Genomic DNA, 67,525 nt, shown 5'->3' with positions numbered 1-67,525 from the left:
TAACAATACGAGTAATCTTCTCAGGTGTTTCGTAATTTTTAATAATTTTTACATTAAATCTAAATTAATTTTTAAAATTTTACAACATTATTTAGTTTTATCAATATTTTTTTGAGGATGCGAGTCGAAGTTATGGCTGTCGCATAGCGGGGTTTGATGAAGTTGCAATCATGTCGGTTTACAAAAAAAAAACTAGGAATGGGTGACTAATATTACAGACTTAAACTCAATAAGTGAAACATGTTCTGGCAATTAAGACCTAGGAATACAGAATGTTACTTGATCCTTGTTATGTACTCAGTCGTTACTTTGTAGAGAGAACACATACTATAAAATAACGAAAAAGTAACATTCTGTTAGGGCCACACCAAATCTGCTAGTTTTAGCACCTGATTTCGGCGAATTCGTGACGTAAACATGATTCGCTGAAGCTGATGCTAAACGTTGTATGTTTGCCCTAATATGGGCATTTTTGTATGTCTGTATTAACCATTCGATCGGGAGTTGGTGGCACGCGTTGGCTCTTACGTCTTTAAGTACATTAGTCATATTGATAGCACAATACTGTGTATTCATTTTCATGTTTCGTATAAGTTATAACTATTTCTAAGATCGACTATGTTCAAAATAGCGAGGGCTCCGTAAATGGAATTGTATTACAATATTAAAATTCTAATATCCTCATGTTATAATAGAGAGATATATAAATAAGATTTATTAGCACACTGTCTGCTCAAAATTAAATTGGATTATTTACGGAACCACACATACGAGTATGTTGCCATTAATAATATTTTCTTTTTAAAAAGATTTATATTGAAAAGTTATGCAAGTTGAAAGCAATAAAAATATTGTAATATATTGCTAAGTGTAAATGGATACAGAAATTTTACCACCAAAAACGCTAGAAAGTGATATTTACACTGAATTCATGGTATGGTAATGATGTAGTTTGTTTGCAACTTGAAATAAGCCGTTTTAATCCATCAAAGTACATTACAGAAATAGAATATTGTGTAATATTTTCCAAATGCGTTTTATGTGACTTCATGTAATGTGTATTTTCATTGTGCTGACTATTGTAGCGTTTGCAACCGTTTTCATAATAACTATTTTATTTGTATGACAAAAATATTATGAATATTGTACTAATTCATAGTTTGCTAAGTGTGGGGTTGCGCAAGGCTCTGACCGTGTGGCCTTAGTGAACGTTGAGCATCACATGTCGACATATTTCCAAGTAGAAATACAAAAGTGAATTGAATAAGTTTAATTTAACTAACATAAATAAGTAATTATTAAATCTTTAGAACTCTAGTGTTCACTGTAAATATTTACAACTAACAAGAGTGTTAACGTTTTATCGTTGCGACGTCTATGGAGTGAACCCTCTTGCTATTCCTGATGCGGCTGGAAACTTATTAGTCGAGTGTGTGGTACATGCCGCGACTTTTTGTAAGCGCCATGTTCTGGATACAGGATTTACTCCATACACTGATTGTTCGCAACCTCGTTTATGGAAAGTTGACGCGGTATATTTACCACTGTTGACTTAGGCAATAGAGTAGATGTTTTCATTTTGTAAGTTTAGGCTAAATGTGTTGAATACGTAAGTATTCTTTTAGATATTGCGACGGAATCTTGTATATCAGTACAAAGAATTTAATACTATCAAAGTGTTTTATCATTGAATGTTTTGGCTTCACATAATAAGAATATATTTTGATATGATCAGTGTTTATTTTAAGAATATTGTAGTGGATTGTGGAATAGTTTTAATGAGTTTTGATTGCAAACGCAAATTTTTAAAAGTAAAATTTTAATAATGTATGATTTTTATCACCATGTCTGGACCAAAATTCCATTGTAAACTCTTCAATGCACTTCGTGAGATCATGTACAGTTGAATACCAAATGTTGTTGCACTGCCTACTGTAAAAATCATGGAGTAAAACTTATAGATAAATCAAATCTATTTACTGCTAGATAAATTAGCAAACTTTTATTGAATATTAAATGTTGCTCATTTGCTAGGGGTTCCGTGGAGTTTATGTACTTGTTTAATTGGTGAAGTAAGAAATAGTAATAATGAAATAAAGAGAGGTAAGTTTCAAGAGTTCTACGGAATCCTATTATTAGGAGGTGCCAGATATCTTTTAATATTTTTGTTGTAATCACTTTCGCCTGCGTTAGTTTGTGACTGTTTCCTCGACATTGAAGCAGACGTGGCCTAGGTTTGTTGTTTTCCATTACCTTTACTTTGTTAAACCGAGCTCATCCGAGCGCGCGCGTGTGTGTTAATCGATTAGAAAATTTAAGTACCTACATTTTAGGTAGTATTTTTAAATAGGTTAAACTCTGTGGAGAAATAAGTTTAGATTATAAATTATTGTGTGTGCATTTTCTGTTTATCATGTGTACCTATGTGGAGAGAATGTTTGCGACCCTGGCCCTCTCGGCGAGAGTAACAATAGTTGTATTGTAAAACATATTTTAGCGTTTTATACAAAAGATATCAGTTTGAGAGTACTATTGTAACAGAAAGTCCACAAATTTATATGCAATTCAGAATTAAATATAATAATTTAAGAACATTATTGTTTTTATTTCTTAAAAGTTACCCCCCTCTTTTATCTATTTAACTGAAGAACAAGTTTGGCACATTTTGATTATCATCCCAACTATAATATTATAAATGCGAAAGTAACTCTGTCTGTCTGTCTGTTACGCTTTCCCGCTTAAACCTCGCAACCGATTTTGATGAAATTTGGCATAGAGATAGTTTGAGTCCCGGGAAAGAACATAGGATAGTTTTTATCCCGGTTTTTGAAACAGGGACGCGCGCGATAAAGTTTTTCTGTGACAGACAAAATTCCACGCGGGCGAAGCCGCGGGCGGAAAGCTAGTTATAATAATTATAGAATCACATTCTTTTTCCCCTCATGCCATATTTGCAATAGAAAATGCAGAATATTCTTTTTCATTATCAACCACCTGCCCTTCTAAAATGTTGGACATACACTTGATGGGCTGTGGGTTTAAACATACCCACCTACTGGTGACATCTCGTAAAGCTATTATTTATGACGATCTGTGAGTGACAATCTAAATTTCACGCGGGTGAAGCCGCGAGCAAAAGCTAGTACTTATATGATCATGTTTAAAATGAATGTGTTTTGTGTAAAGTATGTGCATGTGGATTGAGTGATCCTTGATCGAGGAAGGTTTAGTAGTGGCTTGTATGGTTAAAGGGAGAGGCTAGCTACAGCCACAATCAGACACCTATCTATTGTTGTCTACACCTTTTCTATAAAGTTTCAAAAACATATCTACTCAAAGCCTCAAGTAAACAATCTTTTTCAAAAGGGTTCAAATAAAAAAAACACTAAATGCCTTTTTACGTTTTTTATTTCTTATAATCTATGTGTTCACGAGGTTTCCATAGCTGTGGCGGTTTCCTCAGTGTATTTGCCCTTATCCTTGCCAAGGGCGGCCAGCCTGCCCTTTGCTCTGCGGTCAAGGATGGCTTTTCTGTCCTTGTTCATCTTTAGTTTGACAATCACACACTGTAAAAGAATACAAACATACAATTTAGTATCAGGCGAACAAAATAGACATAAATTAAGTGTTAAGACGTAATGTCAGAGCCATGGAAGTGTTTCAGCATTGTTTGTGCCCATTCTTACGTCAGCCATCCATAAATGTCTGGCTTCAGTAAGATATGAAAACACATTCTAAGGGAAATGTTATCATCATTTTATACAAAACGGCATGTTTTAAAAACCTAGGTGATGGATTTATACACAGTACCAGAGCACAGCTAGTATCTTTGTTATTTATTCAACTAATTAACAATCTATTCCTCACAAATTAGTACTTTGTAGTATTTAGAGAAGTGAGGAATAATTTCCATTACATATTGCCATACAACGATATTGAAAGCTACAACTATGAGTATACTCATTTAGGACAGGGGGGTACCCTAAAATTATACTGAAGCTTGCATTTGTAAAAAAGAATAATTTTCACCATCAATACCTAATTTTTAAGTGACCCCTATGACAACAAAATTCATATTATGTGTTACCCTAGGGGTCTTAAGGTCTTAAAAATTAGGGATTGATGGTGAAAACGGGCATTAGGCACTTATTCTCTCCAATACAAGCAAGGATTCTACTGAACCCTTGACTACTAATAATTATTACTTTTGTCATAACAACTAGGATTTACATAATTTGACATGCAAGTCATCATTAGATGAATTACCTAAATAATTGATATAAAAATGACATATTTACCTTTGAGGGGTGGATACCAACGTACGCGGTGGCACCGTTAGCCTTCTCACGCTGGATCCTTTCAATGTAGACGACGAACTTCTTACGGTATACTTGGACTACTTTGCCTACTTGCTGGCCTTTGTAGTGTCCTCTGACAACCTGGAACAAGTCGTGTTTTATGTATTACACTTGTAACAACTGCTTAGTTATAGGTTATAGTCTTCATGGTAAATATGCTAAAAAACTGTATTGATTCATTTATAAAAAACATTATTATCACATGTTTGACCAAAGCTTTGTGATTGTGACTAGTTAGTCAACATAACTATATCAAAATGCGACCATACAGTGAAGAAGTTAGACGGTTTTATCACATGTTAATTTTGTATAGTTGAGGCAAAACAATCAGAGCCATATTTTGAACCATGGTGTGGTCCGGCAAGTTCAGTGCAGAGTTCACCAAAGAAAACCTTTAGTTCCCTCCACAAAGAGCAGCGAAATCCACAGTCTGTGAATGGTTTGTCTTCATCATTTCATTTTGCACTCAAATACCATTGTGATGTTTGTAAACTAACCTCACTTTTATTGTTATTGATTAAGATAAATCTACAAGAATTCAAAATTTGCTCACCTGAACTTCGTCGTCTTTACGGATTGGCATAGACTTAACGTTGAACTTCTGTCTCAGCTCTTTGGATAGCGGAGCGGACATGAGCACTCGTCTGATGTGTGAAGGGGCGCTGAAATGCCTCTTCCTGTTTTTCCTCCTCGAGGAAGTCACGAGCTTATTGTACTTCATTCTGGCGCTCTTCACTGTAAAACCAAACACCACGTTACTTGACAATCTTGAAATAATTTAGGTTATCGGCCCCTGCGTGCTAAACGTCAATTTACAGCGGCGATTATTTGGAACACTGATTCTCGTAATATGAAAAATATCCATCGTAAATGACACGAAATATCTTTAGAAACAACACTTTAACGAGATATTAACAATTTATCAGAGGAAATCCAAGATTTTTATGGATAAAACGACGTACCCGAACGACACGGCAAAGAACCGAAATAAAAAGAAGTATACAACGGTGTTGCCCGCACAAGAATTTAATGCACCAACTCAGCGAATCAGTTTAGGTAAAATTGTGTTAATTTTCTAATAATAGTATGTTTAACGATAGCAAATATATTTAAATTAATAATTATACTTAATAAATTGTAAATGGATGTAAATAAATCAAGTTTTATTAAACTTTTAGGAATATCATAATAAACAGATTTTTAGTGTGGTAACATCACTGACTACTGTCACAACAAAAAACGTTCCGTCCAATGCAGAAATATATACATATATAAATATATACATATATAATATGATCGAGAAAATAAAATTATATCATGTTTTGTTCTAAAGGTCGCGTAGCGAGAGATGAGGATATTAAATCAACTTCGAAAAATTCATCAGTCTGAAATTGCTTTTTGTATCGCTGCAAACGATAGGATAGTGATTTAGGTATATCTAGCCAGTGTTTTTTTTGTTATGTGAATGTGAAATTTGAAATGGGTAATGAAAGCGTTTCTGTTCTGTATTCAAATATTACATCAGTGTGAATACTTGCATTGTCACAAAAGTTATTAATATTATTTTAAACTATGATAATGCATTTTTACTACAATTTATTATCACTAACAGTGTCGGACTGAGACTGTACCACTGACGAAAATTGTGAAAATGCGGGTGGGTGAAAAAAAATCATCGCGCCCGAGCAGACGACGCCGCATCTCTTCCTCTTCAGTCTGCCCGCGACTTGTGCCGCGACCATGACTCGTGAAACCGAGTTCAAACGTCGGGAGGGTAAATATCCCGTGGCAGTGATAAATTGATTGATAATTATTTAAATGTTTTACAATTTACCTAAACTAAAAACTAATTTTCAGGGCTGGAGAGAGAAGTTGCGTCCGCCTGGCAGGGCTGGAGACTGGATAGAGAAGATGCTTCAGGGACTAACTGTTGGCGTCAATTCAAATTCTACTGGGTAAGTACGTACTACTAAGTTTTATTGTAGTGGGAATGCAAATATCTCTTAGATACAAACAATAACTCGTACTCGTATGCAAAATTGGGATTGTTAGTGTCATTATCTAATGTAGGAGCGTCTAAAAGTTTCCGGTCCATGCTGTTCCGAGCTTAATTTTAAAATGTGTAAGCGTAAGTTCGTTGTGGTAAATCTTAAGATTTACTAGTTAGAGGAATGCTATTCTAGACTTCTAGTAACTACTTACGTTGTTTTTTGCACTTTTCAACCATAAATTACAGATAAGTATAGCGCGTCGTTTGTGTAGGTATGAAGCGATATCAAGAGAGGTTGTTTAATAAATTATACAACCAAACCAAATTTTGTTACACCGATCGTTAGCGAGACTTTGGATATGTAGTATCTACAGGTACATTTTTTGATTTGATTTTGATTTGAAATACTACTCGTTTTATCATTACTAAATTTTAGTCTTATGTTTTTTTGAGGAGGAGCCTGACTCTCGTTACACAGGTTAACCTTATACGAGAGCGGCACATATCTTGTAATTGTAAAGTGTTTATTTAATAAAAGTATTTTCATTTCATTTCATTTTCATCATGATAGCTCTGTTATGTCACCCCTCCCGCATTGGTCCACCACCGCATGAACCTACTCAGTCAGATATAGGTACAGTCATCGTCAAATAGTTCGTGACACCCAAAAAGCCAAATAGTCGACAACACAACCGTATTCTAATGAGGGCTATCGTTTTTATACTTAACAGTTGGCACCCCTGGCGATTGACAGGACCTTACTTCCCAGTGGCGCCATCTTGATGAGTGCAAATACGATAGTCCTCCTACCACTTTCGCGCTCACCAGTTGGTGCCACTGTCTTCGCTACTAGCAAGTGACAGGACCTTACTCTACAGTGGCGCTAACTGGTGAGCGCTAAAACGATAGCCCTCATTGTAACAAAGACGTGTTGCGAACTTTTTGGTTACTTTGGGTGTCACGAACTATTTGACGCTAGCTGACTGTACCACACACAGATATCGATTAGAGTAGATACAGCAAGTTGCTAGTCAAAGCGTGCCATTGCGATATGTCCAAATGGACATACATGGTCGAGTGATGTTCATGTAATCCGATTACAACAATCGGATACGATGATTTTACGAGAACAGTAGTACGAACACGGTAGAGAGAAGAAATTATTTACAGATTGAGAATTGTAATTAACAGCAACGAGTAACAAATATGTAATTAATTAGAATAAAGTAGCAGTAGGTTAATTATAAAACAAGTTAGATCAGTGATCGCGGAAGACAGAGTGCACTGTATAACGTCGAAATATACAAATCAAGAAGTTAGGTCAGTGATCGCAGTATACACTATTACTAGTCTATGTATACGACGCCCGAGATTTTGTCGTACTTGTACCGATTGTACCGATGGTTGGCAAAACTACGCATTTTTACATTTATTAAAAATAAAAAGCTTGAGTAAAATAGTCTTTATTTTATGAACTAGGATATTTAAAAGTATGCAATTAAGTATGAATTACTAGTAGTACTATTGAACATAATGGAATAACGATCATTACTTTCATAAACATTAGGCACAACAAAAATATTATTTGCAAATTAATAATGTAGAATTGTAGAATAACGTCTACCGCTACATAATTATTTTAATCCACAGTCAGACTAGCTATAAATTTAACAAAATATCAGTTTTATCGGAATTAATTAATTTTTGAATCGAGTCACACGATATCATTCGATGACTTTGCGAATGCAGTACGATGATACGATTACTTTTACGTTGCGGCAATCACTAAAATTCGCTAAAATGACACTAATGACGTTTAACCTTTAACCAGTGACATGACTATTTTATAACACTACAGGATGTTAGGTAAATGGGTATATGAGCCGACACTAGCCCATGTTAACATATGCATATAAATGGTATGGTGAAGTCAGAAATTTGATATCATAATTTTAATTTTTTAAATGTTCATACAAAATAAAATTTATAAAATCAGATTTGTATGAAAATTAAAATAATTAAAATGATGATATCAATTTTCTGACTTCACCATACCATTTATATACACATGTTAACATGGGCTAGCGTCGGCTCATATACCCATTTACCTAACACCCTGTATAAGGGACATGACGTCTCACAGGCTACTACTTCGAAATAAAAAAATTGACAAAATCGCATGTGGATTACTTTAAAATTGTATTTGTATTTAACTATTGGTATGTCAATAAAACAAATGTAAATGAATTTAATCATTTTTTTTTATAATTACATAGAAAAAAACTATAATTACCAATTAGTGGTAATTTTCAGCCTCAATTGATATGAGGTCCTTTTCTAGCATTTTAATAGACTTTATATAAACTCTATGTCAAATTTAATACTTTTTACTAAAAATCGAATAATACAGAAACCGAAAAAACATAAAAGCCACTTCTGAAAACTAAAAATGAAAATTCTGACACCCGCTCAATTTAGCATAAAATCAATGGCAATTTTTGCAGAAAAGGCGAGATCATTGCAAACATATGGGATTGTAACACCCCAACACAAGTGTACTGTGGCGGCGTAGCATGGCTTGGCACCCGGGGCGACCCCTTCCCCCCCTTCTCACCCCTCATAAGACCATAAGTTGGATGTTCATATTGCGGGGGGCTAAGGCACCCCAGAATGGTCTGGTGTCCCCCAGAATTTTCGGGTTACCGATTTGAAGCCGAAAGATTTTAGTACTAAGTCATGAGCTATATTATTATGATGAGATGATACCAATCGCATGCACCCCCTTATCATGACATATCAGCGCGACGTCCTTGTCATGCAGATGCACCTGTGGGCACTAATCTTCGCGACTGAGTTGTCACTCCGTTGTCACCCCCTGATGCTTGGCACCCTGGGAGGACCCCCCCCCCCCCCCCTTACGCCGCCACTGTCCGCTGCGTACACTGTCATTTTGTGTAGTTTAGGCAGACAAATACTGCATGCCCTTTGCTTGGCTTGACTTGTTTCAGGATGGAACAGACGGTCCATCGTTTGAACCTTGACGAGGTTCAAAAGGTTCAAACGATTGACTGACCGTTCGTAATATTTTATTCTTTGATGAATTCGTGGGCTGGAGTTATCATTTCCTAGTCTTTTCTGCCATTTTGCACTTAAAATAAAAAGTAGAGTGTAAAAGTTTTTGTATGACAACTAGGGACATGTAGCCTCACAGGCTACGATCGATTTTCTAATTCGTATAACTTACGTGAAAAACAACCGATAACACGTCTGCCTTCTTCTGTGGTCGTTTTAGCACTAAAACAAAAGCTACTAAGACGCTGGGTCGCTGCAAGCGAGGGGAAGTGGTCAATTCTAAGAATTTGAAAAACATGAGACGCCTGTCAGACTACGTGTCACTGGTTAAAGGTTAAAAAGTGGCACGCTCGGCTTCATACAATTTTTGACACATGCTGCATCTATCCATATCTGTGGTACCACAGGTTATACTCTACAGGGTGGAAACGATAAGTGATCTCACTCGATTATTTTTAAACTATACAAGATATCGAAAAACTGGTTACTGATCCTGAAAGTGCTTCACGAGCTCTTTCAAACGGTACCAATAATAGTTTACAGAATAAACTGGAACTATCCGAAAATTCAATGTTTCCAGCTTCCATACATTCGGTAAAGTTACATAATATTAAAAACTACACAAGATATCGCATTACTAGTTACTGATCCTAAAAGTGCTTAGCGAGCTTTATTCAACGGTATCAACAATAGCTTACAGAATAAATGGGATCTATCCAAAAATTCAATGTTTTCATCTTCCATACATTTAGTACTAACACAGTTATGGCACTCATCTCTTGATAATATTATAGCAAGTAAAGCCTAAAACTAATGTTTTCCACAAATAATTTTAAATAAGATGCAAGTTACGAGTTTATTTAACCGACTATTTAAGTTTATTATTTAACAAAAAATAAATTACACTTCTAATATTGTGTGGTTGGCATACATTTAGTATGGAAGCTGGAAACTTTGAATTTTCGGATAGTTCCAGTTTATTGTGTAACATATTATTGGTACCGTTTGAAAGAGCTTGTGAAGCACTTTCAGGATCAGTAACCAGTTTTTCGATATCTTGTATAGTTTAGAAATAATCGAGTGAGATCACTTATCGTTTCCACCCTGTATGCCTGTACATACAGTGAGCCAGGGCCACAGGTCCAGGTCCATTTCCGATCTTAATAATGTCATTCATAATTATTAATAATTACTTATCTTACGGAAACAACACAATTGAATAGTCAGTCGAAGTTGAATAGGTAACTACGAGTAATTACGTTGGAGTTATCTTAGCGCTATAAAGGTATACCTACCTACCTACTGTTCGTTACCACTTCTTTTGGTTCTACTACTACCGAGTCGGTATTATACGGCTGTGTTTAAAAATATCCTACAAGTCACTTTAATTAAAGCATTCATTAACATGTTGAGTCGTTTCCACAGTTCGTTAGTAAACCGCAACGTACGTGTGATGGCACAACCTTCGTTAGTATTCTATGGCATTGATGATACATGTAGCTACCTATGGTTCATTTCTTAACTCTTTTTGATTTGTGATCATCTCAAATCCAAAACTTAATTGCAACAATTTGGAAAGAGTAGGGCCACGCCCACGGCTACTTTTTGTAGCGATGCAGTCGCGCTGCTGTAGCGCGTTAGTAGCGCGTTGGCATCACTAAGGCTGAGTTGCACCACCTAACTTTGACCGTAAGTATAACGATAACCGGTGTATTTTGTATGGAGTTTGACAGATTTTTGACGTTCGTCAAAGTTAAAGTAAGATGGTGCAACCCAGCCTAAGTAAGTGCGTTGCAAATGCGACTAACGCGCGTTAGCGGCGATGCGCGAGTTACTTACTACTACTAGTTAGAGTTAGTACTTACTTAGTCGCCGTGGGCGAGGGCCCTGAGTTAAGATGCAACATGATAGAAACCGTAAGGGTTTGTTCCCACGGAGGCATTCCATAAAACACCTTTTACTTTTTTACATGATCCCGTTTTAATATTATATCGTTCACACGAACATCCCGTTTGTTGTGTCCCGTAAAAAACCGATCCGGATCCCGCAAAACTGAATGAGCCCTAATAGTTATGTGTTACAATATTATGTAGGTTGTAATTGATAAAGCGTTATAAAGCCTACTCAGCTTGTACTACTCTACTCAAGCCAATGAAAAAGTATAATCAAACGGAGATACTGAAGGCATATCATCCCCTAACAGATCGAATAACGACTGGGTTAACGACAGATCCGTCGCGACCGGAGATTCTGCGACGTCACTTATTCAATATCCTACTTTATTGCTCGCGACAGATCGCGCCGTTCAAAACATGGCGGTCCAAACCGATCCTGTTTGCCGTATCACTGGTCGCTATCAGTTTACCTACGACCTTGTGACCTCTGAGTAGGCATGCCCTACCCGGCAGAATGCGTGGCCCTCCAAAACAGAGGGAGCTACTGTGCCCTCAACGCATGTCCGAGCCTGCGCAATCCATACGAGTCGCCCGGGCCGTTCGTTCAGTGAATGAACTGGGAGCGCCGTGGACGCACGCGTGAGGCTGGAGGATCGCCCGGCCCTCGCCTGATGAGTGACGTGCAGTGGTCTTGTGTGATGCCGCGACTCTGAGCGAGATGGCCGCGAGCTCACTCGAGCCCGGCCACCACCGACCATGTGCTGCATCATAGGTGAGCTGCCAACCCCCTTCAAGGTCACCCCGTAAACAATATCCTCGGTGGCACCCTATAGTTTCTATTCCTTCGCCTCATTAAAAAGATTTGTGCTTTTAATCCAGTGTAGCAAAGGCATCGAAGGCGATTAAGCCTTTAAATAATGGCGCCGGGATGCCCCGGATCGAGCTTATCTTTCTCATTAGAGGCCTCGCGTCGCGCAAGGGATCATCGTTTCGCCTCCGTTAAGGCTATCAATATTAATTTTCAGTGTTTAATTACTAACACAACTACAGTTTTATCTACTAATTCTTGTAAAAAAAAATCATTTCGCAAATTATTTTTGACACTTGTTCTGAATTTGGGAATCGCGATTCGACTCGAAAGAGCCCGAAGTAAGAGCGACTTGCGTTGAAAAAAAATTGTCCTAAAATGAAAAAATATTGCTATCATTTCACGATCTTACAGTAATTTAAAAAGGTTGTTAGGTTTTTTAATTTATTTCAAAATGGCAGCTAAGCTTAGACGTTGAAATAAATAAATTGTTCTAGCAGTTTCAGCAAGTTCAAGCAGAGCTTGCTTGATGACACGGGTGTATGACAAACATATTTCAATAGATCCTACATTGCTCTACCTACATGATTTAAGTAGGTACTAGTACTTATTCTGTGATTATATTAAACTCTTGTGTCTCTAGGAATAAATTCTTCACATTATCATTTGCCTCCGAAGCTATTTAATGCTCTACCAAAAAGGCAAAACCATACAGGAGTTGATTCCTACTTAGGTCTTGAAAATGTAGCACTGTCAACAAGTGAACTTATGAGATTTCTATGGTAGAGCTGTCATAGTCTCAATTCCAGCGTAACAAACTGCTGTTATGTGCTACACTATGCACAAATGGAGAATAATTGAGTTATTTCATCGTAATTGCTTAGACAAACTAGTAATAATTTCGATGGGTACCTAACTAACATGGGTACTCAACTCAATAACTGCAATAGGAAATCTTAGTTTAATCTTTAGGTTAACGGAGCTTTTAATCAAACTTTCTTTTTTCCAATACATACAATTCTGATAGAATTTTTCTTTAACCCTAAACAACAGCATGCGGCCCACTTGTTTAACTCGTATCGGAATTGAATCAATTTATGTTTGATCCCGAAAACCAAATATTGGTCGGTGAGTAGATTCGGCCGACTGAGCGATACAAAGGGATACGTTTGCCTTTGAGTTGCTTTTGGGCCGTATATTTGTGGTAACCTTTTCTCAGAGTAGTAGACACAGTTAGGCTGAGTTGTACCACCTAATTTTGACCGTAACTTTAACTATAACCGGTGTTTTTTGTATGGAGTTTGACGGATTTTTGACGTTTGTCAAAGTTAAAGTAAGATGGTGCAACCCAGCCTTAGACGCTTTGAAGAAAGTGTTTAGTTCGATTCCTAGATGTTAAGTTGTTTGATGCTCGTCTTAGCACTGACCCATTTATTGTCCCGAAGCAGTGGCAGGGTTCATACTGGGACGTGTAAAAGTGCTTTTTGAAAGCCTACTTGCAAAAATAAAATGAATTTTATTAAAAAATATTTCCAAAACAACAATCTTAACTTTATCAGAGTTACTTGCTGGTTTCACCTGTTCATATGAGGGTTTTATACAGGTTTAAAACGCAAAGCTCACATATAAGATCTCTCAAATGGACTCTTGACAGACTAAAAATATTATTTTGGAGACCTATAAGTACAAATAAAAGTATAATGAAACCTGACCCGTGTCCCCTGGAATTAAGGCAGATAATTAAATCAATGAGCTCAGAAACTGGAGCTTACTGAGAGAGCTGCGTCTTACCTATATATCTAATCTGCCCCTCGGGATCCAATTCCAGGTCAAGCTTAGACTTTCCTAGTTTTAATGCTTCAGCTCGCAATCCTTTGAGATGGTTCCAAGGAACTTGGAAGATGCATCTCCAAGTTTGATTAATGTTTTAGAAACACATTACTTTGGCGTCACTTCTGTAAGCTTCTAATATAAACTAATAATATAAGTTACTAGCGGCCGCCTGCGACTTCGTACGCGTGGACTCCGTTTTACCCCCTTAGGAGTTGAATTTTGCTCGGAAATTATTCGATTTTTTCTCGCCGTAAAAACTGTCTTTGGACTTCACGAATATTTAAAAACAGGAAATTTTGGTATAATTGGTCCAGGTGTTGTTGAGGTACTTATGCGCTTACCAACACATTTTGCGATTCATTAGATTATAGTGTGTGGGTCGTAAGATTTAGAGTCACTCTGGTGGTAACCCGTCAGGCGGTAAAAGATGACTGTTATAAAAATGCATTACAGTAAAATAAAACTATATTCTACTAGGTTGTGGTGGTGGTGTAGTGAAGTGTATAGGGCAACTAATTTCTTGCCTTGTCTTTTTCTTCTTCATGTCGTTTGTAGAATGATAGAATCAGCATTTTCTATCAAATACAACATTATGGTCTTTAACAAAAGTATACGACTCTATAAAAACAGGAAGTAATCGGTAACACTTTTGATGTTAAAAGTGATAATGGACTGCAGTTATTTTACCATTATGTAACTTTCACGTTTATTTCCTCTTTCTATTAAATATTTTTGTTGTTCAACAGTTCTTTTAAAATAATTTTTCATCTATATTATCCTGCTTGCATAAACCGAGGGCATGTCTAAACCAACCGATTTACCTCACTTTACTGTTTTCAAACTTTTGACAAGATAGCTAAGATGAAAGCAAAATGGAATTAAATTTCACTTTATTTTATTGTAGAGAGTTCAAAAAGCGTCGCCGAGGCGGAAAATTGGGTCCCTCGCACACGGTACACTCAGCAAAATACGTTAAGTTATTTTCACCTTAGGTTATTATTTCAATTAACATTTAAATGTGAGTGCCAATTGGGTTGGGGGAAATGACAAAGGTTAAAGGAAAAAATGTAGAGGTACTTAACCCTTGCTCTTACCCAATTAAAGTAGGTACATCAGAAGTTTTATGTTCTTCTTAGCGAGTGACTTATTAACAATGAGGGATGATTTTTACCGTAGCCGAATTAGTTTATTGCAAAATCTTAACATGTTGTTAGTTGTTATACAATGTGAGGCTTATGTTGTAAAGTGAAGTTTTGTAGTTAGGTTCAAGAACCCCTTCTAATTTTCTTATTTTCAAATCTCAATTCAGACTTTTTGCTCAGTATATTCTTTGCGAATTCATTTCTTCAAATTTTAATTCAAGAGTTTTTGCTCAGTGTTTTGGCAATTTTTGTTGCGCTACCTATTTATTTGTCTGACTATAACATGGCTTTCGTTATGTACTCGTTGTTTGTTGTGTCGTAAACAAGACCCTGCAATTGTGATTATGGAGTGGTTATTAAACTTAATTACCTAGATGAAACCTGAATCTTTTTGATGTTATGTTATTATGTTGAGCCCATTTGTGGGACAAATGCTTTAGGTTGTGATGATGGTGGCACAAAATTCCACGTGTAAGATTCAGAAATACTTATAGGCTACTATGATGATAGTGATGACCCTTATCAGGTTGTTGTGCTTTAAGGCCCGTTTATCAACAGTGCTCTAGATTCAATCTTAATCAAAGACAGTATACTTATATCTTTGTTTGAGATTGAATCGAGTTTTGATAGTTTTTTTCTCTGATTGAGGTTTCCCTATCCACCACCAAGCTTGTTCACAAGCTCTTTTAATAGGTGAATCAACGTCTTGCTGCAAATCATCTGATTTTAGGATTTGAAACAATCGTACTGTAAAAGTTTCACCACCTTTTAATGATTGCTTAGGATATTTATTTATTTAACAGGACAACCAACAAGACACACTAAAATAACTTTACAGCGTTTATTGAACTTAATATTATACAACTTAACTTCATATGATGTTCTGTAATTCAGGTATTACTTAGTAAGATCTACCTATCAACATTAGGTATTTCTGTAGTTATGTAATTCTATATTTTACCGAAAAAAGTAATGTACTTTATATCCACTCCAAGGATTTGCTGGAGCCTGGGTTTCCGCAGTTACCATGATTGCTATGATTACAGTATTTATGAATAATTACTATAATGCGCACGTCCGGTTGTTCCTCACTGAAAATGCCCCTGAAATCGTATAAATTATGTTATGATGACTTGTGGATTGCTTACAAAATATGCATTTCAATGTGTACACTGTAAAACACTAGCTCCCGCGATTTTCGTCATCATCATTTCAGCCACAGGACGTCCACTGCTGAACATAGACCTCCCCCAATGACTTCCACATCGCACGGTCTGCATCCAGCGCCTTCCTGCTACCGTTATCAGGTGATCGGTCCACCTTGTGGGTGGATGTCCCACGCTGCATTTTCCGGTACGTGGCCTCCACTCCAGAACCTTTTTTCAAAACCAGAACAGAACCTCCAGAGCCCGCGATTTTACCGCCTGAAATTCAGTTGGTCACAGATCGTTATAGTAAAATACACTATGTAAAGTTTCATCGAATCGTTTAGAAAGTTTTTGTGAGAAACAGTAACAAACATCCATGACGACTATACAGTTTTGTTGCAAAACAACAACTATTATAATAATTAAATACGATGCCACAGTGGGTAGCTTAATATGCCGTCGTCCCAACTCCAATAAAATAAATAAAAAGATAAAAGAAGACGGAAAATTCAGAATGTCTTTTACCTAAGAGTTGTTTTACTTTTAAAGCCCTTCTAATTCATGTCCCACGACCCCTTCCTAAATAATGTCAAAGGTAACATTATGCCGATCTTTAAAGCGGCCTCAGCTTTGAAAACTAACATTGTGAGCCCCACAAACGCTCCCTGAATAACTCTTAAAAAGGCGAATGAAATTTTAATGAACAAGAGCCGGCCTGAGTACGAAAATGTAGTCTTTAAATGATATTTTATGCGTGGGCTTGCGATGAAACTACATGTTTATACGTACACGTGTGTGCGAGTATTTTATGAATATATTCCCCTGAATATAGTCTTATATCTAGGTGGACCGACGATCTGGTAAAGGTCGCGGGAAGAGCCTGGATGCGGGCAGCGCAGGACCGTTTACTGTAGAAAACCTTGGGGGAGGCCTCGTCGAGACGTCATTTGGCTGAAACAAACGAACGAACTAATATACTCTTCTCTTGTGCCCGATATCCGTTATCTCCTTACCCTCTAAAGTAAGAATTTGCCATACTTTTTTAGACAGCTTATTCCAAATTTCAGTTTTCAAAACTTTGTAATCATGGCTGTGATTTAATTGTTCTTAAGTAAAGAATATACCCATCAAAAACAATACTTGTCAAAAAAACCAAGTCTCGCAACTCAGTTGTTCTACGGTAAAAAGTTGTGAGATCCATGTAATACCAAGTCCAGGCCAGGAAATCTTTAACGTTTTACATAAATATATTGACTTGGCCATCGCACTAAATAATTTAATTTACACGTGTTTTCATGCGATGGCCAAGTCAATATATTTATGTAAAACGTTAAAGATTTCCTGGCCTGGACTTGGTATTACATGGATCTCACAACTTTTTACCGTAGAACAACTGAGTTGCGAGACTTGGTTTTTTTTGACAAGTATTGTTTTTGATGGGATCTCATTTCTTTTTGTATTTTGTAGACAGCAGTTATGTATCTAGAAAACTGGACCGAAATTGAAAAATTTTACTCGACTTGGCGGTTGCACTACCGTGCCCCCAAATCTCATTTCTTTTTGTATTTTGTAGACAGCAGTTATGTATCTAGAAAACTGGACCGAAATTGAAAAATTTTACTCGACTTAGCGGTTGAACTACCGTGCCCCCAAATATTTTAGTTTTTCCTTGATTCATACACCAAACACTACATAAATTCCAAATTTGAAGCTTCTAGGTCTGCTAGAAGTGCCTTAGAGTTTTGATGATCGGTGAGTCAGTGAGTGACAAAATTAAGTAACTTTGACCCGTTATAATTCTTAAACTACTGGTTCAAATTGAATGAAATTTTAAATATACCGTGTCTTTACAATGCCTGCATAGCTAATGAAAATTCAGCCTTCTAGTTTTATCCACAACGAAGTTACAGGCAGTCGAAAATGGCCTGAATTGCTTCGAGAAAAGGATGCATGGTACGGCCGTGCCGCTTTTTTGCTCGACTTGGTGGGGGCACTGCCGTGCCCCCAGATTTGCCATTATTTAGATAGATTCCCGGCCGGGCAGAAATTGAAATAATGAATTTTCATTTCTGTGACGGGTCTGGGTGTTTTCTGTGTATAATATTATTTATAATATTTACAAAAAAAAAGTATATAAGTATGTTTATCCCGTCGTCTAGTACCCATAGTACAAGCTTTGCTTAGTTTGGGACTAGAGGCGCAGTGTAAAATGTCCAAGGATATTTATTTATTTATTTAAATACGTGCATACGTAGCTACAGGAAAACAATGTCAAACATATAAAAAATGCACGTAAAGACGACAGCCTCTCAACTCTCTCAACTCAACACTATTATGCTATTTTTCTACTAAAAGATTGTATGATGTGCATTATGTAGTAAAATATGTACTTAAAAAGGGCGAGGCCATCGTTCAAAATGTATGTAGCCCGTAATCAAGCGTTTCTTCACTCACACGAACACTTTCATATGCAAATTAAGTCCATGTCCGTGATTTGAAATTCACAACAGGCTAAAGGCGCGAGTTAAAGTCGCCATGGCATAATCGCCGCCCAAGTTTCATTTAAACAGGTGCTCTAATTGAAGTAAAGACAGTAGCTTTTAGGCAATAATTAAAGTAGCTGTAGATATAAAGCTTTCTTAATGAATTTCAAGATAGAGAAAACTGACTTATTTAGGTACTTGCAGCAGATAAGCTAAAAAAGAAAAAAAGATCTGATATTGATCATTACGATTTCGCGAGAAATAAAACAAACTGAAAAAGTAAAGAAAACACGGTATCAGTCTACTAATCAACATAACAAGCAATATTGAGCTCTTATTAAATCATTGAAATAAATTAATTCACGGCTGGCGCTACATTCACTGTCGGTGCCAATTAAAAGTTGTATCTCCTTAGATGGCTAGATGTGAAATGTCTAAGAATAAAAAATAAATGTATCTTTTACTTTATGTAAGTTTACATTGATGTTGCTTGAAGTCTTCAAAATTAGCGTTATAAATATCGCAATAGACCAAGCTTTGTTGATCTGTGTGAATTCTTCTCGTTATGTTTGGAGTCGGCCTACTAATACCTAACTGCATTATGTCCACTTTATGAAAGGAAAGTCTAATTTAACTGGAGCATGTCGCTCTTTGTGTAAAATATTCCGTACTAAGTAAGTTTGTATAATCCCCCACTATTATATTAATAATTCCTTTTTCGAAGGGTCTCTAACTCATAATACCGGCTTGATATAAACCATTTACGAGTTTAGCGTTTTACTAGTGATTGTCGTATAAATATAACGCCTCGTTATTTTTTTTGGCAAATTCATCGGATAGTAAAATTGTCAGGCAATAAACAGAAGTTGAATTTCAATATTTCTTCAGGCGGGCGTTGAATCGTACTGATCGATTAAATAACACGCCGTTATTTCAGTAGCAAATAGTAATATTGATCAAACTCTATAAAGCAATATAAAAAAAACTACAAGTACTAAGACAGATTAAAACACAAAATTACGTTATTGTTATCACGTAAGTATGTAGTTAAGTTATACTTACTATAATTCTTAGTTTATCTAATAACTAGCGACCCGCCTCTGCTTCGCATAGATAATCTTCCTTTTGAATCACTATTAAAAAACCGCATTAAAATCCGTTGCGTAGTTTTAAAGATCTAAGCATACATACAGACAGACAGCGAAGCGACTTTGTTTTATAATTATGTAGTGATAGTGATTATCGAACTATACATACACGTTAGGTACTACTTAATCATCAAGCGGCTCATACATTTTGCCTGGGGTTGTGACCTTAGTATCTAATTGTTAACATAATAATAATTACTTGTACCTAGATGATTAGCGTGTGAAAAATTAATAATACCTAAGTATACATCGGTAGCGGCCTGCGTCCAGCGCCTTCCTGCTACCTTTATGATGTCGTCGGTCCACCTTGTGGCTGGACGTCCCACGCTGCGTTTTCCGGGCAACATGGAAAGCATTAGTGGAGGCCTATGTTCAGCAGTGGACGTCCTATGGCTGAGATGATAGAATAGAATAGAATAGAATAGAATAGTTTTTATTTGAAAGAAAGAAATACAAGCAGAAAAGACATAGGTACATAATGAAAGAGATACACAAATGGACAGATAGTTGCTTGTGCCCCTCTGACAAAAAGGCACCCGCTCAGCATACATCAAGACCGCGCCATGGCTTGTCTCGAAACTGATTTTCAGCGGGGGCCCTCTGTTGTCAGCAGGGGGGCGCAATGTACAGGAAGATAAGAAGAAAAAAAAAATACAAGGCAATCATAAAAGAGTAACAAACAAAAAAAAAAGACACAATAACAATTAAATTGAAATTGAATTCTATTAAATTTAATTAATTATGCATTTAACATAACTAAAAACACATTTAAAATTATTGAATTTGAAATGATGATGATGATGATGATGAAGTTTACATTTAGATTCTTCATTAAGGCTCAGAAAACACGGTGAAAACGCAATTGCAACCAGTTTGAAACCGGTTTGAAATGGTCGCGTCATGGTGGTCTCTCAACGGAATCTATGGCAGAAACTTAGATGCAACTCAAAAGTACCTAACTAGCAGTTGCAGTTTCGTTGCAGTTGCGTTTCACCGTCTGTTCTGGGCCTAAGGAAACGCTAACATTCCATTGAAGTAATATTACTACGTAGTACATTATAACTCAATGTAACATTCAGACTGAGCAGATACAACTGCACGTGACTTCTTCGGTTTGCAATTTCAATAAAATATACAAATCGTTGAAAAAAAGCTGTACTCGCGACTTCGTCCGCGTGAAAATATTAACTAGTAGTATAGATTTTTGAAATGTGAATAATAAGTTCTTCTTCCCAGTCATTATCGTGTCTCGCCATCTTTGCCTGTTTTCGGTCAACTTGATTTCTCAAAATTATTTTTATTATAACTTTCATTAAAGAGATGAAAATTAAAGACAATAAAGTAATCGAGGCGTAAATTGACTACACTGTAAAAAAAGCATGTTTGAAATATTATTATGTTTGTCTTAAATTGCTTGTTTTTAGCAAAACTATTTTTTGTTCACTTTGTGACTACATTTTTTTTATTTAAAAAGCAGTTTGCAAATAACTTTTTTGCATGGAATTACCTAAACAATGAATTAATGAGCAAAAAATGCTTTTTTTTACTGAAAAACATTAACAATATTAACAACAGCTAATCTGTAAATCACTGAGGGTTAATGTAGCAGTGGACGTCCTGTGGCTGAAATTATGATGTGGGTAGTTCTACTCGTTTATGAACTTAGCAAAATATTAATAGCTCATGTCCACCTCTGACGTGTGTAGATTAAAAATAAACTAAAGTGAACCGAAGCGTTGTCACCCCTTCTGTCCCAGATAATGCGTATGAATAGGTCGCCCTATTACTCGGGGTATTTAGAGCTCGTCTCCAAAGGGCATAATAGCAATACGATTGAAAATAATACCACAGAATAATAATAAGTACTACGTACAGAAAGTTTACTTCGCGAAGGTATTTAAAAAAATGTATGCTCAATGTCACTAACAATATGGTGTAATTTAGCTTGTCTCAAGAGTCAAGCACCATTTTGTTGACAAACGTCAGTGATCGGTACTGCGCCGAAGCCATAGGGCTGACTTCGGTAAAATGATGAGTGACGTGAGGTGCCAAACTGCAGAATATGGCGGAGTAATATTAACCAATTAATTATTTACCTCTCAGTGTCTTCAGGCAATTTAAAAAAGTACATTATGTGTTTTTATTATTATTTAGGCAGTTAAATACTGCTCAGTATTTAGTACACCATTTTTTTTATTTTTTTCCATCATACGAGTACACAAGAAAACGCGTGCGTGAGTCAATGTTCGCTCGTATGTGAGGCCTTGTCGAATAGTAATCCTGTAGGGTGCCGTGCCATCGAGCTTGTTTTGTTTTCGATGTAAACTCGCGGAGATGAACAGGCCTGATAATACACAAAGCTGCGGAATTATCCGTGCACGATGGCGATGGCGATCAGACTTAAACGCATTGATCCCATCGCCATCGTTCACGCCGACTGTACACGTTGCTTTGGCCAGGCCTGGCTCACTCCGCGCGGTACATCCGATAATTACCTACAGCGAAGCGCCCCGCCGGCGGGTATTATATCAGTCGAGTGTCACGCGCGCGCCCGTCAGGACGCTGGCGTGCGTTGTAGTATGATTATAATTCTATGATCGAAGTATTATTTAAAAATGGACATAAAGAGAAAGAAATATTGTGCGGCGTTCGGGTGTTTAAATTCGAAAAGAAATCTACCGGATTTATCTTTTTTTTTTCGCTTTCCAAAGATGCTGAAAGGTATGTTGGCCATGTAGGTAATCAATAATTCTTAGGATAGTATAGGAACCTAACCTAACATGACTACTGCTCAGAATTCGTTCGTTCGTTTCAGCCAAATGACGTCCACTGCTGGACAAAGGCCTCTCCCAAGGTTTTCCATAATGAATGCATACTTACCTACATACGTACCTCATTACAAATAAGTAGATTAATTATTTTTTCACTAGACAGCAACCCTAACAGCGTAAGAAGAGTTCAGAGGCACGCGATAGAAAGAGACAAAACTTGTAGGTGAATAAAATTGTAGGTACGTAGTGCTGTGCGAGCTGAATTCCACTGTATCGCGTCGTAGCAAGACTCGCATTTATTTAAATCGTTTTGCGGAGTAATCCTTCTGTACCTGTACTATTACTTATTCTGTGCTTTGGCTGAACCTTAAGAGCCAAAGCACACGATGCGTTGCGGCGCCGCGCCGCACCTCAAGATTTCGCCGAATCGTGTGCCCGCCACAGATATTTCTATGTAAGATGACGCAGCGACACCGCTTCGGCGTCGCAGCGCCGCAACGCATCGTGTGCTTTGGCTCTTAAACCATCAAATCCTATGCACGACTACGTCGTATTTGTATGTGAGTAAAAATAAACACTTCATCACCTGTTATATAGTCACAAGAATAAATAATTCGGTATGTAAAAATTTGATTTTTATAAGCCAAAAATTTCTGCATTAGCTTAAATAAAATCACGTTTACAGACGGAAACGTGAATTGCGAAGACTATTTGGTCACGTTTTACAAAAATGTTTCCTTCAGCATCATCATGTAAGTGGTTGCAAGAACAATGACATCTAAAGATTGAGAACAATATTTACAAAAGATGTCGAAAATTATTACTAAAAACAAAATAACAAAGGCATGTCAAAGGAGAAAAAAATATTTCATATTATGAATATTAAATTGAACAAGAAACTCGCATTTTATTGAATTTAAAATTTACAACTGGTCTCACTGGGAAACGCAGCGTGGGACGTCCACCCACAAGGTGGACCGACGACCTAATAAAGGTAGCAGGAAGGCGCTGGATGCAGGCCGCTACCAACCGTGCGATTTGGAAGTCATTGGGGGAGGCCTATGTTCAGCAGTGGACGTCCTGTGGCTGAAATGACGATGATGATGAACTGGTCTCATAAACACTGCTAGTGGCTTTGTTAAGTTGTCCTACCTGCTCTTGTACTACCAAAGTCACGTTTGAGACATTGTTCTCAATTTAGCGCACAAGTGTAGCCGAGAAACCGTTTACTCAAAAATTTTTGTGCGCATTTCACACAATGATTTCGACAATGTTTTCCGCTGCAGAGAACGGAAGACGGAAGTGATTAACGCCCGTATTCACAAACATTACTATGAGGTCTCAGAGGGCGCGTGGACGCACAGGGTGACTTATGAACCAATCACAGAGCTCTATTCAAAGCTGTGCGTTCGATTTGCTGCTTCACTCGTTTGTGAATACGTGCGTAAGCTACGCGCTACGAGATGTAGGGCCTACGACGTAGCATCCTCGTAGTACAAATGGATCGTAGTATGGAGAGAAAGTGGTGCAGGGGTCCAGTGGCGGCGTAGCATGGATGGCACCCGGGGCGACCCCCCCCCCGTCATAGGTCCTAAGGCACCCCCTGGTACCCCCCCCCCCCCGGTTACCTACCGATTCGAAAAGATGAAAGACATTGCACCCCCCCCGTATCATGACATAGACAAGACTTGCCATGCAGATGCGCCAGTGAGTACTAATCTGCGCGACTTGTGTCACCCCCTGATTCTTGGCACTTTTACTTTGTTTTATTACAACCAACGATTGACTATGACTATTCTTATGCATTTATATTACATAGTTTCTGTATATAAGGTCTATAGTGAGAGGCCACGTTTCCGAGCCATAAGTTGTAGACTTTTGTCTTCAGGCACTGAGGTATTTTGGACGAAAAGTACTGTCCAATTAAATCTGTAACCATCTTAATTCATTAAAAAAATACGCGGAACTGAGAGGCAGTGTAAATAAATATAATAAACGTACGTTTTTCTATAAAGACGTAATCAAAATACTGTTTTACACTGCACAAAACAAAGAAGCAGAATATTGCATAGTTTTGTAGCAATTTGCATAGTTCAAATGTTCAGGGCACGCGCGTCAGTCATTCCGAGTTAGAGAAAAAATCTCAATATTGTAACTACCTCACTATATAAACACACAAGTTGTTTATACCTAAGTGATGTTTCCATAACGTTTCTTTAAAACACTTTGAACAGTATTTAACTGGTGTAACGGCTATAAGTACGAGTATCTATGTATATTTCATTAAATGAACTGGTTAATTATATTTCTTAATTAGGGGAAGTAGCTTTTATCTCAGATTAATAATGTAATAAACCGCGGTTTGATGCGTTACGGAAAAACGGAGTTGTTTAATGAAACGCCCCCGGGCACTTTTTCAGTCGACTGAAAAGATGAAGAATAAATAATTTTACTGAAACATAAATAACTTTTTTAGGAACAAAGATATAAAGTTCCAAGGAAATGTATATTTAAGATGCCTAAATGGCTAAAAAATTTATAAATCATAGGAACGAGTTTTTTTAGGAATTCTATGATAAGTATTCCTAGGTCCGAATTTGTACATAAAAGTGAGAATTGTGATAAAACGGATATATTTATAAATTGTGATAGTTTTTTTATAACGTGGATGATTTTCTATCTTAAAGATATAAATAGTGCAGTGATATTATTTAATATTAGCGGCCGCCTGCGACTTCGTACGCGTGGATCCCGTTTTAAGGGTAGAGTTTCGTAAAATCCGTCCTTAAAGGGCACCTACGTTCTAAAAGAAGCCCCCATGCAAAATTGGAAACTCCTAGCACTTGTAGTTTCTGAGATTTCGTGATGAGTGAGTCAGTTAATCAGTGATCTTTCGCTTTTATAGATATAGATTTTTGAAGATAAATCTGTTTAAAACCGCTTTTTCTTTAGTTCTAATTAAATTTGTTGCGGGTATCGAGATAGTTTTGCTTCCCCGAGACCGCTGAAGTTTCACAAGCCGGGTTTTATTGGCTTGTGGTCTAGTTTCTATTACAATCTATATCATCGCTATAAAATTAAGCCATGTATTCATTAGGCAACATTTGTTGATAAACACTGCTTATAAACTGTTCATAAACAATGTTTCTGAACAATGGTGATGTAACATTGTTTATGATACATGTTGCCGTGCTCCCCGCTATGAGTGGAGAGCAAGTGTGGACGGCCAAGTTTCAGAAACCTGTGTTTTTGGTAAACTTGTTTCACACTAGTCATAAACAGTTTATCAACACATGTTGCCTAATGAATACATGGCTTTACCTTCAGATTCTATAGGCCAGGTTATAAACTTGGAAAATAATGTAGAGAAGACACCAACTTTGGTTTTATTGGAATTCCAAAAAGTGTTACGATGTTTTTATAAGTAATAAATTAAATAAATACAAATCCAAATTTTACACTGCGCCTCTAGTCTCAAACAAACTACGCAAATCTTGTACTATGTACTAGACAACGGATATAAACATACTTAAATACTTTTTTTGTAAATACATAGGTACATATTATACATGGAAAACACCAAACAATAATGACACAATTATTGTTTCGTTATCGCACAATTTAAAGACAGTTTTTTCGTACGATCGAAAACACGGTTGTAAAATCTGTACTATTTCATTTTTTAAATAGCGTAGGTACTTTCCGTTTTATAGCGACTTTTCTTTGAGTTTCATTGCGGCAGTAAAATTTACGTAAGTACTTCTTTCAAGCTCTAATATAAAAAATCATCAAAATTGCTCGGGCGTAAAAAGTTTCTGATAAAAAAAATTACACGGAACCTACTTATCGCATTGAAAATGTTATTATTACTTAATTTGTTAACAAATTGTCTTTTAATACATTCAAGTTTATATCTTGATGAGAACTGAGAATGCATACAGTATTTGCATTCAATTAGGTGCTAATTGTAGATGCATCTAGCAGTATAGTATAATTAGTATGTACCGCGAAGATAGGATTGTCATGGCCGGCAATTACTCAATGTCGGACGATGAGACCTTCGGGATTAGTCCGGTGCATTGTCTACGTATACATTGTTATAATGATAACGTAATTGTTATGGTTAAAGTCCGCGACATTAATTTAATAATAATAGAACACGTTACACAGCTCAACACGCTACCGGCTCGAAGGGACGTTGGATCTGTATCCCCGAATGCCTTCCAAAAGGACCGGCCTCTGCGTTGTCTGAGAGATACAAATAATAAAATTGAACTTCCAGGCTGATTTAAAATCTAAAAGGTAAAATTAATCACATGCCTGAATTAAGAGTTCCTGCGTTTCAGACAAAAAAAGATCTGGACGTGGGAAGAACCTCGATCCGGGTAGCACAGGAAAGGTTGTGGAAATCCGTGGGGACCCCTTTGTCCAGCAGTGGACAGAGTTCGGTTGAAACGAACGTGTAGCTTTTGAAATCATATTGAAGCAGATATAACTTGGAATTAATTAATATAAAATACCTAGCGGAGGTTAACATGTATCTTTCAAGATACCTATTCTGTAGAGTGAACAAAAGAAAAATTAGTGAACATAACAACAATGTTACCAGCATTGTTGTGTTCGCCGGAACAGATTAGAGGTTAAATAGCCAGTTCTTTCGTAGTTGAGGATTCCGGGTGAAGCTCGCTCCCACCTTCGGCCTGATCGTCACTTTACCATCAGGTGAGATACAGGCCAAGAGCTTCCTCGTTGTGGATAAATAAAAAAATGAGTATGAAAATGATTGTGTGTATGAGTGGCATTACAACCCAGTTTTTTCCAAAGGCCGCCCGGCCGTGTCAAGGATTGTTCTGTTTCACATGACACTAAGTATGTAATATTAATTATTCATTTTTTTATTTTATAGCAAAGATGACGTCAACAGAAATATGTATTATGTATGAATTAGAAAAAAATAATGTAAGTATGATGTGCTCGATAATTTTTGATTTAATGAATTGAGCTATCTAGTTTAATACAAATTATGTTCTACAAGAGTAAAAGTATAATTATTTGCTAGAAAAAAATCGCCTGAATTGGCACTTATATAGTTACTCATTCACTTATTTAAATATCGTTCATCATCATATCCTATGTCAATATTGTTACCATATTCAAAAGGCTCATCCTTATCCAATAGCTGTAAAACGGTCTTATTAAGTCGTAACCAAGTTGCGCTTATAACACTATTATAACTCCTTAATACCACCAGGAAAGCCGTAGCTGTAAATAAACGAAACTGGATACCTCAAATCCCTCAGTTATCGCTGGCAACTCCTCTGCAATATGGCGGCCATAAACTGCCCTGTGTCGTAAATAATTTGGCTATCCGATCTTTACGACTGGGTATAGGGTTGTCAACTACTAAAAACATACATTTTAGCCAAAATAAAAAAAAATCAAAATTATCTTTATTTGTGTAGAGTCTACACTGTAGATAGACTCTACAGGCTACAGTCTACAGCAGCGGTTCCCGAATGGTGGTCCGCGGAACCCTGGGGTTCCGTGGAAAGGCCGCAAGGGTTCCGTAAAAAATATTATCCCACGTTTCGTGACCGACGTTGTTCGCTCGCACCGACTTGTTTACGCACAAGGGAGGGGCAGGGCGTGTGGGCGGAGTAGTACGGGGGTTCCGCTAGGAAAAGTGTAATCAATTAGGGTTCCTTGGCAAAAAAAAAATTGGGAAACCCTGGTCTACAGTGTAGACTAATAAATTAGTACTTACAAATCGTTAAATGCTCTTAAGGAGTCTATACATGTCTCATTCTTTTTTACCCTACCAGCGCTTCGAGACAAACATTTGGCAAGTGCTGAGAAGTATTAAAATAACTGACTGTGATGGGCAGTCCATTTTTAAGTATATTTACTGTGACTTGTGTCCCGGGAAGTACCCCCCTATCCGTCCCCCGGACACGGCCTGAGCCGAGGTCCGAGCCTACCGTGGCGCCCTCAGGCCGCGTCCGTAGTCTCCTCGATCGGACCCACTAGAGTGAGCCCGCCGCGCCGTAGGCTGGACTTTGGTCCAACACCGCGGTGGGCAACCCTCTAGTTGGGTTGGGTTGAAACGAACGAACGAACTGTGACGTATTCTTTTGTAAATCGCACAATCACTCAGAATGCAGATTTCAGGAGTAACTGTTTGTTAATGAAATAAATTATTTGCATTTGTATTTTTTGTGCGAACCCGTGGTCGTGACCCTTTCCAAAAATAGATTCTTACAAGACAATTCAGTTTAAGAATAAGAAAATTCTTTAGGCTACCACCAAAAAATTCAAAAGACAAAAAATATACGTAGGTAATAATGTTAAGCCTACATGTTAAGGCTTAGTTGGACTACCTAACCAACTTTGACCGTAACTATAACGATAACCGGTGATTTCGTATGGAGTTTGACAGATTTTTGACGTTTGTCAAAGTTGAAGTAAGATAGTGTAACCTAGCCTAATATATTTTTACCCCAGAAGTTGCAACCCTAGACCTCCTCCGGCAATTTACGAGATCGATTCGTCATCGACTGTTGTTGTTCTTGATTGATGGTATTTGATATCTAGCATTTGTTAGCGATTGCGCAGTTTTACTGCTGCCGCTTGCAATATACCACTATGATGGAGAGGTTAGAACCGTTCGAGCGTGTGATTGCTCTGCCATTTTGTGTGCTAACGTGGGGATTAAACTCTAAACCGTTTATCTCTATAATATAAAAGTTCTCGTATCACAGTGTTTGTAACAAAATTCCTCCGAAACGGCTTGACCGATCTAAGGCTGGTTTTAGAGTCACGCTGACGCACGCTGACCGTCAGCGCTGACAGCCGAAATGTATGAAGCGTCGGCGTCGAGCGATCAGCGTCACTCAGGAACGTTCCCTTCAGTTACATACGATGACTCTTTTATAATGCGAACAGCTAGGGACTAGAATTAGTTGCCTGCTCCATTGAATAGGCACTTACAGGACAGATATGTACTATCCTAGACTGCATCCCACTTAACATCAGGTGCGATTGTGGTCAAATACCTGCCTTGTTTTGCATAAAAAAAAATGAACTGTCAGCGCCGACGATCAGCGAGCGGTCAGTGCGATTCTAAAACCCGCCTTATGAAATGTGTATATTCAGCAGGTCTGAGAATAGGAAGTGAACTATTTTTCATAACCCTAGGTGTAAAACAACGTTTGCTAGGTCAGCTGATCATCATCATCTCAGCCATAGGACGTCCACTACTGAACATAGGCCTCCCCCAATGCTTTCCATGTTGCCCGGTTGGTAGCGGCCTGCGTCCAGCGCCTTCCTGATGCTACCTTTATGATGTCGTCGGTCCACCTTGTGGGTGGACGTCCCACGCTGCGTTATCCGGTACGCGGCCTCCACTCCAGAAACTTGCTGACCCTAAATTCACCCTCTATACTCTACGTCAGCTAGTTTATCACAAATAGTTCTTCTTTGTATGGCAATAAACTTGTGTTTTAGCTAGGAGAGTAGTTACATGTTCTGATAATCGCGTGCTTTACGCCAGCGAAGACAAAAATCGGCTAACATCGCGTGTTTACTTTTCAATTGTTTTCGAAATTTGGTAATCTGACATTTGATCCACGAACTCTAATACCTGTTTTTGTATGTACCTATATGCAAAAGCAAATCTGTAAGTATTTGTTTTTGACATGGAGATATTTTATGCAGCCGCGGCCGGTTCTATGGGAGAACAGAACCTTTTTTTCATAAACGAACCTATAAGCTAATTATCTTTATCTTATGCGTAGAGCTACAACTAAGCGTAGTGCATGTCGACCTTATTTTGTGCTTCCCTTTTTCTATATACCCTATCATCAGAGTAGCACCTCACCGCTAATCCACGCTAAATTTTGTCAGTGTGTGCGTGCGCGCCACATACGTATTGGCGCGCTCACATACAAACCGCGCTCGGGCGTTTCTATGAAGATGACCTACTCATTTGTATTTACTATGCTATCATCCACCAAAATTCTACCGTTGTAATTTAAATTTTAACCGTAATAATAACAATAACCGGTTAAATAAAGTTAAAGTGAGATGAACGCGCTAATCTTGGGAACTACTGGTCCGATGTGAAAAAATATTTTTGTGTTGAATGCCCAATTATCAAGGAAGACTTTAGGCTACATAACATTACCTTACAGCCAATAGGGGCGGAGCAGTAAAGAAAATTGTTGCTAAAACGGGAAATATTATTCAAACTATTTTCACGCGTACGAAGTCTCGGGCACAGTAAACGTAAATTATCTTCGTAGGTTTTACGAGTAAAACAATTTCGACTTTCAGTTACAGCTCGTGCTTTATCTCGAGCTAATGCCCTCGGATCTTGTTATAGCCTGTTTTATGGCATCCACGATTTTTATTGGCGAATAGACTTTGGAAACAGAATTTGATGAGGATGAAGTCCCTAAAGGTATACAGGGTGAAAAAATAATTGTCATCCTTTTAAAATAAGACTCTACTCCTGATACTACTATTATCTAAGGACATTCCCCAAATATGAGACAAATCCAATGATTGAGGCAAAAGCTCGAGAAAAAGGCATAAAAATTCGCCATAAGTCGTTTAGTTGGTAGTTCACCGCTAAGTAAAAAACAATTAATAGGGAACTGAATGATATATTGAAGAGAAAAATAAAATAAAGAATCTAATGACGATATAATGTTACACGTGTTATTCGTACCCACTTTTAAAATATAAATTCAAATGCAAAAATCGCAATGGGTCATAATGACATGAATCTGACGCAAAATAAGAATTTAAAGTACTTTTTATTAGAAAAATACATGTAAGAAGACAATGGAAATGTGTCAAAAAATATATCATGTTTTTTTCACCTTGCTCAGATGTAAATGAAGTGACAATGACGAAATGATGATTCGGATCATGCGATCAACAATTTTGTTTGAAATTGATGATTGATAAAATTGTTTCAATAAAAGAAACGAATCTAGGAGATAAAGTAACCAAAGACCAATTTGGTTTATTGGCTTAAAATCCAGAAACAAATAAGGGTTATGAGGTCTGGGCGGAAACTAGTTCCAAAGTGAGCACAGAAGTGAGCGTAGAGTCCCCTAACTCCTAGTGTAGTACTAAATTATTATACTATGCTCCTAGACACTAAGGGCTTTGCCACACTGGCGAATCACAAGCGTTTTCAAAGCGGAGCGGCGACGCTTAGAAAATACTTGCAATCCGCCAGTGTGGTAGGTCACTAAGTGCCTAAACACTAGAGCTTAGGTTCACCTAACAATTGATAAAATAAGGGTAGAGGGGAGCCGCGCCCAGGTCGCCCATGGCAGATTTAGGACGTTAGGTGCCTGCCTAACAGGCAGAGACCTTGGGCATTTAAAGATCAAAAGTTCCTTTTCTCAAGGAAACGGGATTTGCAAAATTAAAGTACTTGTCACTGAATTACGTACAATTGTTAGTATTTTTATATTTTTGTTTTTTAGACGACCTTTCCGACGAATGCAAAACCGTGGAAATTGGTTCGTGCGTTCTGGAGTTATAGCGTCAGGAAGGAAAAACCCGACTTATTTACTTATTTTTATATATTAGATTTACATAATACACAACAACTTATTTTCTAGTGTGACACAGTTGATATCACGGTCTTTGTTGACGATGAAGGAAGTACCATCGTGATCGTAAAACAACAAGGGTTTTATTTGTGTTTTATAAATTGTTCTGCTAAAAAAATTTGCTGATGAAAGCGACTGTTACACTGAACTATGTTCAGAACAAAATTGTTGCTTACAAATTTGGCAAGAGGTAGCCTACCCTCAGGACAAAAGAAAAATTCAAAGAACTCAATCTGAAAGATCCAGAGAACAATTTCTTGGAGTTTCCAAGGTTTCTTTTCAACATTTTGTTTGTCCGGTTTCAGTTTTGTTAAGTAACCAATTTTAACGCAATCTTTCGGCTCGCGTTACAAACGAATCGATGCTTTTTAATTAACTTTGCTTAACGACTTTAATCAACGCTGAGATACATCCTATGGGAATGCTCAAGATCCCTGGAATATTATTATTAGTTTAGCTAGCTTGAATACTGTTAGCGAATTCTTGGATTTTACAATTCTGCAAATAAGTAGCAGTATTTGAACAAAATCTAACCAAATCACGTTTGTATGACGTGTAGCAAACTAAAACATCTAAAAATTTACATTTTCATTTGCATCATACGAGTATTGATAGTGATTCCGTCGAGTTACGTGTCTACACGGTGTCTAGAGGTCACTGTACTGACGTAGTGTCGAGTTCAATGAAAGACCTGCAGGTGGATAATTCTGTCACTGCCATATTTAGCTTATGCGCAGACCGCCGATCTTTCGACGGCCAATAGTTTAGTCGGGTTCAGTTAATCAGTATGGACATGTATGGAAGTGCGCACATTATACCGAATTGGTATCAGTCCATTATTCATTCAAATTAGAATCGGGCCCAACTATCGGCCAACTAAAAGTCGGTGGTCTACGCCTAGGCTTAAGCAGATTCAGTATCAAGTAATGAATGATTAATTTGAGAGGCGTCAATGAAATCACAGGATATATTTTTATTAAGGTTATAATTATAAGTAATGTTACCTAATTATTATTAATACAAAACAAAACATTTTAAAATGCGTTACTCTGCAAGTCTTCTTTCTTAAAATCTAAAAGTATCCCTCAGTTATCATTCAAAGGCCTTTATTCATATAAATACTTACATTAAAATCTAAAAATACATTATGCGATGAATTCTTTATAAAATATTTGGTATATTTGGAATCGGTGTCACTGATTTTTATAAGGTTACTTAATACTCAAACATAAGGTTACTTAATACTCAAACCTAGAGTACTCCGTTAAGTGAAACTTAACGGAGTACTCTAGGGTTTATAGTTCCATATTTTTATATATTCCATTGGGCAGGTATTTGCTGAAGATGTTCGCCCAGAATAGTTGCTCATCCCTGTCTGGTGTGGTGCCCCTGACGAGCTGGTTGCCTATGTCCATGTAGTTCTGGCTGTTCGCTTTGAACTGTCTCCAGCTGACGCCAAGACTGGTGTCAGGAGTTGGGTTCCTGTAGGAATAGATAAGCATAAGTAAGACTGAAAAAACGTGAAACTGTGGAGTGTGGATTTCTGGAACACTTTTGGACCTTTATCAACTTTAAATTAGAGTCGCAATTTTTTTATTTTATTGATTTTAACTTCAGTTAAAATTCTGTCTAGTCAAAAGTTGTCCATGGGTACTACGAGTATCCTAAAATCAAGTAGATAATTATTTTTAGATATTAAGTAGATAGGTTAAATGAATACAAAACTGAGTAGTATTCTCATTATGGGTTAAACATGTGAATGTTAAACATGACAATATCTTACCCGGTTTTCGCAAAGTTTGTCCAAAGCTGTGTCACGGTCTTGATCAGTTTGAAGGTATGTGACGAAGGGTTTATCTTCTGGTTGATGGCCTTCACTGGGAACAGATAAGCTATCTCGTCGATATGGCACACCACTGTGCCCCCTGGGAAGTATTCTGACATCCCGCACAGCGCTACGAAGAAGTTTCTCTCGGATTTGCATTTAAACCTGTACATGTACACTTTGTTCTTCACCGAAAAATACTTTGCCATCTGCCAAATTCCTATTTTAAAAGATTCAGCCGTAAAATATTTCACTAACAAGTTCAAATTTTTCGTTGTGAGAGTTCTGTTATTTAAATAATACTCTTTTATCTTTTGTCCAATGTCTAGCTGGTCATCAATACTACAGTAGTAAGCTAGGGGACGTGGAACAAAATACTCTTTGAAATTGTTAGCGTAGTAAAGCGTTCTCTTGATGTCATGTGTAGCCGCGATGTTTATAATTCCTTCGTCTTCATTGTGCCCAATCAATAACTCCACCCCTTCGTGAACATTGTTTTTAAGATTCTCTAAAATGTCGCCAGTGAAAAAAGTTTCCACGTTAGGGAAAACTTTCTCACTCACAATACAAAATTGAGTGTCGTACAAATCATGTTCCTTCTCCTTCAACATTATGGGTACTTGGATTTCACATAATCTCTCAACCGGTTGGTTTTTGAAGAACTCGTACAGTTCTTTGTCATCTTCAGAATTGCATCCCAGGGTTTTTGCTAGAGCGAGTGCTCGGTCACGAGGTCTGTAGAATTGACACCACCAGCTTATCATGCATCCACTTTGAGCGACGGCTCGTTTGAATAGTCCTTTCGTCATTGGTGAGATGCAGTGCATGGTGACGCAGGCTGCTCCGCCGCTCTGTCCGAAAATGGTGACGTTGTTGGGGTCACCTCCGAACTGTGAGATGTTTTTCTGAACCCATCTCATGGCAGCGACTTGGTCTTTTATTCCCTGGTTGCCAGGAGCATCTTCTGTGTCTAGGCATAGGAAGCCGAGAATTTCGAGGCGGTAATTTAGAGTGACAAGGACTACATCATGCTGGATCAGGAATTCTGGCCCGTAGACGTCGTCGTCACCGCTGCCGCAGGAGAATGCGCCCCCGTGAATAAAAAACATGACTGGCAACGGTTTCGCCGGGGTCAGGTTGGGAGAATACACGTTCAGGTACAGACAGTCCTCACTGCCGTTGAGACGGGTGCGAGTCATGAAGTTGAACTGGTAGCAGGAACTGGCACACTTCTTGGCCGGCCGAACGCCTTCCCATGGGATCGGTGGTTGTGGTGCCTAAAATAAAAGTAATTTTAAATAACTTATTATCGTTAACCTATAGTGTTAGTTATGGATTTGATTATTTAGTGATAGTATATGAATGTACCTTAAATCTCAAATCCCCTACGGGAGGTGCGGCGTAAGGGATTCCTTTGAAGCTGTAGAAGTCTCCGCAAATATCACTATGTACTTTTTCCCCTCCGAGGATGCCATCACTTATTTTAACTTGAACCATTGTTTCTTAAATTAATCTGCAAAGAAAAATGTTTAAGTAAATAACTAGGTATTATAGATTGTCTAACCTCCGAATGACAGGTATTCCTTAGCGAGATCAGTAATATAATGGAAAAAGTTTATGCTTCGTTTCGTCAAGCACTTACCTTGTCGGTTAAAAAAGTCACAGTTCACGCGAAAACAAGATGCAAATATTGTTAAAAACACGCCTGTTTGACGACTGGAGAGCTTCAATGTGACTGGCTCGCACAGATTGGGGCATATTTATATTGAAAAATCAGCAGGTGCGTCATTGGCTCGAGGTTGGTATTGTACAAAAAACTAATTACGATTCAACATAATTAGTTTTTATGTAAAACTAAATATTGCGATTTTTTTTTCTTAGAAAAGTTTTTTTTCTTTAGAAAAAGGTCAGGGAAGTTTTAATGGTTATTTTATTAACATGATAATTATTAACATAAAAAATCACTAATCACTAACATGATAATTATTAACATAAAAAACTTATTGTCATTAGTAAAAATATGTTAGTACGGGTAAGACGTATTACAAAGACGACTGCGTTTATCTGCGACGTGCTCATAAACATTAATGTACTTAAAGCTATTTCCTTAATATGTATTTGTAAATTTGTACATTTGTTTGTTGTTACTATACCTACCTACACTTACCGATTCTTATCGGCGGCTTAGTTCGTATAGAATAAAACTTTTAAAGTCACCTTCATACATTGGATTTCTAAGAAAAAGGGCCGGTTAGAAAATATTCTATACTTTCAAAAGTATCTACCAGGGGGCGTAGTGTGAGTAAAAATAAAATTTATAAAATCAGATTTGTGTGAAAATTAAAATAATTAAAATGATGATATCAATCTGACTTCCACCTACCATTTATATGTTAACATGGGCTAGTGTCGGCTCATAAACCCATTTACCTAACAGCCTGTAGTTTAGAAATAATCGAGTGAGATCATTTATCGTTTCCATCCTGTATAGATACAGTGTGGAATTTGTAATGCCACCTGGAGGGAAAGTACTCTTAATATTGTAGATAGAAAGTTTAACTCAAAGGAAACATTCCTTAATTTAAGAAAAGAAATAGAACTGCATTCAAAGATTTCTAAAAATTTGCTTGCCACACCCAGGAATCGAACCAACTAAAATCTGTTAAAAATTACACCCTGTATTTTTATTGCATCGATCGTTAGGGTTAAGTATAAGGATGAAATCTCTCTAACAAACTTAATAAATCAAATGAAAGGAAAACGATGAAATCTTAAATCGTTTTTATTATTTACAGAAAATTGTATGGCATGGTGGTGAATTTTCGAAAAAAATTCGAAAATCTTTGAATGCAGTTCTCTTTCTTTTCAAAAATAAAGGAATGGTTTCTTTGAGTAAAATTTTCTATCTACAGTATTAAGAGTACTTTCCCTCCAGGTGGCATTAAAAAATTCCACCCTGATGTATATGTACCTCCATTTTGTCATGAGTAATAGTGCACAGTTCGCAGATCTCCTCTATGTAATGAACAAACAGCAGTGTTTGTATTGACAGGTTGCTTTAACCTTCGGTGATGTAGTACACCCGGAAAATGTATCAAAAATCAAAATAAAAAATAAATATTTATTCAGTTTAGACCACAAGTGGCACTTAATATGAACGTCAAAATCTAATAAATAATAAAAAAAGAAAAGGTAGCCCTTATGGGGCACTTTACATGTCTCCTTATCTTTTGGGCCCTACCACTTAGCCCCAAAAACATTTATTATTACGTAAAAAATATTCGGTGTTACAAATAATGGTTGTAAAGTAAATAGAGTCTTCTGAAACTTACTAAAATAAACTGCCATAGCATAGTAGAAAATAATGTAAAGAATTCATGATATTTTTTTAACTTCCTCATTTAAATATAATATAATGAAGTAGTAAGGCGATTATCACACGATTATATAAAAAATCCCGCGCGCAGACGCGTTGTCAGTGTGTTGTGCCGCGCGTGTTTTCTATACAAGCTGAGGTACTTGCATACAATGATTAAATCTGTCGTCCCGCGTACCGCGGCGGAGCGCGGCGCAGTGTGATAATCGCCTTAGGTAAAGTAAAAGGGTTGTAAAATAACTATGGATCATGAGTAGTCATATATTAAAAGGATGCCAACGATTTCAAAGTCACCCTGTAAATTTTGGCATAATGTAATATTATGCGATAAAAACTATATCAAGGATTTTATGCCAAAGTATATTAGAAGTAAACCAGTATATGAATAGATGGGATCCCCTAAAAATACTCGTCATCTCCTGAATTTACAGCAATTATTATACACTTAATAGTTTGTTACAGTTCTGGTAAAGGTAACGGGGTAAGTATTTGTTGTACAAATTTTGCCAGAATTCTTGCTCTTCCTTGTCAGGTATCCTGCGCCGGATCAGGTCCCTCCCGATCATCAGGTAGTGCTGCGAGTCAGCTTTGAACTGCCTCCACATGGGCATTAGACCGGAGTTTATGTGTGGGTTCCTGGTGAAGAAATAAATATAATAGAAAACACTGCAGCACAAATCCTTAATTTCAGGAGTTGTGGTTTTGGAATTTTTAATGTCCGTGTACGATTTGACTCTATCGCATTTTTGATTAGTCCATATTTAGAATTTATTTTTTTAGTGTTCAAAATTCACACGTGCAAATTCATTTTACCAGGGAGCTACCAAGGTATTTTATTTTAAAATAATATTTAAGTGATAACAGACGTCATTACTTGTGACTAATGATATTTTGAGCAGTGGGCTTATATGAGTTAACATACCTGCTCGCTAGCGTCTGCGTAAAAAATATTCTGAATGTGGTTGTAAATTTTTTTGAGGCAAAGGCCCCCCTTACTTTAAAGAACTATTTCATAGATTTTTTTATGTGGTACTCGCTAGCGAATACGTTTTAATGGAAACTCATAGTAAAGCTTAGTATAATGTGGTATTATTATAGTAAAGATGATGAACATACCCTTGTTTTGCAAAATTAGTCCACATTGTTGACATCGTTTTGATCATCGCGAACGTGTCAGAAGACGCCTTAATATTCTGTTTTATAATTTTGACTGGGAAAAGGTATCCCATTTCATCACAGTGCCCCACCAAATGTGTGTTGTTGTAGTATTTTGTCACGCCATATATTTTAGAAAATAAGTTCCTTTCAGATTTACAACAGAATTTATACATGTACACTTTGTTTTGGGCAGCGAAATATTTTGCGAACTCCCATATCCCAAATTTGATGCCTTCGGCAGAAAAATAATTCGATAATGCGTCTACATTTTTTATCTGCACTCTTTTATTCCCTAAGTAATATTTTTTCATTGTGTTTGCCATATCAATTTTATCACCATCTACACTGCAGTATAAAGACAAGGGTTTTGAGAGAAAAAAGTCATCATAGGTGTTGGCTTGATTAATCATATTTTGCATGTTGCGAGTCACCATTACATTCGAAGTTCCCTCATCTTCATTGTAGCCTATAATTAGTTCGACTCCTTCGTGTATATTCGTTTTGAGTGCTTCTATAATATCACCAGTAAAATACGTTTCAACGTTAGGGAATATTTTTTCACTAACAACTGTAAACTGGATTTCGTACATTGATAAATCTTTTTCGCGCGCCATTATCGGTATTTGAATTTCCGCAATAGATTCCATGGGTTGGGATTTGAAGAACTCATAGAGGTCTTGTTCTTGTTCCGAAGTCCATCCTAAGTGCTTAGCCAGAGCAATTGCTCTTTCGCGCGGTCTGTAGGCATGCGCCCACGAGTTCAGCATGCATCCGCTTTGAGCGATGGCCCTTTTGAACAGACCCTTGGTCATCGGCGAGACACAGTGGTAGGTGACGCAGGCGGCTCCAGCACTCTGTCCAAATATGGTGATGTTTTCAGGGTCACCACCGAAGTTAGAGATGTTCTTTCGTACCCATCTCATTGCGGCGACTTGGTCTTTTATTCCCGCATTGCCTGGAACGTCTTCGGTGTCCAGACACAGAAATCCGAGGACTTCTAGTCTGTAGTTTAGGGTAACGAGGATTACTCCGTTTTCGATGAGGTAGTCGGGTCCGTAGACGTCGTCGTTGCCGCTGCCGCAGCAGAAGCCGCCTCCGTGGATCCAGATCATGACCGGCAAACGTTGGGCCGGCTTCAAATTGGGCGAGTAAACATTGAGATAAAGACAATCCTCGCTGCCGTTCTCGCGGGTTTGCGTTAAATAGTTGAATTGATAACAAATGTCACCAAACTTTTTGGCATCTCGGACGCCATCCCATGGGATCGGCGGTTGGGGAGCCTGAAAGGATAATTTATCGGTAAACTACGAGTTGTATTCGTCCTCCATCGTCTTCCTTATCTTCTGCATTGTTCTAACAAGTGTATAAAACGCGTTTTAAACAGCAAACTGAACTTATTAGTTTAATTATAAACTTAAGCTTATAAGAATTTATGTTCTCTCATTGCCAACTTAGCCTGTAAAGACAAAACGTGTAATTTAACTGAATCTAGTACTTGTTGTCCTTATAAACTCTTTAGTTATAAAAAATAATTTAATTAATAGATAATATCTCGGTATGATAAAAAGCTATAATGGTTCACATTTTTTTAAAGAAATTCCTCAAACATCTTGAAGATCTACTTAAAAAAAGTAATTTAATATGTCTTAATCTAGGTATCTGTGAAGCGTTCATTTCAATTAAATCGATTATATATAATTGTTAAACCTAAATGGGTAATATGATGCACTGATTAATTTGATTACCTACTCTATTTTATAAACATACATAATATTTTTACTTTGACTAATAAATACCTTGAATCTTAAATTTCCTACTGGAGGTGCAGCGTACGGGATGCCTTTAAAGCTGTAGTACGTCTTGACACCACTAGTTCCTGATTCTCCATCCAGAATACCTTCAGCCACCCTCACTTGCACCATCTTGGCAAAAAATACAATTTGTTAACGATTTAAAATAATATTTATAAAAATAAAACGACACGGTTACTCTCACTGGCTTCCCACATTTATATACAGGTAACTATGTCTAAAAATATAATATAAAATATGTACGGGTAATCACAAAACTAACAACAAAATACTTGTTTTAACATAATATTACATGTAAATGATGTAAGAATAACCAACTTCAAACATCCTGAAAAAACACGGTGATGCATTTATCAAAATTCAAATGTCTATTGAGCAAAACATAGGTAAATAAATATAGATGACCCACGCTGAACTGTCCCACCAAACTCTTATATAGTTTAGAAATAATCGAATGAGATCACTTATCGTTTCCACCCTGTATGAAATACTAAAACATCATGTTAGGGTCCTAACGAATATTAGTATAAATTAAATAGCGGACTGTATAAAAATAGGTGATGTAATTCTCGCCAGCCTAATTATAGCCTGACCAGGAACATAAAAACCCTGGCATAGAGGCGCGTCAATTGCATTTGATAGTGCAACACTGAGTACAGTCGTACCTGTGTTAAATTAATAGGCTAACTTTATGTATCAGGATTCAGGATTACGGGCTAATTTGGTTTAAATAAATTAAATGAAACCATCAATCGAGCTAGTAGGATTTATTTTATTATTCATCAATAATCAAATTCAGTACTTGAATATTCAAATGCAATGTCTGCTCATGAACGCTTCAAACTCGGTACTTCTTTCCCAATTCCATAAAATTCAACACTTAGAAAGTGACAAAAAACTTTAAAATAGGTAGTTGAAACAAACCACAGCTAATTTTCATAGTGGACTGTACTATACGATAAACATGTCAGTCAATTTGACAACCTTTGTCGGAAACATTATTCAATGAAAATATTGTCCAAACCCTTAGTATTTCTCTTCGACAAATACTTTAACACATTGTGAACCACTTTTCTTTCACGACTATAAAAAGATTTTAGCAATTTAATTCACAAAATCAATTGCGCACATTTAAAATAAAGTTTGTTTACACTTTGACAGCAATAGACTGACATGCAAGGTGACATGTCATTGAAGTTTTCAGTTACTGTTGCCATTAAAAGAAATTAGTACCATTAGTTTTCCGCAACATGGCGAGGGTTTTTATGTTCCTGGTCGGGCTATACAAGAAATTATGAGAGTACGCGGTAATCGTGCGACGACTATGGCACAAACTAATTCGATGGCTCCTACGTATAAGGGCGAAACTGCCGCTTACGCCTTTTTTCAATTATTTAAGCAATGATTTCACTTTGCTCTAATCTATAACATCAGTAAGAAAAAAAATTTTTTTTTCCATTAGATACAAAATAAAATTTTAGGCAAATAGGCGTATGTGCAAAACTACGCCACGTGTAAAGCCCAATCATACGATTCGTCAATCTATACGAGTAGTTGCTTACATAAACATATATTTTTTATAATCCAAATCTTAAATAAAGCCATGAAAATATTTAGCAAATTGTTTTATTTATAAATTATGACACATTATATTATAGTTATTTAATTTTTAGCGTTAAGAGTCGCATCTCAAACTAATTTGAAAATTATAAATAACTTGAAAAAATCGAACTGCCTAAGGCATCGTGGGTTCAATTCCCGCCTTAGGCAATTCGATTTTTTCAAGTTATGAATATTTTTTTAAAAATGACACATTATGTTAAAAGACCTAACTAAATCTCGAGCACAGTATATGGGCGTATTTGCGTTAAAACGTAAAACGGTACATTAAACGACTTTTTCTAACTGATTTATTATTGATATAGCACATGATAACAATTAAAATAATTACATGCATAAATAAAGAGAGTAATCGCTTAAAATATTATATTTACGTTGTCATTTAAGTCTCTTTACGTTGAACAATATACATGAAATTATAGAAATATGCCGACGTAAAAGGGCAATGCGTAAAATCTCAAAATATAAAAGAAATATATAAAAATTGATAACAGCAGTAGCAAAAGCATTACATGTTAAGGCTAAATGTGAAATTTCATTAAATTCGTTTTAGTAGGTCAGAAGATATGACCCAAAAATATGGTTCTGGCCACTAAAATGGCTCTCCTGTAAAATTTACTTTTTTCACTTACGCCAGTATACGTAGGAGCCATCGCTATGGTGTCCGCTGTCGGCCTGAGGTGACATTAGTCATCGTACGCCTCCCGCACGTCTCCTCCCGCGCGTTGTTGGCTTCCCAACAATCATGTTCAATAAATACTTACGACTTTACACTTCTTGCAGTGTACAAATTTTCGATTAAACAAAAGCTATTTATCATTTTAATCAGTAACAGTTTTTATTCAGTACACGAGTTCCTACAATTGAAATTGGACAACACGCATAAGTTGTAATATTAAGTTAAATTATGACTTAATTTAAAGTTTAGATCACACACATTACACTAGTTTTTATTTCACCTCAATCCATCCAGTATTACCGAAGATAGAGCCTCGAGAAGTTTACGGACATTTTAAAATTTTCAAAAATTTCCAATATTCGCGAGTGACGTCACAACATGATTTTGCAGCCCCCGCACGTTAACCCATTTACCACTTTTTGTCTTTTTCCAACTAAAATAAAATTTTAACTAACTGACAACTGTTGTTAGTTGTCATCGTTCAATCACATTTCAAACTAGGCGCTAAAAAAGTAACCATTATTATGCCACCTATTGCCAATTTGTGCACTATGAAGCCATTTTTACATTTATGCACTTAAATATAAATTTTCTGGAAAAATAACCAAGTTTGTGTCTCTGTGCTCAATAACGAGTAAATAGTCCAGTTATTTGTTAATTTTACTTGGAAAGTTTTCCGGAATTTTTGAAAATTGGTGAATAAATAGATTTCGCTATGTTCTTTCCGAATTTTGTGACCTCGTTTAATGTACCTGCTAAATTTCGAGTTCTTTTTTCATTGATCATGGCAGGACACGCTGCCGGGTGTCATAAATATGCTGAAGTATAAAAAAATTCGCGTTGCTGAAGTATACATTTTTTTTTTGTCTTGTTTGTTTCTACATTACATAATTGTATTACTATTACTATTAGTAGGATACTAATATTATAAATGCGAAAGTTTGGATGTCTGGATGTCTGGAAGTTTAAAATAAAGTAAAGTAATGTTTATTTGTCACCAACATAACAGATAATATTATTATGATAACAAACAATCAGGAAAAACAAGAAGTAAGAATGTTGGTGGGTTGATACCTGAACTAGGAAGATTCCTGTGTCTCAGGTTTGTTACTCTTTCACGCAAAAAGTGACCGACATAGCACGCAGAATTGCTAAAATCAAGTGGCAGTGGGCGGGACACATAGCTCGTAGAGACGATGGTCATTGGGGCAGAAAATTTCTTGAGTGGCGACCACGGCACGGGCTGGAAGACGTAGCGTGGGCAGGCCTCCTACTAGGTGGACCGACGATCTGGTAAAGGTCGCGAGAAGTACCTGAATGCGGGCAGCGCAGGACTTTTTATTATGAAAAACCCATGGAAAACCCAAAGGCCTCTCGCCTTTGTCCAGCAGTGGACGTCATTTGGCTGTAACGACAAAATAGGAAAGAATGTAATTATCAAAAATCTTCTCTAAGGCAGCATTTTTCCAATTTCGCAACGAGTCGCGAGTGCGGCAATCACACTTAACTAACAGACTAACAGAGAGCATAGTGAAATCTATTAAATAATCACCAATTTTCAAAACTCCCGGAACACTTTCCAGGTAACCACGTTAATTTGTACCAAACGACTGGACTATAATTTAATTGATCTAAAAATTTGGGTAGATCTTCTCAAAAACAAAAGAACTGGTGCTAAAAGGGTTAAGTGACGTTTTGACATTTGTAGAGGGCCTTGTAGAAGGGGAGGCTATGGTGCTGAATGTGGATTAACTCGAGTGTCATAGTAACTTATTAGGCTGCTAAGCTTGATGATAAAACGAAAAATATTTTATTCAATGTACATAGTCTGGTCATAAGTTCTGTCATATGATAATAAGTTTTGAATTTTGAATGAAGGTTTCAAAAACATTTTTTACTGAATTAGAATAAAAAAGAAAAAATGTGCGATAGTTCGAATTTTATTGTATGTGTAGTGGACGCATAAAGAACTGCAGTTGTCACGTTGCATTGGTGCGGCTACGCGCCAAAGCAGATTTTCGTTGTGCTGAAAAAATTTAGTTTATCTTTTCATTTAATGATAGGTATAGGTATAGGTGTACCAGTATCTCATGGCAAACAAAAATATTGGAAAAGTGTGTCTCTCATATGGCAAATGTCTATGGCTTTATTGTCACCTGTCAAAGTAAATCAAGTGAACTGTCAGTCGCTGCAGAAATTTTGTAATCTCTTCATGCCTATTTGTTATTTTTGTGAAAAAGTCACAAAAGCTCAAGCAAGTCATATTGTTTTCAATGTGTATTGTAAAATAAGGCATAATTCAAAGTCAATCTTTGATTTTAAAGCGCGTCGTTGAGTTGACAATAAGTTGGAGTGAAATTTGATACATTTAGTTTATTACCTAACTGCGTCAGAAGGAGGGTTTTTTTTAAATATTATTCTTATAATAGCTGCTTTATTGGGGGTTTCAGGTGTACCTCACAAATTGGTGCAGAGGAATGGTGAAAATGTTATGACCATGTAAATAAAATTGAAAAAGATTTCATCAAGTAAGATAGAATAATTGAAATGCTGGAAGAGCAATTTATAATAAATACCTCTTTATCTTGATCATCTATTGAAGAAAAGTGGAATCCTTGGAATCGTTTTCTAGTTCTGAATGAAGTGATTAGTTATAAGTATGATACATAATAAAATTAGTTACATAAAGTAATATACGATTTACTTATTTTTCAAGACATTTTCCTATTATTATTACTGAAATACTGACGGGATTGCTACCATGTACCTTAGTTTTGAGTTTCCAATATTTCGGCACTGTTGCAAGCGCTTTGGTCACGGAGTAACTGAAGAAATTAAAACCAGACATCGTTCAGATGTGCGTTCAAAAGACCCGAGATTTAAAAAAATCCCACGTTTTGTTTAAACAGTAAGCGAAAAAAAAGTGACTTGAAAATGGAATACAATATGATAAGGTATGGTAAATGATAAGTCTTTATCAATGAAGAAGCAGAAGTTCAATTTCATGTGTCCTCCATCTAGGCTAGTTTCCATCGTCACTCAAAGTTTGGCTGCGGTCTCAAATTTGGGCTTAATTGAGGTATTTTTTGGGTGAGAGGCATAAGAACTAATGCCATTTTATATCAAAAATTCATACTTAGAGGTACTCAACCAGGTACAAAGTATTTCCTTGTATGTTAGTCTGCCACTCTTTAGTAAGTCCCGAAATCCCCGCTTCGGCTCCCCTACTAACCATTCTAACCATTGTACACAGATAATATCTTACATGCAGCTTTTCATGTTACTACGTCACATTTTCAAAATCCGCGCGGAAAATCGCTCCTAGCGGAAGAGCACACTTTGAGCTTGAATATTTCAGTCATTTTTAAAGATATCAAAAAAGTAAAAATACAGTATTCATTATAATTTTTTGTAGTTTTTTTTGGCATCTTCAACAAAAATTGTGCGCCATGTCCATTTCTTCCTTGACTACCTTGATTTAATCTAATTTCGACTCTAATATCGGATTGACCGCCCTGCATTGCTTTAATTTAATCTTACAATTTACTTAACTGACATTTATGATTTTGACATTTAATTTGCTCATTATAACTTTCATCATAATATGAGTGGCCAGGGAGTTGACGTTCAAAGCGAACATTTAGATCCCTTACATCAAGGTGTAGTACCTATCTAAATCACCCCCATGTATGTGCTACGATTTTGCTTAGTTTAGGAGATAGAGTTAATTTTGTGATATTTTTCTTAAATTTCACCTATGCTTGGTCATCATTATTATTATTTTGGTTGGTGATCATTATATAGGTATTTTAAAATGATTTAAAATACATACCCACTACATGTAGGGGAGCTACAAAAATTTTTTTTTTAAATTTTATTCAACCGTTGTGTTGGCGTGATTAATATACATACCTTCACAAAATTACAGCTCTCTAGTGCCAATAGTTTCCAAGCAAAATCTCGGACAGACAGACATATCGAAACTATAAGGGTTCCTTGTCAGGACTACGGAACCCTAAAAAGAGCCTTCTACAAATTGCCATAGTAGAACAAATAATTAATGATATTTTTTAACATTCATAATTTAAAAATATTTATGAAGTACTAAGGTAAAATAAAAGGGTCGTACTTGGTTGTACAATAATAATCGACAAGATTATTTGGCAAAAAATAATAACCATAAAAAAGCAAACAAAAACAATTTTAAACAGTAATTACATAGATATCTAATTCATAGTTTGTTTTTACTTATTTATTAAGCCCCATGCACTGTTAATGAAAAAAGCTCTTTTAAACTATTTATTTATCATTAATGTTTTTTTTTATGTGACAGGAGGCAAACGAACGAAACGAATCATTAATATTAGGTTAACAAACAATTTTGTCGGCGATACTTAAAATAATACCTACAGAAATCAGCCAAGCTTCCAGTTAAATGCATGATGAAAGTGGTATGCCTGATACCGGATCTTAATAATCTATGAAAATGTTCCCTTTCCATTTGCATAAAATTTTTAGGCATAATACGTACAGGGTGACTTTGAAATCGTTGGTATCCTTTTAAAATAAGAATCTACTCATGATACATAGAACAAATATGAGACCAATCCACAAGTAAGTTGCCACAGTAAGTATCCAGCTTGATGTGTCTGTGCAAGATTTTAAATATTTCAACTCATTGGGTTTGTCTCATATTTGGGGAATGCACTATGGATCATGAGTAGAGTCATTTAATAAAAGAATGCCAACGATTTCAAAGTCAACCTGTAAATTTTGGCATAATGTAATATTATGCGATAAAAAACTATACCAAGGATTTTATGCCAAAGTATATTAGAAGTAAACCAGTATGCGAATGGAAGGGATCGCCTAAAAATACTCGTCATCTCCTCAATTTACAGCAATTATTATACACTTAATAGTTTGTTACAGTTCTGGTAAAGGTAACGAGGTAAGTATTTGTTGTACAAATTTTGCCAGAATTCTTGCTCTTCCTTGTCAGGTATCCTGCGCCGGATCAGGTCCCTCCCGATCATCAGGTAGTGCTGTGAGTCAGCTTTGAACTGCCTCCACATGGGCATTAGACCGGAGTTTATGTTTGGGTTCCTGGTGAAGAAATAAATATAATAGAAAACACTGCAGCACAAATTATTAATTTCAGGAGTTGTGGTTTTGGAATTTTTAATGTCCGTACGATTTGACTCTATCGCATTTTTTTATTAGTCCATATTTAGAATTTATTTTTTTAGTGTTCAAAATTCACACGCAAATTCATTTTACTAGGGAGCTACCAAGGCATTTTATTTTAAAATAATATTCAAGTGATGATAACAAACGTCAGTACTTGTGACTAATGATATTATTTTGAGCAGTGGGCTATAAGTTATCATACCTGCTCGCTAGCGTCTGCGTAAAACATATTCTGAACTAGCGGCCACCCGCGACTTCGTAAGCGTGGATCCCGTTTTACCCCCTTCATCTATCTTACGCGGTTTAGATTTTTTCATACAAATGTTTTTTCCCGCTAACTCCCGTTTCCGTGGGAATTTTGCAATATCCTGTTGTAACTAAGCTTTAAGTTTACTAAGGTACCTGCATGCCAAATTTCAAGCGTCTAACTTAAGCGGTTTAGATTTTTCATACAAAAGGATTTTCCCTCTAATTCCCGTTCCCGTGGGAATTTCGGAAATTCCTTTCTTAGTGCACCTCTACGGTACCTAAGCTACGTCCCTTCCAAATTTCAAGTGCCTACGTTTAGCCGTTTAGGCTGTGCGTTGATATGTCAGTCAGTCAGTCAGTCAGTTTCTCTTTTTATATGTATATTTAGATTAGATAATTATATTTCCGTCATACATGATTTCTATGTAACTTTAACCATTAAGGCTGCACACGCGACGGAAGCTAAAAAAATGGAGTAACTTCTCCCGTTTTCCCAAAATTTCCCTTCACTACTCTGCTCCTAAGTATACTATAACCTGCCCAGGAGTATGAAGAATAATTTGTACCAAGTTTCGTTAAAATCCGTCGAGTAGTTTTTGTTTCTATAAGGAACATACAGACAGACAGACAGACAGACAAAAATTTTACTGATTGCATTTTTGGCATCAGTATCGATCACTAATCACCCCCTGATAGTTATTTTGAAAATATATTTCATGTACAGAATTGACCTCTCTACAGATTTATTATAAGTTAGATGTGGTTGTAAATTTTTTTGAGGCAAAGCCCCCCCCTTACTTTCAAGATCTATGTCATAGATTTTTATTAGGTGGCACCTACTCGCTAGCGATTACGTTTTAATGGAAACTCATAGCAAAGCTATAGTATTATTATAGTAAAGATGATGAACATACCCTTGTTTTGCAAAATTAGTCCACATTGTTGACATCGTTTTGATCATCGCGAACGTGTCAGAAGACGCCTTAATATTCTGTTTTATAATTTTGACTGGGAAAAGGTATCCCATTTCATCACAGTGCCCCACCAAATGTGCGTTGTTGTAGTATTTTGTCACGCCATATATTTTAGAAAATAAGTTCCTCTCAGATTTACAACCGAATTTATACATGTACACTTTGTTTTGGGCAGCGAAATATTTTGCGAACTCCCATATCCCAAATTTGATGCCTTCGGCAGAAAAATAATTCGATAATGCGTCTACATTTTTTATCTGCACTCTTTTATTCCCTAAGTAATATTTTTTCATTGTGTTTGCCATATCAATTTTATCACCATCTACACTGCAGTATAAAGACAAGGGTTTTGAGAGAAAAAAGTCATCATAGGTGTTTGCTTGATTAATCATATTTTCCATGTTGCGAGTCACCATTACATTCGAAGTTCCCTCATCTTCATTGTAGCCTATAATTAGTTCGATTCCTTCGTGTATATTCGTTTTGAGTGCTTCTATAATATCACCAGTAAAATACGTTTCAACGTTAGGAAATATTTTTTCACTAACAACTGTAAACTGAATTTCGTACATTGATAAATCTGTTTCGCGCGCCATTATCGGTATTTGAATTTCCGCAATAGATTCCATGGGTTGGGATTTGAAGAACTCATAGAGGTCTTGTTCTTGTTCCGAAGTCCATCCTAAGTGCTTAGCCAGAGCGATTGCTCTTTCGCGCGGTCTGTAGGCATGCGCCCAGGAGTTCAGCATGCATCCGCTTTGAGCGATGGCCCTTTTGAACAGACCCTTGGTCATCGGCGAGACACAGTGGTAGGTGACGCAGGCGGCTCCAGCACTCTGTCCAAAAATGGTGATGTTTTCAGGGTCACCACCGAAGTTAGAGATGTTCTTTCTGACCCATCTCATTGCGGCGACTTGGTCTTTTATTCCCGCATTGCCTGGAACGTCTTCGGTGTCCAGACACAGAAATCCAAGGACTTCTAGTCTGTAGTTTAGGGTGACGAGGATTACTTCGTTTTCGATGAGGTAGTCGGGTCCGTAGATGTCGTCGTTGCCGCTGCCGCAACAGAAGGCGCCTCCGTGGATCCAGATCATGACCGGCAAACGTTGGGCCGGCTTCAAATTGGGCGAGTAAACGTTGAGATAAAGACAATCCTCGCTGCCTTTCTCGCGGGATTGCGTTAAATAGTTGAATTGATAACAAATGTCACCAAACTTTTTGGCATCTCGGACTCCATCCCATGGGATCGGCGGTTGGGGAGCCTGAAAGGATAATTTATCGGTAAACTACGAGTTGTATTCGTCCTCCATCGTCTTCCTTATCCTCTGCATTGTTCTAACAAATGTATAAAACGCGTTAAACAGCAAACTAAACTTTTTAGTTTAATTACAAACATAAGCTTATTAGCAAATGTTCTCTCATTGCCAACTAAGCCTGTAAAGACAAAACGTGTAATTTAACTAAAACTAGTACTTGTTGTCTTTGTAAACTCGTTACTTATAAAAAATGATATTTAATAGATAATTTCTCGGTATGATAAAAAGCTATAATGGTTCACATTTTTTTATGAATTTATAAAAAAGTAATTTAATATGTCTTAATATAGGTCTCTGTGAAGCGTTCATTTCATTATTAAATCGATTATATTTTATTTAATTGTTAAACCTAAATGGGTAATATGATGTACTGATTAATTTGATTACTACTCCATTTTATAAACAAACATAATTTTGACTTTGACTAATAAATACCTTGAATCTTAAATTTCCTACTGGAGGTGCAGCGTACGGGATGCCTTTAAAACTGTAGAACGTCTTGCCTCCACTGGTTACTGATTCTCCATCCAGAACACCTTCAGCCACCCTCACTTGCACCATCTTGGCAAAAAATACAATTTGTTAACGATTCAAAATAATATTTTTAAAAATAAAACGACACTGTTACTCTCACTGGCTACCCACATTTATATGATATAAACTATTCTTAAAATACAATATATGTACGGGTATTCACAAAACTAACAACAAAATACTTACGTATTTTATCAAAATTCAAATATCTATTGTCTATTGAGCAAGTCGCAAATAACTATTTTTGTGAACATAATGTCAAAATGCACAGTTGTATGGTTGAGGGTTGTCCAAAACATAGTGTTGTGTTACTGGAATCTCTTTTCGTCTATGATCGGAGGTTTTCCAGCATGAGATAGACTCAAGTCATATATAAGCCCTAAGCCCTAAAGGGACTGTGAAAATGTGTTGAAAACGGTTCAGTTGAACTCTTTGATTATAAAATAAAATGACTACGATAGCCATCACGATCATCATCACCATTTCAGTCATAGGACGTCCACTGCTGAACATAGTCTTCCCCCAATGATTTCCACAATGGCCAGTTTTTGGCGGCCTGCATCCAGCGCCTTCCCGCTACCTTTATGAGGTCGTCGGTCCACCTTGTGGGTGGACGTCCTACGCTGCGCTTTCTGGTACGTGGCCGATACTCGAATATTATCCGATAGCCGAATGGAGAAGAAGAAATCGGACTGGTCGACTCAGGATCCAAGGAAATTGGTTCCCGCCGCGACGCTCAACTAGGTGAACCATTTTTAGCTTCACAAGAGTGGTTAACGGGACTTTTTGTGCACAAATCTATACTAGTCTATACTTCTTCCTCTTATTCGTTACGCTCTTGGCAGAGCGGTTCTTGGTCGTGGTCACGTTGAGACGTTGTTCACATCGGTTGTAGAGGCGGCTACAACTCTCCGCACGATGTCCCGCCATCTGTCTCTATTGGCAGACTGTCTGGTGCAGTCACATACGCTGTCTCCTACTGCTGATTTCACTTGGTCGGTCCAGCGCATTGGTGACCTGCCACGCGATCGGGTTCCTTCGACTTTTCCTTGGACGACCAGTCGTTCTATGGAGTTGTCATCCCGCCATGAGACATGTCCGAAGTATTGCAGTATGCGCGACTGTACTAATAGTAATACAGTACTAATATAAGTCTATACTATCTATATTTCTATCTATACTAATATTATAAATGCGAAAGTAACTCTGTCTGCCTGTCTATCTTGCTTTCACGCCTAAACCACTGAACCGATTTTGATGAAATTTGGCATAGAGATAGTTTGAATCTCGGTAAAGGACATAGGATAGTTTTTATCCCGAGTTTTGAAACAGGGACGCGCGCGATAAAGTTTTTCTGTGACAGACAAAATTCCACGCGGGCGAAGCCGCGGGCGGAAAGCTAGTTACTAATATTTTTAATTACAATCTATGGATGACACTTTAGCTTAAAACGTTATCCTATTCTTCGGGGCAACCCTCGTGGTGCATGAAATATTAAAACATCATGTTTAATAAATATTTATGACTACACTTCTTGCAGTGTACAAATGTCGTATATAATATACGTACAGGTCCTGTTTTTGAATCCAAAATGAAGGAGAATTATGTATTTTTGAAATTTTAAAAGCACATACCCAAAACTGACTTTTTAATACTCAATCGTTTATTGTTTAACCACATTAGCACATTCCCACAACCACATTAGGTCTTACAATTTAAGCAGTTATACAAACCCCTAGTAAGGATAATGAATGGGACATATTTATATTCATTATCCTAGCTAGGGGGTTACCTAGAAAAAGTGTCACTGTTCACGGCAGCGCAAACCGTTAGTTCCGTTTAGTACTTTTACGTATTTTTTAATATTAACATTCACACAAACATCATCACGTGTGTTTGAAGTTGGGGTTTGAACTTTGAATCCCCTAATATGAACACTAGGTTTTATAAAATAAGGTTAAATAATTGAACATCTCTATACCGGCTACCTACTGTTACCAAAATCCATCTAGCAATAAGCTCTGTTTTAATAACGCCATGTCCACAGTACGTTTTACACGAACCCTTCGCCATGTCCTGCGTTTGATTGAAAATTTAATCACCCCGCTTGAATGGGTCTGCCATATTGGAAATTTGGCGCTTCAAACGCTCCTTGGGTTGGCTACGAACTAAACTGCATTTTGAGATTGGCGAAATAACAGTGTGCTAACAGATTTTCAACAATAAATTGGTTAGCTGCTAAAATTATTATCGAGATCGGCTACTAAGGAATTTGATGGCATTTTCTGCTCGAATTTACGTATTCAGTTAAAATAATAATCTACCGAAACTGTATTAGTTTGCCTTTGTGATATGGCTAACCTTATCTTTCTTTAAGTCAATGTAGAGATTGGTTAAGACCTATTTTCTTTAAGGACTAGCCTTATGCACTCTGATGATAATGAGATATTGTTATTTTTTATTTTTTTTACTCATTAATGTGAGGAGCTACGAACAAAAACTAGTTTTAGCTGCCTACCCATTCCTTATGATGAATACCAACATGATGGTTGGAGGTCCCCAAGGATGCGACCCTACTTGTCATCGACTTGAATTGACTAGTTTAATGCGAAAACTTGAGATGGATTCATGTCACATTGTCTTATTTGCATACATCTCGAAATAATCTGTTCACTGACATGTTGTTCAGTTGCCCGAGTGTCTTGGTGATGAAATGAGTTATTTGTAAAGAAACACCGAGAAAAGAATATTCAAACTATTTTCACACATTGAAGGCAGGTCAGTTAGCTAGTCTATACTTATAATAAATCTGTAGAGAGGTCAATTCTGTACATGAAATATATTTTCAAAATAACTATCAGGGGGTGATTAGTGATAGATACTGATGCCAAAAATGCAATCAGTAAAATTTTTGTCTGTCTGTCTGTCTGTCTGTCTGTCTGTCTGTCTGTCTGTCTGTCTGTATGTTCCTTATAGAAACAAAAACTACGAGACGGATTTTAACGAAACTTGGCACAATTATTCTTCATACACCTGGGCAGGTTATAGGATACTTAGGAATTCCCACGGGAACGGGCATTAGCGGGAAAATCCTTTTGTATGAAAAATCTAAACCGCTTAAGTTAGACGCTTGAAATTTGGCAAGCAGGTACCTTAGTAAACTTGAAGCTTAGTTATAACAGGATATTGCAAAATTCCTACGGGAACGGGAATTAGCGAGAAAAAACATTTGTATGAAAAAATCTAAGCCACGTAAGATAGACGCTTGAAATTTGGCATGCAGGTACCTTAGTAAATTTAAAGCTTAGTTACAACAGGATATTGCAAAATTCTCACGGGAACGGGAGTTAGCGGGAAAAAACATTTGTATGAAAAAATCTAAACCGCGAAAGTTAGACGCTTAAAATTTGGCATGCAGGTACCTTAGTAAACTTAAAGCTTAGTTACAACAGGATATTGCAAAATTCCCACGAGAACTGGAATTAGCGGGAAATTCCTTTTGTATGACTGACTCACTGACATACCCACGCACAGCCTAAACGGCTAAACGTAGACACTTGAAATTTATAAGGGACGTAGCTTAGGTACCGTAAAGGTGCACTAAGAAAGGAATTCCCGAAATGCCCACAGGAACAGGAATTACCGGGAAAATCCTTTTGTATGAAAAATCTAAACCGCTTAAGTTAGACGCTTGAAATTTGGCATGCAGGTCCCTTAGTAAACTTAAAGCTTAGTTACAACAGGATATTGCAAAATTCTAACGAGAACGGGAGTTAGCGGGAAAAAACATTTGTATGAAAAAATCTAAACCGCGTAAGATAGATGAAGGGGGTAAAACGGGATCCACGCGTACGAAGTCGCGGGCGGCCGCTAGTTGTAAATAAATGTTTACAACGAAACATTTTTTTTTGTCTTTGCAAAATTGCGGAAAGATTTCTGCATCGGGCACACGACGCACGACGTCGTGTGCCTACCACAGAGAATAATATTTAGTCCAGTCAATGAATGCTTTAACGACGGTGTAGAGGGAAATGCCTGGAACACAATTTCTGACTTCGGTACTTTTATTTAGACTAGTTAGGAGGTAAACATATCAAAAGTCCCCGCCCTTAGCCTTAGCCGGCGGTAAAGGTACCATTTTTCTGTTTTTCTGGTTAATCCCTTTCCGAGTTGATAAGTCCACAGAACATCTATGTTCTGTGGATAAGTCGGATATGACCTTTATTCTGATAATTAAAGTTTCAAATCACCTATGAAAAATATATTTCTCCATTCTGGTTAAAGTTAAATCACTGAATAATAATAATAAGTTTAAACCTCCATCGCGCCAGCACGCCGACAAATACAACGCTTCAAAAATATATTTTGGATTCAAAAATATATTTTGTAAGCGAATAATACATTTGTACTTTTTCTGAGGTCGGGTTTATTTCCAACTAAAAATACAGGATCGGACAGAATTTGAATTTAATATGCAAACAATAAAACTAACGCGAAACAAAAACAATCCGTTTTTCCGATTTTCTATGGGAATTAAGGGATTAACTACACTCTATAAGCCTATTTTAATTAGGTATTTTAAAAAATAAATAAATATCCTTGGACATTTTACACTGCGCAGCTGCGCCTCTAAGCTCTAACTAAGCAAAGCTTGTACTATGGGTACTAGACAACGGATATAAACATGCTTAAATGCTTTTTTTTTGTAAATACATACATATTATACATAGTAACACCCAGACCCGTTACAGAAATCAAAATTCATCATTTCAATTTCTGCCCGGCCGGGAATCGAACCCGGGACCTCTCGGTCCGTTCTGTACCGCTACACCAAACGGCCGACAGGCTTTTCAAATTAAAGTTTGTTCAAGCTACATAATTTTTTTACTAATTAGTATTGAAATTTCCCAAAACGGAACTCGGCATTGCTGCCTGTATGACCAAAAAAAAATTTGAAGTTTACATTGTATTAAACAACACACACATAGGGCTTAATTACCTACTTACACAAAAAAAAAGTTTAAAGACTTTTAAAAAGACGTGACAACTTTTGACATTGTTATTTTTTGCTCGTAATTATGTCATATTTTAATTCTACGAGTATAATGTATAGGCTATATTTAGTGATGTGTGTGTTGTGTTGTATTGACAGTAAGATAGGATATCCAAAGTCATACATTGTATTAAACAACACACAGGGCTTACCTAATTACCTACTTACACAAAAAAATCGTTTAAAGACTTTTAAAAAGATGCGACTTTTAAAAAGTTGTTATTTTTTGCAATTACGAGCAATATTTTAATTCTTTATTGTGTATATTTAGTGATGTGTGTGACATATAGACATGTAGATATTAATATTGACAGTAAGACTAGATCATAATTAAATATCATCATTTCAGCCACAACTACTGAACATAGGCCTCCACCAATGATATCCTCATCGTCCGGTTGGTAGCAGCCTGCATCCAGCGCCTTCCTGCTTTTGAAGTCGTCGGTCCACCTTGTGTCCGGACGTCCCATTGTGCATTTTCCGTTTCCGTTTTTCAATAGGAAGTACCTGATGTACCCTCATATTATGTTCCAGGCCAGAAAATGTACAGTAGTTATATTCTAATTTGGGTTCTTATAGCCTCTGAATAAGACCGCAGATGTAATGAATAAAGAATAAAAAGCCGTATTCTAATATCCTTTTGTCCGAGAAGCCGTAAAACAAAGCTCAGCCCGGAGCTTTTTGCCGCCCTAATGAGTTTGTAATAGGCCACAGCTTCGGAACGCGCGCGGCTTTGCCCGTTTATGTATAAACTACATAATTTAAAACCGAATAACGCCCCTATTCACAAACGATGCTTGCTGCAAGCAGCTGCGATGATTACTGAGATAATAAATGTATGAGTACCTACATCATCTAAAATCGATTTAGTGGCACGATGTGATTAAATTGCGTCGTTTATGCCAGTACCTAAGCAACGTCTACATCACTAGACCATGTATATCCATTTAGACATACATGGTCTAGTGACGTAGACGTTGTTATTTTAAAATCGATTTGCTCAATCGTTACACTGGGTCGTTTTGCAAATCTTATTTATCTTCAAAGTACCTACCTGACCTATGAAACAAAACATACATAGGTATTGGCAAAACTACGCATTTTTATTTAGTTAAAGACTAAAACCTTCAATTGATAGTCTTTATTTTATGAAACTAGCTCAGGTACTTTTGAAGATATTTAAGATTTTATAATCGACCTTTTTACTTTGCGGTCCAGTGTATTTATTATGTAACATGTATTTGTATATCAACCAAGTTTAGTTATTTAAAAATATGGAATTATGAGTTTGCTTTGATATAAGTACATAAAGCACAATACAAATAATATTTGCAAATTCTTTACAACTAATTAATAATATAGAATAACGCTTACCGTTACAAAATTATTTCAATACAGTCAGACTAGAAATAAATTTCTCGTCATGTCCCGATGACTGCGGTTGCAGTACGATGATACGATTATTTTTAAGTTGCGGCAATCACTAAAAGTCGCTAAAATTATACTAATGACGTTTAAAAATTGCACGCTCGTTTTCTTAAGTACTATTTCTTTGACATGCTGCATCAATATGCCTGTAGGTATGACCTATGGTATGACACACAAAACATAATATACCTACATCTCGTGAAAAACACGAGTATAAAAAACCGGCCGAGTGCGTGTCGGACTCACGCACAAAGGGTTCCGTACCATTGATTTATGAAATTATTTTTTTTTTAATTTAAGTTATTTGTATGAAATATTACGCGATAATAAGCGGATTACGATTTACGAGGTATTAAAAAAAACTACTAACTAGATCTCGCTCAAAACAATTTTCGTTGGTAGTTTTTATAGTAATGTACATCTTAGTATTTTTAAAATTTTTCATTTTCTTATTTTAGAAGTTAGAGGGGGGGGGGGGACCAACTTTTTTCCACTTTGGAAGCGTCTGTCACGCAAACTATTCGGTTTAGAAAAATAATATTTTAGAAACCTCGATATCATTTTTGAAGACCTATCCATAGATACCCCACACGTATGTGTTTGATGAAAAAAAATCTCAAAAATGTATTTTTTTTTTATTTTTGCATCAAAATCTTAATGCGGTTCACAGAATACATCTACCTACCAAGTTTCAACAGTATAGCTCTTATAGTTTCGGAAAAAATGTCTGTGACATACGGACGGACAGACGGACAGACAGACATGACGAATCTATAAGGGTTCCGTTTTTTGCCATTGGCTACGGAACCCTAAAAACGTGACTAATTTCAAATTCATCATAACAAAAAAATATACAAATCAGTGCTACTTACTACACCTCAAAAGGCATGTAAATTCTTATTCGTAAAATTCACATTCGTTCGTTCGTTCGTCGAGAGAAAGACGTCCACTGCTGGACAAAGGCCCCCCCCCAAGGATTTCCACAAAGATGGGTCCTGCGCCGCTCGCATCCAGGCACCTCCCGCGACCTTCACCAGATCGGCGGTACACCTAGTGGGAGGCCTGCCCACGCTACGTCTTCCGGCTCGTGGAGCGTGCTATGTTCGGAGTTTCCCTGCGTGATCGAATCAGAAATGAGGAGATCCGTAGGAGAACCAGAGTGACATAGCCGGCAGAATCGCTAAAATCAAGTGGCAGTGGGCAGGGCACATAGCTCGTAGAGCTGATGGCCGCTGGGGCAGGAAAATTCACGATATTACCATAATTAAGACTCGACTCAATTGTCTGTGTGTTGCGAATTCATTTGTAATCAAAGAATAAATAACCTTCGGAGAGTGTACAAAAAGTCTACTTTCGTTCGTCAGTGTGCTGCTCTTAATGGAAAATTGGCAATTTAGTATTGACTCGAGCCTCGCCACGCGTTTGGCTTTATTGAATGGGGATTTTGGTAAATAGAGACAAATCCGGTGCAAAAAACATTAAAATAAAAATAAATTTCGTTAAATAGGTAGGTACAGTCGAGTTAATAAATATATTGGCAGTGCTAAATGTTTCAAAATGTTGTATTACACTCAATACTACGCTACCGCAACATGTTAATGAACATAATATTATATATTTTATAATGATTACATTCATTGATGTTTGAGGTTGTATTGAAATATATGATCGTTAAAACGCTATCCATTTGAAACATTGACATTGCAAATATGTATTTAAGAAGAAGAAAGATTTGATTGAATAAACAGAAACTACTGGAAAAATTTGAAAAAATCTTTCACCATTAGAATCCTATTTTTTTCTTATGAATCTCAAAACGTCATTGATCATGTTAGAACGATATACACGCAGTCCGATTTTAATACTATCTTATCTTATCTTATTTTAGGGCCGCGCATGGGCGCAGTGCACGTCGACCCATTGGGATCTTTTGTGCTTCCCTATAACTTTATCCCCCCTCATCCACAAAGATCCTATCCATATAGTGGATTAAGTGCTTGGGTGGGAAGGACCTATATTCTTCTGGTGTCGGATAAGCCGACCCCAGGAGACCCATTCTAGTTCTAGCTAGCGCGTCACATTCGCAGAGTAGGTGTTTCATGGACTCCGCATGTTCTCCACATGCTCGACAGCTGTCATCCGTAGTTAGGCCCATTTTGTGGAGCATGTGGTTTGTAGTGTAGTGTCCTGTTAGCGCACCCGTGATCACTCGGGCTTGCCTTCTGTTTCCATTGAGTATGAGCTTTTCCCATGATCTTGTGTTTCCAACTAGGAATAGTTTGGAGTGGCTCATACCGTTGGAGCTTTCCCATTCAGCTTTGTGCTTCCTGGATGTATATTGCCTCATGGCCATGTGTACAGTGCTTATAGATAAGGGCACTATCGGCTCTGGCCCAATAGGTGCCGCCTCTGACCCTTGTCTCGCTAGACTGTCGGCTCTCTCATTGCCTTCGATTCCAGTATGTCCAGGTACCCACATGAGGGTCACCCTGTTGTGCCTTCCAAGTTTATTCAGTGCCAAGATTGCCTCCAAAACGAGTCTGGATCCAACCCTCACTGAGGCAATGGCTTTGAGTGCTGCCTGACTGTCACTTAATATGTAAATGTCACGCTTTTTATGCGCCTGTTCTATATTCCTTACTGCGCACATGATTATAGCATAGGTTTCAGCTTGAAACACTGTTGCAAACCTCCCTAAGCTTTCACTGTGCTCAGATTGTTTGGAGTAGACGCCCGCTCCTGTTCCTGAGTTCATCTTGGAGCCATCAGTATACCAGATCAGGCTGTCTTGTTGACGTTTTGGTCCTCTTTTCCAGTCTTCCCTTGTTGGTATAGACACTTTAAAATCCTTGCTAAACATGTACCTAGGCTGCATTGTATCACAACCCATGTCCATTATTGCATCTAATTGAGGATCGCTCCCCATCCTTGTGTGCTTGGTGCAAGGTTTGGATGTACTCCAAAATCCCGCCCCCTTCAGTCTGTGCAGCGCCTTCCTTGCATCTACTTCTAGCGCCAAGTGCAGTGGGGGCAATCCCAGAATAATTTCCAATGCTGCAGTTGGCGTAGTTCTAAACGCACTCGTTATTGCTAGGCATGCAGTTCTTTGCAATTTGCCCAGTGCCGTTCTGCACGTCTGTAACCTAATTCTAGGCCACCAGACAATGCTGCCATAAAGTATTATTGGTCTCACCATAGTTATATAGATCCACCTCATCACTCTGGGACTAAGTCCCCATGCCTTCCCGTATGCACCACGACACATTCCCAGCACTCTCATAGCCTTAGCTATGACCGTATCTTGGTGTTTACGCCATGTAAGTTCCTTATCTAGGATTACCCCTAGATATTTCACTTCATTGGTCCAGGTTATTTGCTTACCATAAAGGTAGAGATGTCCTAGCCCTGTTGTATTTCTCATTTTTGTAAATGCAATAGCATTCGTTTTTCCCGGATTCACCGAGAGGTGGTTTTTGTCACACCACTCTTCCAGTGTGTTGAGGGCTCTTTGCATGATGTCTGTCACAATAGTTGGGAACTTGCCCCTTACCATAATTACCAAATCATCTGCATATCCAACCGTGTAGAGTGGTCCTTTGTTTAGTTTCACAAGTAGTGAGTCCACGACCAGGCTCCATAGTAAGGGTGAGAGTACCCCCCCTTGCGGGCAGCCCTTGACAGTCCTTACACTCATGCACTCTCCTTGCAGTTCTGATTGAATAATCCTGCCTTTAAGCATACAGTCTATCCACCGGCATAGAGGTAGTGGTACCCCGTGGTCAGAAGCAGCAGCTCCTATAGAGCAGAAGGTAGTGCGGTCAAATGCCCCCTCTATGTCGACAAATGTCCCAACAGTAACCTCCCTACTCTCAAGAGCCGCCTCCGCCCTGCCGGTTACATAGTGTAGCGCAGTTTCTGTAGATTTCCCTGCCTGGTATGCACATTGAAGCTCATGTAGAGGAAATCTTTTTAGTGGTCCTTGTCTTATGTACTTATCTACAAGTTTTTCAAGCGATTTGAGAAGAAAAGATTGTAGACTTATTGGCCTATATGCCTTAGGGTCGTTGTAATCCGGTTTACCTGGTTTAGGTATAAAGATCACTTTGACTTCTCTCCATACCTTAGGTATGTATCCAAATGCTATGCAGGCCTTGTATAACCTGCATAGATGAGGAGTCAGAATGGAGATTCCTTGCTGCAAGAGAATTGGGTAGATCGAATCTGGGCCTGGTGCCTTGTATGGTTCAAAGCTCCCGATTGCCCATCTCACCTTAGTCTCATCCACTACTCTCTTAGCCGTAACCCAGTCGAGCTTGTTTGTTGTTCTATTTTGTTCCTCCACGCTGATTGGATCTTGATCATCGTTTAGGACCTGTGATTCAGGAAAGTGCGTTGCTATCATTGTTTTCAACGTATCTTTGCCTGCTTCCGTATACCCCCCCCTCTCACTCCATACTGTAGTGAGTGGGTTCGCTTTGGTTGTTGACATGGCCTTTGTCAGTCTCATGCCCTCGGGAACCGAGTTGATCATCTCACAATGATCCCTCCATGCCTTCCTCTTTGCCTTTCGCACCGCTTTGCTGTACTCCGTCAGTGCTCTTCTATACTCTGTAAAGTCATTCCTAGCTCTTGCTATATTGAATGCAGTTATCCCTCCAGGCAGTCTTCAAGGCATTGGTAATTCGATCAGCGTCAAACTCTATTTCAAGCACAGAGTTGAGTTTGCATTTTGGTTCACTAAGTTCCGTCCTTAGGTCCCGTTTGAAGTCTTCCCAATCAGTGTTCCTGGGATTCCTTCTTTTAATTGCGTCTTTTCTTATAGGAGCATTATACTTAAAGCATATATAGTTATGGTCAGACAATGATATCTCGTCCGAAACATACCAGTTAGTGATTTTCCGGACTGCCTTCTTACATGCAAGCGTCAGGTCAATCACCTCTGCCCTCCGGGCATTGAAGAATGTAGGTTTGTTACCCTTGTTAATAATATGTGTTTCAGAACTCACCAGAAAATCCAGTAACCTCTCTCCTCTGGCGTTGTTGTTTGAGCTGCACCACACAACATGATGAGCATTCGCATCGCAGCCAATGATGGTTTCCAGATCTTCTTGGTTGCCGTGTTGTATCAGATCCTGCATTTGCCTTGACACAGGATCTGCCTTTTCATATGGGAGATATGCCGATGCCACTATCACTCCTCGCAAATCCCCCTCCCTTTGGATCTTCACTGCTGTGAGATCCCTGTAAGAAAACCTGGATAGAGGAATCGCACTTATCCCATTTCTGACATAAATGCAAGTCCTCGTATCATTAGTAGAACAATTATATATTAATATTCCACCTGTGCCGCCGAGTCCTTTCACCTCACCTTTGTACAGGTAGGGCTCTTGGATTAAGGCGATATCATATCTTTTGACCTTGAGCTCTCGTGCCATGATGGCAGTCGCCGCTTTGCAGTGATGCAGATTAATTTGAACGCACCTTAAACCCCCGAAGAGAGCTGCAGACGTCAAATTCTGTCCCCGAGCTCGGTCTCCTCATCCGCGGAGATATCATACTCCAGCGGCGAGGACCGTCCCAGGTCCAGGTCAGCTATGGCCTCCAGCGAGCCTATGGATGCCGGAGACAGAGCGGCAGCAGGTTCATCTACCACCAGCTCCTCCCCCGCACCCCCAGTCCCTCCGGATAGCCCTTCACTCGCACTAGGTCCCGCTATTGGTTCCAAGGCCTGCTCCTCTGTCCGCGGGCAGTCTTCCGGGACCGCCACCGCATCCCCACGCTGTTCAGCCGTCACACTGGCACTGACCGGTTCATCCCCACGCCTTACATCGTACTCGAGAAGCTTGAAGATGCTCCGGTCAATCCCAGTGTTCAGGATGTACTGGCGGTCTTTGATGTACGCCGCAGAGGCCTCGTCCATCAGGACGATTCTCCTGACCGTCATCCCCTCTACAGTGGAGCCAACAATGCTCCAGTTCGAGGTCTTCAGGCTCGGATGCAACCTCTGCAGCAACCTCATGACCCGCCCTGTGTCCTGCCTCGTGACGTTCCTGGATTTCCAGGCCATCTTCACCGGCTTTGGGAGGTTCTTAGCATCCACCACCCTAAGCTCCACACCATTGACGGCAGTGCCATCAAGTGTGCGAAGCCACTTCATTGAGCTCTCCCCCTCACACCTGAAGAGAATCGCTCCTGACTTCAGGTTTCCCATGCTGACGACGGGGATGGGATCCGGCGTGATCTCCAGTTTATCAAAAATGATACCCTGAAGCGCCAGATACTCCTCCTCGCCTAGCCAGGTCCCTGGAAAGTCCTTAGCGGTGATCGCCATCTTATAGATGTTCAGAGCCGCGGCATAGGACTGAGTTTCCTCAGTCTTAGCACGCTTGGCGCTGACCAACACTTGGCTCTCTCCGCTGATCTCCCTCGCCCTTTTTGTCCGGTCTGCCGTTGAGGTGGCGTCCTCAGCCTGTTGCCTCCGCAACTCAGCCTTCACCCTCCTCTGGCATCCCGACCGCTTTTTGCGCCTCCTTCTCCCCTGCAGATCGCCGCCCTCCGCTGCATTAAGCGCAGTGCCACTGGTGTTACCCTGCGGCCCTAGCGCCTCACGCACATCAGGCAGTCGCTGCTCGGGTGGTGCACTGTATGGAGCCACACTGCCAGAGCCGCCCCCCTGGTTCAGGCCGCCCTCGCTTCGCACAACGGCCATTCTCAGATGAGTTAGTTTTTGCGTGTCCGGGCTGTTAAATCGTTAAAAATGACAAATTAGAGACATGCAAGTATTTTTATATGTTACTTAACAACCCCATCCAGTTGTGCATTAAATCATAGGCCTCTATTTTAAGTATTTGTGACTTAATTAATTTCATGAACCTCTGTTCTCTAATTACCGTTACGCGTCCGCACACCGACTTAATGTTAAAACTTGGCTGTAATTTTTATGTCGTATAGATTTGGTTTACTCCATTCAACATTTTAAAGAGTACAAAAGATTGTCTTACGCATAACAAAATATCTATTCAATAGAACCATTCTGTAAATAATTAGAATTAAAAAACTGCTTGTCCGAGCGAAAGTCCTAATTCCCGTGACGTTTTCTGTTTTTGGGCACACAAGCCTAAATAATAATATTTGACACATCATTTACGCGCGCGGCGCGAGCCCTTAGTTAGTTCTAAGACCTGTTAGCAAGTACACGTCTATTGCGTTGGCGTACCGTCGATGAATTGCGTAAGAGTATAATTACCATATCTTTGGTTTTCAATTTTTCTATTTACCATGTCCTTATTTTTATACTCGATTTTTGAAGGTAGATCCACGTTGTTAATTTAAATAGATTCAGTACTTTAGCCTTCATACGTTGTAGTAAGACAGTATTTGCATACGCCGAAGATTTTGGAAATTTTGAAGAAAAACTATCGTTTTATAATTTCCATGTACCTACTAATTACCGTATATTTATAATCACCGTTGTATGAAATTATTACCTACAAATTGCACTCACGATTGAATAAGTATGATGATAAAATATGAAATATATCTAGACTTTCGCATAACAACTGTACGGACTTTTCTTCCAATCTGAAAATCAAAATTTAAAAAAACTTTCGTTAGAGTAACCTCGAAATAGATTCGATTTCATGACGAATGTTCAGCTTCAGTTGCTGCATGGTTGTTGGATTTAAGAGTATATTTTAACCCCTAAGGTGACCCCACAAAAAGAAGTTAACTGGAGTGAAATCGGGGCTTTCTGATGGCCAGGAGATGTCACCCCTGCATGAAACATGTCTCGTACCAGATATTTATTTTTACTATTAGTATAATTGATATTAACATCTTAAATCATTAATTAATTCTAATATAATACCATTAACATCTATCTATAATACCTTTGCCCTAAGAAGATGAGATTTTCCAACAGTAACACTTACCTGGCGTGATCACATTAAGAACAAAAGAGAACAAATCAACAGACAATGGGACTTTTCAAGGCAAGAGTGTATAGGCACTATGTACCATCCTAAACTGCATCCTACCTGCTTTGTTATGCATAGATAAAACTTCGTGATATGCAATGGGTACTGGACAGAAGAAGCTTGGAGAACAAACTATATACAAATGGATCCTAAAACCCATGTAGACATGGCATCGACTTAGCCTCGCAAATGTAGAAATACTTTAACGTTTTCAAAATAAAGTTTTAAAAATCTTGAGCTGTGCACCTTGGTTTACAAAGTCCACTGAAGTGATACCAAACGTCAAAGAGGGTGTGGAAAATCCTGTAAAGCTTAAACCAAAGACAAGACCTTCATGCAATCTATTTGCTGCATCCCTTCTAAATTCTAGGAATTCTGCATTTAGGCTCAGGAGAAAGCGAATAGCATCAATCTGAAAACTTATTGTAAAAGAATCGAGGTGACAAATCATGGGATATGCTGAGCTGGAAATGTTATTATTACAAATTCAATTTAATCTGATAATGGGTGATGGCTGATCGCAGATAGATTAAAAAGAGGAAAAATCACTTAAATCATTAATTATTTTTTCGATATATGCATATCCGAAAAATTAAATTTGTGAGATCTCCTGATCCATTATCTGTACGTTAAATCGTTTGTACCACATTGAAATCAAATAAATGATGATTAAGATTCTGATGAAATGTGACACGTAGCCCCTTCTGGCCGAAACTAAGTGTTCCTGTTATAGCCTCAATTATTGCAGTATACTGAAAATATCTTAATACAATAAATAATAGAAATGAGTGTTTTCCTTTTTTCAAAGGGTTATTAAGTGTACCTACAGCGTTTTTTATGACGCCACATATTTATATACAAATTTATCAATGCAAGATATTGTTTTCTTGCTATTTTACATATTTTTTCTAATTACCGTTAGATTAAGTATTAGCCTTATCTAATTACCGTGACCATAAAATTTTTGGGTCTCATTTACGCGAAAACCGCTTGGAATAATTTGACGCCTTAACTATTGTTAAATTCGTACTTTTCATGTGTTTCATATTTAAATGCGTTTAAGTCAATTAAGCCAAATTTCAAAAATAATATGGTAATTAGGCTGAGAACGCCTAATCGTGAGAATGACCGACAACGAGACCCCGTGGGTTCTCAGCGCTCCGCTTAGGTGCCCGCCCCATGTGGGGAGCATTCCCCGACGGTGCCACCCCACTCCCTGCACCTGGTGCGCCCTCCACTTCACCTTTCGGTGCCTTTATCCCTTTCGGGACCTTTGGCCCTCCCAATTTGGTCTGGCCCCTGCTGCCTCCTGCAGCTCCTCCAACACGCAATTGCTTGCCCCCCCCAGAATACGTAGGGCAGCCTGAGCGATGCTCAGGGAGGGATTCTCCAGCCTTGCTGGTACCCTCCTGGGGTAAATCAATTTTTGCCTTTGCGCTCATGTTGGTTATTGGGGATATTTTTGAAACCCGTGATGCCTCCCCTAGCACCACTGCCACACTTTTTGCTCAGATTTTCCATCGCATGGCTTGTGGTAGCCGGTTGTGGTTATACCGCCACTGTTCGGTTGGGTCCTTTCTGTGTCCAGCCAAGGCCGCCCGCGCCTCCTCAACCTCTGGTTGGTTAATGGTTATACCGCCATTGATTCGGTAGCTTAGGACTTTTGTTTCAGCAGCGGTCCCTATAAAAGTTCGCTGCTATGACTCATCTATCATCAGGTTACAGCGCTTTTTCTTGGGGGTATACCACGCCATTGGCTCCCCAGCACCCTTCAAGATGAGCTGCCCGATTTCTGCATCCCGGTGGCATCAGGCCTGCCCCCTGAGAATGGACCCTCAGGGTGTGACCTAGGTGCAGGAGGTCATTCTACCATCTACCATCGTCTTTTTATGATAGACACGCAAGGACATGACCTCGACATCCCGGCGGTACTCCGACAGAAGGTTTCCGTTACGTCTATTTCATAAGGAATTAGACCAATAGCAGGGCGGCAACCACGTGCAGGACAATCCTTCAGTCTTGCCTTGAGGATCTTCACGACCGTTGCGCTCTCCCTCAA

General features: G+C 37.9%; 3 protein-coding genes across 4 annotated transcripts; all 3 read right to left on the bottom strand.

Annotated features, from left to right (window-relative positions):
* Positions 1–3,390: 3,390 nt before the first annotated feature.
* Positions 3,391–5,423, bottom strand: LOC135076359 (large ribosomal subunit protein uL24). Its single transcript, XM_063970855.1, has 4 exons — positions 5,321–5,423; positions 4,912–5,093; positions 4,299–4,439; positions 3,391–3,566 (listed from the first exon to the last, which is right to left on the bottom strand). The coding sequence occupies exons 2-4, from the start codon at positions 5,077–5,079 to the stop codon at positions 3,429–3,431; spliced, it is 447 nt and encodes a 148-aa protein (XP_063826925.1). The 5' UTR covers positions 5,080–5,093; positions 5,321–5,423; the 3' UTR covers positions 3,391–3,428.
* A 27,820-nt stretch (positions 5,424–33,243) lies between these two features.
* Positions 33,244–35,849, bottom strand: LOC135075918 (juvenile hormone esterase-like). The gene is made up of 4 exons (XM_063970369.1): positions 35,745–35,849; positions 35,471–35,615; positions 34,061–35,379; positions 33,244–33,759 (listed from the first exon to the last, which is right to left on the bottom strand). Exons 2-4 carry the CDS (start codon positions 35,597–35,599, stop codon positions 33,573–33,575), a joined length of 1,635 nt encoding a protein of 544 aa, XP_063826439.1. The 5' UTR covers positions 35,600–35,615; positions 35,745–35,849; the 3' UTR covers positions 33,244–33,572.
* Positions 35,850–37,209: 1,360 nt separating this feature from the next.
* LOC135076317 (juvenile hormone esterase-like) lies at positions 37,210–57,592 on the bottom strand. Of its 2 annotated transcripts, none has more exons than XM_063970799.1 (4): positions 57,437–57,592; positions 40,433–40,558; positions 38,595–39,916; positions 37,210–38,114 (listed from the first exon to the last, which is right to left on the bottom strand). In XM_063970799.1, exons 2-4 carry the CDS (start codon positions 40,556–40,558, stop codon positions 37,916–37,918), a joined length of 1,647 nt encoding a protein of 548 aa, XP_063826869.1. In that variant the 5' UTR covers positions 57,437–57,592; the 3' UTR covers positions 37,210–37,915. The 2 variants fall into 2 exon arrangements, with proteins under 2 accessions (XP_063826869.1, XP_063826868.1); XM_063970798.1 differs by lacking the exons at positions 37,210–38,114; positions 38,595–39,916; positions 40,433–40,558 and adding exons at positions 46,903–47,852; positions 49,100–50,421; positions 50,911–51,036.
* Positions 57,593–67,525: the final 9,933 nt, after the last annotated feature.

This window comes from Ostrinia nubilalis, chromosome 11 (genome assembly GCF_963855985.1).
Source record: "Ostrinia nubilalis chromosome 11, ilOstNubi1.1, whole genome shotgun sequence".
NCBI lineage: Eukaryota > Metazoa > Arthropoda > Insecta > Lepidoptera > Crambidae > Ostrinia > Ostrinia nubilalis.
The sequence above is the reverse complement of the archived record's forward strand: the minus strand, read 5'-3'. Positions and strand labels throughout refer to the sequence as shown.

Bases quoted from the DNA above. Each gene is read 5' to 3' on its own strand.
- LOC135075918 (XM_063970369.1), bottom strand. From the start codon at position 35,599: ATGGTTCAAGTTAAAATAAGTGATGGCATCCTCGGAGGGGAAAAAGTA. The intron at 35,380-35,470 runs GTACATTCATAT...CTTTTATTTTAG, and splicing joins TAGGGGATTTGAGATTTAAG to GCACCACAACCACCGATCCC. The intron at 33,760-34,060 runs GTAAGATATTGT...CTATTCCTACAG, and splicing joins ACAAACTTTGCGAAAACCGG to GAACCCAACTCCTGACACCA.
- LOC135076317 (XM_063970799.1), bottom strand. From the start codon at position 40,558: ATGGTGCAAGTGAGGGTGGCTGAAGGTATTCTGGATGGAGAATCAGGA. The intron at 39,917-40,432 runs GTATTTATTAGT...TTATCCTTTCAG, and splicing joins TAGGAAATTTAAGATTCAAG to GCTCCCCAACCGCCGATCCC. The intron at 38,115-38,594 runs GTATGTTCATCA...TTTCTTCACCAG, and splicing joins ACTAATTTTGCAAAACAAGG to GAACCCACACATAAACTCCG.
- LOC135076359 (XM_063970855.1), bottom strand. From the start codon at position 5,079: ATGAAGTACAATAAGCTCGTGACTTCCTCGAGGAGGAAAAACAGGAAG. The intron at 4,440-4,911 runs GTGAGCAAATTT...GACTTGTTCCAG, and splicing joins GTAAAGACGACGAAGTTCAG to GTTGTCAGAGGACACTACAA. The intron at 3,567-4,298 runs GTAAATATGTCA...ATTCTTTTACAG, and splicing joins TTGGTATCCACCCCTCAAAG to TGTGTGATTGTCAAACTAAA.